Here is a 72,089-nt window from a genome sequence, read left to right as displayed (position 1 = left end):
GGATTTGTTACGAGGAAAAGCTCTTGATTTTGGTCGGATCGCCGGCACAAAAACCCCGGGTGATGACAATTTTCTGTCACCACTTTATTAATATAAAAAATGAGGATATAAGGTTTGGAGAATATGATCAAGTATTACAAGAAATCTATGTGTGTGTGTATTGCTGTTGTATTCGTAGTGGATTGTGTGTGTCTTTCCTAGCTGATCATAGCCTCCATATATACATGAAATACAAAAGTAAACTCCTATTTTTTAGCCACTAATCAAGCCATTCCTTCAATTTCTTCATTGTAATTGTTTCCTTAATTATCCACGCGGTTTGTTGACTTGATTGCGAGATTATAGGTTGGAGTTGGTAACTAGCCGTTATACCTGCGCAAAATATCAAGATAACAAAGGAAAATCGTTAATAAATAATAAGTACCGAGGATCATTGATCCTGACAGGATCTGCAACATATTCTAAGGATAATTGATCCATATTGTATGCCAGGATAACATATCCACAGTGTCAAATTTCCGTGCACTAACATTTCCTCTTCTTCTGTGCAGCACTTTTTTGGCAAGTAGTTGGAATTCTCACCGAAGGGGAAAGTGTCTTGGAGTGTTCTTGTTTCACCATAGTTCTATCCTCAATGAGATCATCCAAATCAACTAAGCTAAAAGACTTTGGCTTCGGCATCCCTACACAACGGTTTATCAAGTCATTTTCAAGATAACAAAATCCCTAGAAAACCTAATATCCCCAAAATACTTACCAGAAGTGATACTCTCAGCGGGTTTCGCAGCAATCACACTTGTTTCTCCTGTTTCTTCCTCCAACCAAAACCCTTTCCTCTGCTGGAATCTTGAACAAAGCCTTGAGCCTTTTATTCGTATCCTTCCTGAACTTTATCAAATCCTCCAACACAACTGGCAAGAAACAAACCATATTAAGATAAATCGTTTGCAAAAAGAAATTATATCCTACAGATTTCCTACCCTTATGAACCCATTTAATAGGCAAGTCCATCCCGTTCGGAATAGAATCTCGACGGACGAAAAAGAAATGTTTTTTCCAATCAGGGTCGCTATCGGACACCTTGGGAACCATGTAGAGACGGCTGGACTTAGATTGAAGACAATAGGGAAAGGATCCGTGAGTTCGGAGGTTATAAGTTGCGGCAATCTCAGGCACACCTATGGATAACCCATGGGTTTTGTTCAGACGATCTACTGTGGCCAAAACCCTCCACACCATTGGCATGACTTGTGAGTACGAGAAACCGGTCACGTCAAAGAACTCTTGGATGAGTGGGGAAAATGGATATGAAAGGCCGATCGAAAAGGGATAATAGAAGAAACACACCTAGGTTTTGGAAGAAAAGTCGGGTTTGGTTTTAGGGTCGTAAGGTCTAATAACGGTTTCGGCAGGTAATAAACCTGACTCTTTCAGAAATCTAATGTCTAAATATTTAAAAAGACACTGGTCTTCGTCGGTGGCCGGAATGAGAGCTTGGTCAACGAAATCATCTGAGGTTGCGAAAGAGAAAGGATTGGACGCACGAGGGGTTCTTTTCCTCATTATTTGTGTGGATCGGAAGAAAAACTTCAAGAAATTAAGAAGACAAGAGAGGAGAACTAACCTGATTATGAACCGGTGGAAGAGGATTATGGTGTAGAAGATTGGGAATGCTTTAATTATAACCTAGAGGAACGGTTGTAAAGTCTCCTTGATTCACACACACGTCATTTCAAACTGCAGAGATAACATTGATTTTAAAATTCAAAATTTTTACAGCTGTCACGCGGTAAAAATTGGGGGCAATTGTTGGGTGCGGAGTTTTATCCTCGGAATTGAGCCTAACTTAAGGATTTTGACTTAAGCTGTTATTCTGAGGAATGTACGTTGACTAATTCAATTGTCCTATATTATCTGATTGTTTTGCAGATAAGAGCACGTGTTAAATATGTTTAGAAGAACGTGGATTGCAACGGAATGCTACTTGAACTTCGTCAACAAAGAACGTGGGCAGCAACGGCTTGCTGAAGAAGTAGTCTAGGGTTTCCGGAATAATCGGAATCACAGTTTTAATCTTCTTATTATAAATATGAGCTGATAGTATTTTTAGGTCACACACAACTCACTTGTTTAGCTACTAGTACTCATTGTATCACTTAGCTCACGATTACTTATCAGCTCTAACCTTTGTAATCACCGGTTTTATTATTAATAATATCGACGGTGATAGTTTTCACCGTCCGGGGGTTTTTTGTGCCGGAGATCATAATAATCAAGCGTTAATTCGACCAAAAGTTAAGTTCATAATCTTTAACCGAAGAGATTCGACTAAAGATTACGTTGTAAACTCTTGACCGAAACGAAGATTATCATAATCAAGGGTTTTTTCCCTCGTAATCATATCATTGTGTTCAATCTTACAATCAACAAGCACTTCACCTCACGCACTAATTTGATCAAAAGTTGCTTTGTCAATTTTTGACCGAAACAAAGCCATATGGGCCTCAAGAATCCGTTAGTAATTACGTGACGTTACTACTTACTAGTCGCATACAATATACCAGTCTGCCATATTTCTAAATTACTATGGATAGTCCTTGAATGGTCCAAGGCCTTATGGCATAATTGCATAAGTAGCGGTACACAAAAAAATTGGGTATGGACCCGTACCAAAATAAAAACCGAAACCAGGTATTCCAATACCAGGTATAGTATGCCCGGTTACTAACTCGACCCTACACGTAGGGTGTATATATATAGGGCATGAATATTTGTTAAATGACTGACCTGAACCGGTTCCTTTGATACCCGATATCCTACCCGGGGTTTTCAATACCCGGTTTTTGAAGAAATAATGAAACCAAGTAAAGAAAAAAAATATGGCAACAACTAAAATCCGCGTGAGCACTTCACGTGGGCGATGGGCACAACACAAGCTACTGTTGCAGGGCACATTTAGGTGGGGTTGAGGGGTGTCAACTTGTTTAGAGATTTGTTTTCGCTATGAACTAACGTGCTCCATGGACAATGGTTACAAATACACCTTGAGACACATAATACACTCAAAATATTTCCAAACAATATATTGATCTTTCTCATCTCTTCATCTTCAAGGTACACCTTTCGGATGCTAGAGTCTGCCCGGTAGTACCACTACACGACTGTTTTACCCTAGAAACATATGAGAGTTCTTATGAGAGATTCAGATATGTTAAGTGGTCCGTGTTAAGCACAAATCTTCAGCCAAACCCTCAATTCCTCTTGTACTTTTGTTTATTTCAGATGTATTCGCATATGTATTTTATTGTTTTATTTGTTTATTTATTGTAATTAACTTTTAAAGTGCTTTTAGTTATTTTTTTCCCAATGGCTCTTACAAGAACTTGAGGAGGCATGCACAACAACTAAAAAATGATGTGGGGTACATTTAACACAACCCAGCTGAATAAATAAATAATAATCTAAAAGTATGGTAACATTTAAATTAATTCTGAATCAAACACTTAACTATTGTTGTAAAAGTCGTTCTAGGCTTTGGGAATCGGCGAGTACTCAAAACTCGGGGGTTTTGAAGCGCTTTTATACAACACAGATAGTAATACTCAGATTCGTTCATACATTGGACTGAATCGTTCAAGTCAATCTTGGAATAGGTCAACTCAGATTCGGTCAACTCGCAGTAGATTCAGTCAACGTCGGCCTTAGAACCACCAACATGTATACTTTTGATTATTTTGATATTGAGTATTTTGTTATAAATATTAGTAAACTTATAACATTTTACATATATATACTCTCTCAAAAGTTAATTTCTATATATTTTATCCTGTACGAGCACTCCCCCCCTAGGTTGAGTACTTGCAACTTTCCAATCAACCGATCTAAAAAGCGATTTCTAACCTTGCACCCAACTAATATTTTTATATACATATCACGAGGCACGATATCATATACATCTAGTGACATTGCCACATGTCTAGTTGTGGTATTAATTTGTTGGGTTAGGTAATATATAAATAAATTGTAACCACTATTTAGAAGCAAGGAATCAAATCAATTTGATTAGGTACTAAGTTGCTACGACTATAGAAATAGCATAAAAGAAAGTAAGTGTTCTTTTTAGGTAAAAAGAGTTAAAAGAGTTTGATGTGTTGATGTACTATGGGGATTGGATTGCAACTTGCAAGTTGCAAAGGGGAAGTATGCTTTTGACTTATCATTTCATGTGTACATGCATCTTCCACCTTTTCACTATGCAGCTACTCATTGTTCGATTGACCGATTTTGATAAAGAAAAATTGCATAGAAGAAAACTACAAACTGAACCCGAGGAGTCCAAGATCAACACCGAACTGAACCATTAAAACCGATTCAATTAGTTGAGACTACAACGCTTGAATTCCGGTGTGTGTTTGATTCGAGTGTTACATCATACAACAACTAGATCAACCTCTTTAAGTAATTAGGTCGGCCCACAAACACTTTTGCAACCCGTTATAATAACTCATTTATTATAGTAAAATAATATATATGATCAACATGTTTACAACTTCATTACTATCTGTGTGCATGGTTGTAAAAATTGGGCCTAGGCACTGATTAATAGCTAGTCGATACTCCATCGATTGTTCGCCGATTAATTCATAGCTGTTAACCGCTAGTCGGTACTCCATCGACTGGTTGTCGATTAACTGTTTTTTTGGTGAAAGACGGTCAACATTGAAAAATGTATATATATGTAGAATTTGATGTGTGTGTGTGTGTGTTTGTGTATGCATTTATATGTAAAAAGTTACATATTAATCCTCATTAATCGATAGTCCCTATCACAACGCTGGACCAACGCCTAACGAGTTCTACAACACTGCCTGTGTGACATATTTAAATATATCCGCTAAATGAGCTGTGTCCGTGTTACACGATTTTAGTGGCATGAGTGTTTGGGACTCCTAAGAGCATTCCCAGCCCATTCCATATATGTTTCCATATAATTTAGCTAAAAAACATTATTCCATAATTTATCTTTTATTTTTCAAAAATCTTCCACATTCTATTCCCTATTCATATCCATAAATGCTTTTTTTATTTATTATTTTCTCTTTTTCTTGCTATATAGTTTATGGTGATTGAAAGATATATATATTATATGGTATGAATCAAAAGTGAGACCTTATATTTAGGTTTTTAGAGCATTCCCAGCTCATTACATATATTTTTTCCTATAACTTATCTAAAAACATCATTCCATAAATTTATTTATTATTTTTCAAAAATCTTTCACACTCTATTTCCTATTCAAATCCATAAATTCTTACTTTATTATTTTTTTCTCTTTTGTCTTGTTATATAGTATATAGTGATTGAAAGATAGTTGATATATTATATGGTATGGATCAAAAGTGAGTCCCTATATTTAGGTTTTTACTTTAGTTGCCGTATAATTCATTCATATAATAAGGAATGAATTGGAGAGGTGATTTTGATGATTTTCTCAAAATTTATCATAAATTATATGGGTTTAACAACTTTTGAGAATGAGTTGGGAATGCTTTTACTTTACTTGCCATATAAGTCATCTATATAATAAGGAATGAATTGTAGATGTGATTTTAATGGTTTTCTCAAAATTTACACTAAGTTATACGAGTTTAACAACTTTAGAGAATGAGCTAAGAATACTCTTTGCCTGATTTTAATTCCGTGAGTGTGTTCTAATCAAATTATTATTTTGTTATGTACTTATTCAAACCAAAAGTCACCTCAAAGCTTTTGAGCTTTTTTAACGGAGTAAATGAAGGGACTAAAACTCTAAAAGAGTCATGAAACACTTGATGTGTCGACTTTTTGAACCCAAAGACAAATTTGCTTTTCAGTTAGTGTGACTTTTGGGATCAAATTGTTTATTTGAAGCAAGTTTTGGGAATGGGCCAAAGTTAATAATTATCCAAATATAATGAGTTTTCATACTTAACGCATCTGTAATCCTTTTTAATATTGTTAGTTGTTTACAATCATACATGACAGTGACGAAGCTTGATGAAAAAGCGGAAGAGGGGGAGAGGGGGGGGGGGGACTTAAGAAGCATAAAAATGTTCATAAATGGGGACTAGGCTCAAAATTTTCACCGGAAACGGATAAATTTACACTACGCATAAAATATTTTTATACGAAAAACGGTAAATTTATACTAGTGAGGAAAAGGGGGGGGGGGGGGGAGCTAAAAGAAAGCCTCTCCGGTGCATTGATATAATCATTATTCCATTCCATAAGCATAATATACATCTTACTACAGATGATAGCCTTGTTCTTGATTTAAGAATCTTTAGTCCTACAAAGCAGTTACCTTCAAAAAAAATAAAATATCAAGACCAACTTAACAATAGGAACATATTACATACATAGCTGTCAATCTACTTCCTAAAATGCCACAATTCATCCTCATCCATGTCCCAAAATGTACTAGCCAAGTCATCATATTTCATCCAATCCGCTTCTGCCATGTGGACTCCTGAAGATGACATGTCACGAGCGCCTGTTGCTTGCATATCTAAATGGATGAACCCCGTGTCAAGGTTACTCTTATCCACATGGTAACAGTCATAGCTTTTTAAGAGATTTGGATTTTCAGACAAGATTGCCATAGAATCTGATGAAAAAAGGCGTGGATTTTCATTTTCAATTTCAATACACTGTGGAGAAGATGGTGGGATTAAGGTTTGTTTTGCTTGTGGTAAAGATCTTAAATTGTTTTGATTAGTTTCAGTGGTTGATGTAGAGGATGATGTTGTTGTTGTTGACAATGAAGAGTTTTGTTCAACCTTTTCAAGTAATCTTGGCATCCAAAATTTTCTAAGCGTTTCCACAAACTTCTTGCTATTGGAGTCAATCTTAAGGTGGCGTGCTTGTTTTTGTACCCTTGTTCTCCAGTAATTCTTGATCTCGTTATCAGTTCTTCCAGGCAAGTGGTATGCAATTTTTGACCATCTTGTACAAAAAAATAAGGGTAAATAGTAATTCTCAACTCGTAAATGCATATATTACATAGATTTGTATGCATGCATACACGCAAGTGTGTGTATGTGTGTGTGTATGCTTGGACATGCAATCTCACCTATTTCCCCACTTGGAATGGAGTTCAAGGATCAAGAGTTGTTCTTGTGGAGTTAGATTTCCACGCTTAATATCCGGTTTTAAATAATTTAACCATCTTAGCCTGCAACTTTTTCCGGTTCTTTTTAAACCTATATATCCAAAGCGATCAAGACAACAAATCAAGTTCCCCAAAGATCATGCTATAGATACAAAAGGTCAAATAAACGTTCGCTAAGTTTTTCATGTTTTTCCTACATACCTGAAGATTTTGCTAGGGAGTTCCACCGGCCTTCGCCATGACAAGTGATGTAATGAATAAGAAGATTGTCTTCCTCAAGTGTCCATGGACCTCTTCTTATGTCATTAAAGTTTCCTTCATTACAAGAACCACCCATGTTATTTTGGATCTTGAAGATTCAAAAGAAAGAAAGAAAGGGAGTTTAATTAAAGAGAAGCAAGTGAAGGTCTACATATTTATAAAGAGATCCGCAAGAAGGTTTTATTGTAAAAGTTGAAATAGAAAATAGGAAAGTACACCCTCTAGTAAAGTTGATTTCTCACAAGAGAATTTTCCCTAAATTCATTGATGGATACAAATTCAAGGCTAATGGGAATCTTGCAATATGTGTATGCTTTGTCTAAGTCTTTAGTGAAAATTACAATAAATTTTATCAATAAATATATATATATATATATATATATATATATATAGGATACTTGCTTTATATTATTATTATTTTAATAACTATTGATTGCTTAAAGTAGCTTAAGCATGTTATGGTGTCATTAGTTTTGATTGGATTACAATTGTGCATGGTTGAGTATAGGATTGGAACTCCCTAAAACGAATTAAAAATGGAATATTTGCCACTTTAAGTGACTTTGTGGGGTTGCCACTTAGCACACACCCATGATCATCCTTCATTCGCTCTACATGAAAATCAAGAAATGTATTAATTTTTTTTAGTTTATAATGGGCATAAGAAAATAAGGTATTAACATGATCTCTTGAGAATATTTGCTTAATGTTTTTCAAATATACTTCCCCACTATTTTGATATGTAACTATCAGATGAAGAACTTAATAAATACTATTTTAAAATGTGATGCATGATAACATTCTTTTCAGCTCCTTTATATTTATGTGAAGGAGTTCTTTAAATTTTTTTAGAGATGCTAGTGGTTATTAGTGGAGAGGAGAGAAATTTTTTTAAAAAAACGAGTAAATTTAATTAAATTTGAAGGAACATTGTTTATCATCTATTTCTTTTTTGAAAGTTGTTGTGCGTGAATAAGAGAGAAAATATAACAATAAATATATAAAAAGTATTATTTAATTATATATGAGAGATAAAATATAGTATTTTTTTAGTGTAATTATAGAGATAGAGATAAAGAACCTGTCGGGAATGCTATGAGAGGGTATCAGATACTGGATAAACTTAGGGGATATTTTTACGAACAAAATTATCCATTGATATTTTTAAAGATAATATTTTTTTTGTAAGTCTCCTGCAAGGCTTTTCACTTCATTAATATATCGGAGTGGAGCCCTTTACCTACGGAATACTGGTAAAAATTTAGGGGATTTTTAGGCTACCACATTCTTCAAATTTAAAGAGTCATGCTGTCTTACTCTGGTTAGACTATGTTATCTTAATCAGGCCCACACTAAATTCAGAGTTTGACATGAGCGTTCCCCTAGGAACCGTACTATCGACTGCCACTTGACAGTCGTTGTGCCGCCACAATAGCAGAACTCTCTGGCAAAATACGCTGGGACGAAAACCCGGGTAAGTTAGGGATTCGAACTGACAACCTTGCACAAGGTCTAGCTCAAATCCTTTATTACCACAATAAAAAAAATAAAAATGATACACGTGATGATCGAACTTGAATTTTTCCATTCCTACCACTAGGCCACGATTGATAGATCTTAGCATTTTTATTGGTTTTAACTTTATTGTAGTTAAATTCTGTTTGATAATATTTTCTAAGTTTTAACAGAAACTATAACAAAGTTCAATATCATATTTTTAAAACCTTAAATCAATATCAAGGTCTTACCTATGGGTTACCGAAGATAGTTCCGTTTGTAAAACTTAAATCAATCCATCGAAAATGATCACTTTGTAAGACCTTGCAAAAGTTGTCAATGATTTATTAGAAAAGTAATCCGTTCGTGATGGATGTCGGTACTGTATCGAATAAGAGATTACCAGCTGTCATTTTTTCAGATGGCCAGTTTTATCGACATATTTGCCTCAATAATTACCTTACTAGCTTGACGGATTATCGACATATTTGCCTAAATAATTACCTTACCTGATGGATTATCGACGCGATTAATCTTTAGTGATGGCAAAGTAAATGTATTTACTTTTAGTCATATTATACTTTTTAATTTTGAAAATGTTATGATGTGTAAGCAAGAGATTTTATCACGGTAGGCCTTTGGGTGATGGATTTCCTTTGGAATTGTTTGCAGACAAGGTCACCAGTGTTGTCTGTGATCATAGAAGAAGATGGTCTTTTGCAAATGGATGCACCGGGTGACCGGGATTTGTTGTTCTTTAAAAGACGACGATGATTAATATATGAATAAGTTACTAGAAACCTTGGTGACTTTAATATATTTAAGATTTTTTTGTCACATGATCAATCATGAAATTCTCACTTTAGTTTATTGATGATTACAATAACAATGATATTCAAGAGTGGCCAAGAATCAAGAATGTCGCATAATTGAGAAAGTTAGAGAAAGAACAAAGAATATCACATTAGAGACAGCTTTGAGAACATTTTAGATTAAAAAAAAGATGTACGAAATTACTTATCAAATCTTCTTTCTTTTTTATATTTTTAAGAAAAGAAAGAAAGGGTGGATTCTCATAAAAAAATAATGTTCACATATAGCATGCTACATATCTTAGTATTTTATGAGTGTTATTTAAGTTATAAATCATCTTTATCATTTTTTTTAGTTTTGCAATTTGTAACATGAGGTTAACATTTTTTTGTTGGATTAGACCTGGTGACGAATTTCTGACAACCGACGGTCCGACACCTTAACGTCTGTAAGGTGCGGAAATTAAATCCCTACCATCACGTCAACCATTGGTTGACTGTTAAAAAGAGTGGGGCTTAGGGCAAAGTCGTCTTTTTTACACATAATCTTAAAGTTATAAATTATTTATATTTTATTATTACTACTACTGCTGCTTCTACTCCTACTGCTCCTTCTGTTGCCGCCGCCACCACCACCACCATCACTTTATTATTATTATTCCCAACCCAAAATTGGTGGTGGGGTTTTTGAATTGGAATGGTTGCATGTGGTCAAGTATGTACAGATTGAAATTGAATTTACATACTGCGCTGAGGCGAGTGATGGGATTCCGATTGAAATTGGTGGTGGGATTTTTGAAATGGTTTCAGGGACGAGTATGCACTAGGAGGTGTGGGGGGGGGGGGGGGGTACAGGCAAGGCATCATGGCTTTGTGTGCTTAGATCCATGGTGGCGGGAAGGTGGTTGACGATGACTGAGAAGAATGGATGATTGGCTAGGGTTTGGAGGGGAAAGGGGACGGGTTGGGAATTTATTAGATTATTCGTTGATGAATGCGACGTGAATGGAAGTGATTTCGACGACAACAGTGGTGTCCGGTAGTGTGGTGGTCGTGGTGGTGTAGAGAGAGAAAGAAGAGAGGGTGCAAATATTGTTAACATCGAACCACATGGTTGCAAACTACATGGGTATGAGTATTTTCATTTTTTTTAAAAGACAACCAACAGCTGACTTGATGGTAGGGCTAAAACAACCGCACCTTGAAGACGTCAGGATGTCGGTTGCTAAATATTGGTCATGGAGGTGTGATCCAACAAAAAAGTATTGAGTAGAGGGTTTCGAATTGTAATTAACTCTTTTTTTAAAATAGTCATTTAGATCACCTGACGAGTGACGGGTCATTGACCCACTTGATCATCTCAATTTCTTGAGTATGAAACCTTAGGGTGCTAGGCTGACACGTCCTCGAATGAAAGCTCGTATATCAGTCTACCCGTCGATCCCGACCTGTAGACCACCCTCAAAAGGAAACCGAGCACAAATGAGAAAACCTTCGAGTATTTTATAAATTTTATATTTTTTTCGTTTTCTGATCTATATTTAATTTCAAATTTTCATTTTTGACAACCGTTTTACGAACAATATTTATTTTATTTTATTTTTCATTTGTGAACTAAAATTTAACTTTTAGTTTTTTACTAACATTGCACAACTTCAGTTTATAATTTAGCTTTACTTTATTTATTTTTCACATTTTTCAAACATCAAAATGATCGAAATGAAATGGATACAAAAGTAAGGATCCCAAATATCCAATTTCTAGTGGTGTACGTACCATTTTGACTTATGGTTGACTAAGAATCTTGTGAGTTTATGTACAAAAGTTTGGTTCTTATAGTTTTTTCCTATGAGGTTTTATCTTGTGTATATCAAAGTGAAAGAGTTAAAAAATCATGGCACTTGATTCGATTGGGTGATCCACACTTGGGTATGTTATGAATTAAAAAAATATGGCATTTGTCTATCACGCTCGTTAGTCAACCCACGACCACCACGAACCAGCGACTTGGTGTGTTGTGGTCGTGGTGCATGCCTTGGTGGCCACCCCTCCTTTCACAATTACGCAACATAAGACATGGTCTAACAAATATAGAAAATCTTCATAAAACATGTACGAACGTATTATAATATTATGATATAATAAACATTTTTTTTTATTTTTCAAAAATAAGTGTTGGATAGGACACGGCAAGGATAACTCTTAATTAGTGGGAACAAACAACTTTGAAATATGTTCGATTATGATGGTAGGGGTCAATAGAAGTGAGATTGTGAAGCAAGTAAGGTGTGCCATGAATTGATTTGTTGATGGTTTCTTTTTCCACATTTAGGAAAACTTTTTGGAGATGGATGTCTTATTATTCTATTTTTTGAGCATCACCTCAATTCTGGTCTTTTGTGTCACATAACATGGGACTAAATTTCTTATTTACGGGTAAATAGATAAAAAGGTAAAATCTTCTTCATATAAATAAGCCACTTAAAAAAATTATTTTCTAATTAGTGGCAATTTTCTTTCATTGAGTGGGCAACAACCCACTATTCATATGAGTATGTATAATTAGTAGCTCAAGTGTGAGAGGTTAATTAAGAGGCAAGCGAAAGGATTGATTTGGAGCATAAACTAAGTCGATTTGTAAAGTTGGTATTGGTATGGGTGTTATCAAAACCAGTGTTTGTATTTATGATTTTTGATAAGTGCAACGTATTTCGTTTTGTTTTTGTTTTTCCAAATATGATGTTTTAAAAATTTTCCAATTTACTGTTGCGACGATTTGATTATTATATCAACATTTCGATATAAAATTATTTAAAAACAAACCAGGGGAATCCCACTAGTTTTATACGCATTCAATACATGCAATATCTAAAAGTAAAATCGTTTGTACTAAAAATTTAACCCTTATACAATAAGTTGTAACATAAAATTACACTCTTACATCTAATTCCCTCTCTCAAAACTCACATAATTTTATCAATTCAACAAATGGCCATAAAGCACTTCCGAATATGTTGACTGACGATGACGATGTTGCTTTGGTGATGAGTTGGATATATGTGACTGACCACAACTATGCGCAACAGGAAAACCGGTTTGGGTCAGCAGTTCAATTAAAATTATTTTGGTCGTGTTGGTCGTACCAAACATAAAGTTTGTTCAAAGTAGAGAGACTTGAAATCGAAGGTTATAAAATTCAACCAATTGTCACACATGTTGAGCAACAAGATGCTGAAACATATTTAGAGGCATATAGTCAGCACTGAAACCAAGTGATGAATAGTGGTTTAAATCACATCGCTGCATCGGATGTTCTTAAACATCATCCCACGTTTATGCTCCTGTTGCAAATGCGGCTTTGAAATCTGACCCCGAAAACAGCGAATCCGATGTATATACATGTAGGGCTTCACTCTTAAAATTCATCCTACTCTTTCTCTTCTATATCTTTGCAAAAATTGGTCTTCTTCCTTGATTAAGAAACCATCACAAACAACTTCAACATCTTAGTCTCAAGAAAAATCTTGAAAGGACGAAAAACTGAAACGGAAAGTCTCAATGAATGCAATGCTCTTGAAAATCCAAGTCTGTCGAATTGCAAATTTTATTTGATACCAATGAGTTTGTTTATTCGCATCAACCTCACAACTTCTCTTCCGATTTTAGTTTTGATTTTTCTACTAAAACTATCGCTCTTACCATGCACAATCATACTTGGTTTTGGTCTCTATGAAGTTTTTGTGAGATTCTCCATATACATGGGAGGGTGTCAATTTTTTCTCCACATTTAAGAACTCTCCAAACTAAGAAGTGTTTGCCATGTTACGTTTTATTGGATTATCTCCTCAATTTGTAAATATACTCCTCAAAATAAAAATATTCTATCCATTTGTGATAAAATAAATAAAGTTAGTTTGGTTCAAACTTCTCTCTCATAATCTTTTTATGAGAGAAAAGTTTCATTATAAAGTACATGCAATGGAAGCCTGAACTTTGTATTGCTTGAAAACATTCACCTAGCTCCATGCAATTTTGACTTTGTGCTCATGTTGAAATGTGTCATCTTCTAAGAAAAACTCGTGCTTCATTGCCATATGGAATGCTACTCACTCATTTATTTAAACTGATATCTCTTCCACTTGTTGAAGCATTCCTACCTATCAACAAATATCTTCATATTTTCACCTTAAATGAAAAATCTGCGGAACTTTTCAATCATGTTCTAAATGAAGCTACCAATGATGATGATGGGTATGAAGGTGTCTGCCAAACGGTTAATAATGAAGGCTTATACATTGTTAAATATCAAAGTGGATCCGATCGAGGATAGTGTAAATGGTGTCTTGCATTCCATGGGGATCTACTATTATCCGTAATAAAAGCTCAAAAACTTGTGGTTGGAAGAGGTGCTCTTTTCAAGACATGGTGTTGTACTTGGCTATGTTATCTTGTGTTTGGAGAACTAAAACTTGTTTAAAGCTTGTAGGTTACGAGTTCATGTAGGCCGGGTAGGTTTTTAAAAAGTTGCTTGAATTTGTGTTCATAGGTTCTGGTTTGTGTTGGTCGGTTAAGACTCTTTTCATTTGAAATGTTGTACGGACATTTATGTGGTTGCATTATGTGATGGTAGATTATGTGTCTTTTTGTGATTTCTTGGACATATATATGCTTGTACCACTATCTTTGCTTTGCAATGATTAAACATCTCTTTAGGGGGAACTTATTAAGATGATTCTCCAATTAAGGAGGAGTTTTTAGTTTCAAAACATTATTCTTTGGGGGGGGGGGTTTATCTTGCTCTTTTTGATAATTACAAAAAGGGAGAGAAAATAGAAGAATTGAAGACATAAAGTTAACGATTGAAGACATGAAGACATCAAAAGTTGAAGATTGAAGACAAAAAAAGTTGAAAACAAGACTTTGAAGATCTACAAGAAGCCTTAACTTTGAAAATCTACAAATCCAACAGCTTGAAGTTTGAAGACTTGAAGATCAAAGATCTGCAAACAAACATGCCTGTGAAGATTTAAAGTTGAAGCCTTGCGACTAATTGACGATAAGCAATGATAAAGGTATGTGACATAGTTAACATAGTTATCAATATTGTAGTTAACTTTTAATTAATTTATGTAACACTACAACATATCTTCAATATAGTTTTGTCATTATTAAAAAGGGGAAGATTGTTGGGAAAACCACGGTTTAAACTTTAATCAACCTTATTTTTCGATAATTAATCTAATATGACATAAAAGAGTATTAGTTCATCGTTGATGCTATATGTCACACACATATCCCTTAACACTTGATTGAGCATCATTAGTCAGGATTAAGAAAACAAAGTACTTAATTAAGACTACACACTTAAGATCAAAGATGAAGAAATTAACAAGTCCAAATCTACAAAGTATTACACAAAAGATCTCTACATCAACATAAAGATGAAGAAATAACAAGATTAGTGTATTGAAGATTAATTAATAACTTAGTCAATTTAAGAAGTTGGTTTTTATAAACTTAGGGAAGGTTTATATAAATATATTTAGACAAAATTGTTTATATATTATTTAAAATTTAAATAATATTTGAAAGACATATTCCTCTTTGAGAATGCCTTTCATTCAAACATTGATTCGAAGACACATCCATTATCAGAAGGGTAAGTCAACTTCATGGTGAACTTATACATTATAGCATGTTTAACCCAAATGGTGAAATACTTAGGTTGTGTTACATGGAGATATGGGAAGTGATGGACCTTCAAAGAAGTAAAAAATATGGACAAGGACCGCACATAAAGTTCATATTGTAAAAACCAATGTGAAATGGACTGGACGTCCATGGTTGCTTGGATGACCGTCGGGAACCCAATCAACGAACCTAGCATCTCACATGATAGGTTATAAATGTCACACCCCGACTTAGGGCCTAGGCGTGTGACCAATAGTTAATACCTGTTTTGTAAATATATTAGAGTTGCAATTATTTAGCAGAAGTCTTTATTTATAATAAAATATTAATATATATTTTGAAACATTAAATTATTTGTAATCCTTTAATTTATAATAATAAAATATTCAATTTATTTGAAAAGCTTCTCGGATAATAAATATCCAAGTGAATAATTTATAAACCATGTTTAAATACTATTTGAAATATTTTAATAATTAAAAACTGAGTCATCTCTATCTTGCGAGCATCTAACTTCAAGCATGACTATAATTCATTGCTCCATGTGCTAACTTTATTTCCTGAAATGTTGGAAAAAAATACGTCGGTGATATGCTGATGAATCGTTGACTCGAAAAACATTTTATAAATCTTTCTTTGACTGACAAGATAGTTTTCTTGAACAATCTCAGTAGAAACGCCTCTTATTTATGGGATTTGTGCCGCTGCTATACACACACAATTACGGTTCTCCTGGAACTGACGCCCATTGGAGAACTTTTATTATGACCTCTAGTCTGTGGCCACGTAGCCTTGATTGATAGACTAGACAAATTATGTTTGGATCCAGACACATTTGTACTTGGTCTGAGTTGCTTTTATTTTATATCTTGTAAAAATTAGGGATCACGTAATCCCTTAAATCTTTATGTTAAAGATCACGTAATCTCATTAAAATATTTGACTAACTTTGTTTAAGATAAACAACCCGTTTATCTTGACTGATTGAAAAAGATTTAACGTATTCACCTATGATTATCTGTGCTGAATGATGTGGTGATCTCGTTTCAAAACCTTTGTGAATGAATGATTGATTAACTTATAATCAAATTGGTTTATATAAGTATCCGTATCGTCTCTTAATCCGGCTACAGACCTTTAGTCTGGTTTTGATAGCTTTAAACCTTGATTGATCATTTGTTTGAATAAAATATTTAGATTTGAAATCTTTCTCTTTATTTGCCAATCATGTGCTATGTTAGAAGAAATGTTTATGATATGTTTCTTCTTCAAGAAGAAACGACATTTGTGTATTACCTTGATATATAAAATCTTATGTTCTTAATTATGAAGAAACAATATTTTGACTATACCACTTGTAGGTAAAAACTTATCTTTAATCATGAAGAAATAATATTTTAACTATATTCTCATGTATGTGAATGCTTACGTTTCTTAACCATGAAGAAACTATATTTTAGCTATAACATTTGTTTATATAATTTTATATTTCTTAATCATAAAAATCTTATTTTAATTATTACCTATTAATTTGATCAAGGTCTAGGCTACACCCCCGACTAGGGTCTTAGCCATAATAATAATTAAATAGTAACTTAGGCAGAACTCCTACCTTATGCGAGTATTCGGAGTTTATATACCTAAGATTGAACGAGCATCACTTCTACTCTTATATCATGTACTAGAGTTTAATTCGTTAGAACTTCGTGGCTTGGCACGTACTTTGAGGTTGGCACACAAAAATGATGCTCGGTACGTAAAATGAGGTGCGCCGGTCGTCGGGACTTATAGCACGTACTTCGAGGCAATTCGGTTTACGAGGATATAATTATCGGGTCGAGGGCACGAAAACGAGGTTGAGAGAGAAAGTATTTTACAGAGAGAGTGGTTTTTGGTGTGAAGGGAATGAGTCGTCCCCCTTCTATTTTTAGCTGATTTTGGGTCCCGTTGCGATACGCGATGGACCCTTTCCTTAAGCTGTCGCGTATTGCGATGGCAGGAGAAATACATATGCCATGATGACTCAGCCCAACGTCTGCCACGTGTCACCCAGATGCGGTACGTGTCGGTGAGTCATAATGGACCATCGCGTATCGCGACGGTCTTATTCTTGAACTCATCGCGTATCGCAATGGGTTCCTGAATGCAAATTTTCATTTTTAGTCACTTGCTTTTGGTAGCTTGTCACGTCTGGGTATAACTCCATTTGTCCAAAAATATTAAGGCGGCTCTCAAGCGGCTCCCAGCAATGCGAGCATGCGATGTGCAAAGTGCAAAGTGTGCCACATTGCGCTCTTCGTCGTCGCCTTCGCCATTATCCTCGCCCTCGCCCGGGCCCGTGCGCGTCGGGTGCTTTTCACCCTCCGCTATGACCAAAAATATACCAATTAAATTTATGGATACTTATATATGGATACTTATTTTTCCATATATAAGTCAACATATACAAAAAATATATGGATACTTATTTTTCCATTTAAATTTAATATTTTAAAACGACTTACATTATTTCATTTAATTATTTACATATTCAAAAATTTTCAAACGACTTATCTATATTTATTTATTTACTTTAATAATAACGTTTTATTAAGTTTAATATTTGAAGTAACGGTATAACATTTTTACCACGAAGTATGGTTATATAACAAAAATATATGGATACTTATTTGTATGATATATAGTATACCAAAAATCTTTTGGTATAGTTTTGGTTATATACCAAAAATATATGGATACTTATTTTGTAATTAACTTTAATATTGAAACGAATTATCTAAAATCTTCTAATGATTTACATATTTCCTTATTTACTTATTTACTTTAATATTAACGTTTTAACTTTAATTTTGAAATAACAATATAACATTTTAATTAATTTATTGTCATTATAGAAATAATTAATTAATATTAACGTTCACTATAAAATCACTATAAAATATTTAATTTCAAATAATTCAAAAATTAACTTTAAAATCGGTTTCGTTATAAATTAAGGAAAGTCAAAGAATATAAAAAGTTTTAATGGGATAATTAAATTACGATATTTATGTTAATGAAGTTATTTAAAACAATAAAGAAAGTCAAATAAAATAAATGGTATTAATGATATAATTCATATCAAATAGAATATCGCAACGCCAGAAAAAAAAATATACATCAAACTTATCACGGATCTCCGATATACAATGGTTTTATTTTTTATAAACACAAGAAGAAGAATATACATGAATATTAACAATTAACAAAATAAAATATACATCATCAATAAAATTAAAATCTATATATACATACTATAAACTCATAATCATTCCGTTAAATTATATTATATGAGTCGGCAAAAACCTGAAATAATAAAAAAGAATATTAATATTGATATTATAGATTATTTTAATTATAACTAATAACCGGAAAAATTTTAAGGTGTTAACGAAAAAACGAAATTTAAAGATGTTACCTGAAAAAATATTGTATAAGCCGTGACACTCACTGGAAAATGTTACCGTGAAAATGTTACCGAATAATGTTACCTGAAATAATAAAAAAATATTAATATTGATATACGCAAAATGTTACAGAAAAAACTTACAGTAAATTCCTACCAGAAAAACGTAATAATGGAATATAAGAATTTGATTAACAAACTAAAATGAAATCTTCAGCAAATTAAACGGTTAAATAACCTAAAATAATGCAAAGCAACAATTGTTATAGGTATAAAACACAGCCGGAAAAAAATTACCGGAAAATCTTACCGGAAAAACGTAAAACGCCCACATATCACCTTCATGCCGGTTTATGATTTACAACATAAACTGATTTTTAATAAAATCAGTTAACAATGAAAATAAACATAAAAAGCTTAGAAGAAAGAATAACCGAAAAAAATAATAAGGTTGCCGGAAATTAATTTATATAAGTTTACCTTGCATCGGAAAGAATAACCGGAAATAATAGGCTTAGAGCGGCGATTAGGGTTTCTAATGTGGGCCCAAGTATTGAAGACCGGGCTATTATGTTTCTGGAGGCCCAAGATCGCGCAACAAATGGTGGCCCACGAAAACGGGCATAACTTGTTCCACGAAGCTCCGTTTCAGGCCCATTACCAGTCAAATCGAAGCTTGAGACGAGGAGCACATTGTAGCAAATAGCCTACGGCGGTTTTGCCCCTGTTTGAAGCCTAAAAACTACTCCTAAATAAAGTTATGGGCCATTTTATGTTTTTTTGTCAATTTTTATGTTTTTGTTTTTGGGTTTGTGTTTGGCCCATGGCCCATTTTAGGCCTATTTCGTTTTTGAAACTCTATTTATATTATGTTGATGTAACCTGAAGAGATAGACTTGAATTATAATAATTATCAATTTTCTCTTCATTTTCCCTAGAACCTTTGGGTGGGATTTGGGAGTTTCGAAGTTCGTCACGGGTATTCACCGAATCAACGTGTTTTGATCTTCATTTTGTTTATACCGCTGCATCAGTTGGTATCAGAGCCGAATTCCTGGCTCAATATGGCTCCAAGGAGACAACAGAGACCGCTCGATGAGGTTTACGAACGAGAGTTGGAACAACGATTTATGGCGCGGGTGGAGCAACGATTGGATCAAATGGTCGATTAACTCACTGATCGAATGGCTGACTTGATGAATCGTAGAAGACAGGTCCCTAAAAACAGGGGGGGCGTGACTTCGATAATTCATGACCTTAGTCATGATGGTTCGTCTTCCGAAGAGGGGTATGAGAGGGGACCAAGGAAAGAACCTGATGATGGAAACCGGCGTTGGGATGCTGGGATCCAAATGATATCCCAGAATTTGATGGGACTAGTTTGGATCCGGAAGGGTTCATTGATTGGTTGGTTATTGTAGAAGAGGTGTTTGAGTTCCGAGAGGTCCTTGAAAATAAGCGGGTCTCTTTGATCGCTACCAGGCTACGTGGGAGGGCGTCAGCATGGTGGCAACAGTTGAAGATGACACGAAATAGACTCGGGAAGTCACGGAACGTGACATGGGCCAAGATGAGAAAGTGTTTGCGGGACACTCTTTTACCTCACAACTTTCAACGGTTGATGTATCAACGTTTGCAGAATCTGAAACAGGGATCCAGGTCAGTTGATGAATATACGACCGAGTTTTATCATTTGATTTCTCGTAATGATATTCAAGAAACCGACGAACAACTCGTTGCTCGGTATATTGGAGGTTTAAGGGTTCAGATCATGGACTCTTTAAATCTTTTTGATGAGTTAACGGTCGCCGAGGCATACCAAAGGGCCTTGGCTTTTGAAAAACAAAACCGTCGGGTGGGAGGTTCGTATTCACCAGCCCCTGCTAAAGGAAATTCGTGGTCGGGTAGTGGAGGACCTCGTGTCGTGCCTAGTCAACAGAGGTCGGGGGCCAACAACACTGGGTCGACTTCTAAAGGGGCTAGTAGTAGCGGGGTGAAGTGTTTCAAATGTGGTGAGACGGGTCATCGACAAGTTGATTGTAAACAGGCGGGTAAGAGGCATTTGCTTGTTGAATCCGAAGATGAACAGTATGAAGAATATGAAAGGGCCCCAGAGTATGATGAAGAACCCGAGTACGAGGAGGAGTTTGTGACCGGTGATGTGGGGGTGAATTTAGTGGTTAGGCGTTCTTGCTATACACCAAAGGCTGATGGAGACGGTTGGCTTAAACATAATATCTTCCACTCCAAATGTACCATTTTGGGGAAGGTTTGCACGTTTATTATCGATTCTGGAAGTTGTGACAATCTAATTTCTGAAGAGTCAGTCCAAAATTTGGCCTTGAAGACGGAGAGTCACCACAAACCTTACAAGCTTCAGTGGCTTAAAAAGGGGGGAGAGGTAACGGTCTCTAAAGAGGCCCTTGTTTCATTTTCTATCGGGACCACATATAAAGATGATGTTGTGTGTGATGTGGTTCCTATGGATGCGTGTCACTTGTTGTTGGGTAGACCTTGGGAGTATGGCCGAAGTATAGAACATGACGGACGGTCAAATTCTTATAGCTTCATGTTTGGTGGGGTAAAGATAACGCTTGTTCCTTGCAAGCCCAAACAGCTAGTCACAAAGCAGTCGGGTAACCTATTGACCATTAGTCAGTTTGAAGATGAGTTGGTGGAGGCAGACAATGTGTTTGTTTTAATAGGGAAGCCAGTGGCCGAGGAAGTTGAGGTTCCTGAAGCTATGATTCCTTTACTTGAAGAATTTTCTGATGTTTTCCCTGATGATTTGCCTGATGGGCTGCCACCTTTACGTGACATCCAACATCATATTGATTTGGAGCCTGGTTCACAATTGCCCAATAGGCCACATTACAGGATGAGCCCGATAGAGCATGAAGAGTTGAGTAGACTGGTTGAGGAGTTGATTTCTAAGGGTCATGTTCGTGAAAGTATGAGCCCTTGTGTTGTTCCTGCTTTGTTAACTCCAAAGAAGGATGGTACCAGGCGGATGTGTGTTGATAGTCGAGCCATCAACAAGATTACTGTGAGGTACAGGTTTCCTATTCCTCGACTTGATGATTTACTTGACCAGATTAGTGGTGCCACTGTTTTCACAAAGTTGGATTTGAAAAGTGGTTATTATCAAATTCGTCTTAGACCTGGGGATGAGTGGAAAACAGCCTTCAAGACTCGTGAGGGTTGTATGAGTGGTTGGTGATGCCTTTTGGTTTATCAAACGCACCTAGTATTTTTATGCGTGTGATGAATCAGTTGCTCAGGCCTTTTATTGGGAAGTTTGTGGTGGTATATTTTGATGACATTCTTCTTTATAGTGCTTCTTTCAGTGAGCATATCGTGCATGTCCAGGAGGTTTTGGCCTTACTTCGCAGAGACAATTTCTATGCAGCAACAAAGAAATGTGTGTTCATGACCCCTAAAGTTTTGTTCTTAGGGTATGTTATTTCAGGTGATGGGATACAGGTGGATGAATCTAAAGTTGCAGCTGTTCAAAACTGGCCAACTCCTACCACCATTACTGAAGTCCGAAGTTTTCGTGGACTTGCTTCTTTTTACAGGAAGTTCATTCCACACTTCAGTTCCATTATGGCCCCAATGACAGATTGCATGAAGGGAAAGATGTTTGTATGGACAGAGGGAGCAGAGTTAGCTTTTCAGGTTATCAAGGAAAAACTCACCACCGCACCAATTCTGGTATTGCCTAACTTTTCACTAGTTTTTGAACTTCATACTGATGCCTCGAAGGTTAGGATTGGCGGGGTCCTCAGTCAAGGGGGTCGACCAATTGCTTATTTTAGTGAGAAGTTAACAGGGGCAAAGTTGAGATATAGTACTTATGACCTAGAGTTTTATGCAGTGGTCCAAGCTGTAAAGCATTGGCGTCACTATTTGTTTCATAAAGAGTTTGTTTTATTCACTGATCATGATTCTCTAAGGCATATTCGCACGCAAGACAAGATATCTCATAACCACGGGCGTTGGTTAGCTTTTCTTGAAAAGTTTACTTTTGTGGTCAAACACAAGACTGGTGTTTCAAACCGTGTTGCTGATGCCTTGAGCAGGAGGTGGAATCTGTTTGTTGCTGTGAGGATCAATGTGTTGGGGTTGGATGTGATTCGTGAGCAGCTAACCACCGACCCGTATTTTTCAGTTGTATTGCAGGATGTACAAGCGGGTCAGAAGTCAGACTTTCTTTTGCATGATGGGTTTTTGTTCAAAGGGAATCAGCTATGTATTCCTGACTCCAGTCTTCGGTTGAAAATTATTCAGGAGTTACATGGGGAGGGTCATGTTGGTCGTGACCGTACTTTACATTTGGTGCAGTCTTCCTACTTTTGGCCTACTATGAGGAAAGAGGTTGATCGTTATGTTAAAAGGTGTCAAATTTTCCAAGTCTCAAAGGGCACTGCTACTAATGTGTGTCTCTATATGCCTTTACCAGTCCCTTCAAAGCCTTGGACTGACATTAGTATGGATTTTGTGTTGGGGTTACCTCGGACTCAGAGGGGTAACGATTCGATCTTTGTTGTTGTTGATCGGTTCTCCAAGATGGTGCACTTTATTCCTTGCAAGAAGACGACAGATGCAGTTAATGTGGCTCAGTTATTCTTCCGGGATGTTTATCGTTTGCATGGTTTTCCATATTCTATTGTTTCTGACCGGGATACTCGTTTCTTGAGTCATTTTTGGCGCAGCTTATGGAAAATGGTGAACACTCAACTTAACTTCAGTAGTGCCTATCACCCTCAAATGGATGGGCAAACGGAAGTTGTTAATCTGTCCCTTGGTAATCTTTTACGATGTCTTGTGGGTGATCATGTGAAGTCTTAGGATCAAAAGTTATGTCAAGCTGAGTTTGCTCATAATTATGCTGCCAATCGAAGTACCGGGTTTAGTCCTTTTCAGGTGGTTTATTCTGCTCAGCCACGGGGACCCCTTGACCTGATGTCACCCCCTGTTCCTGGTTCTGTACCCAAAAAGGTGAAGGATTTTGTTGAAGGGCTACATGATATTCACAAAGATGTGCACGACAACCTGGTTCGAGCCAATTCAAAGTACAAGCAAGCTGCTGATCAAAAGCGAAGACATGTTGAATTTGGAGAAGGTGATTTTGTCTGGGCTGTTTTGACAAAAGATCGTTTTTTTGTTGGGGACTACAACAAGTTATCGGCTAAGAAGATTGGACCCGTGGAAATTATGGAGAAAATAAACTCAAATGCTTATCGTTTAAAACTACCGAGTCACGTTCGCTGTTCTGATGTGTTTAATGTGAAGCATTTACTACCTTATTACGGGGACAATTCTGAGGATGAAGATGTTGCGGATTCGAGGTAGTTACGAATTGTTTCTATCCAGGGGGAATGATGTGGGCCCAGGTATTGAAGACCGGGCTATTATGTTTCTGGAGGCCCAAGATCGCGCAACAAAGGGTGGTCCACGAAAACGGGCATAACTTGGCCACGAAGCTCCGTTTCAGGCCCATTACCAGTCAAATCGAAGCTTGAGACGAGGAGCACATTGTGACAAACAGCCTACAGCGGTTTGGCCCTGTCTGAAGCCTAAAAACGACTCATAAATAAAGTTATGGGCCATTTTATGTTTTTTTGTCAGTTTTTATGTTTTTGTTTTTGGGTTTGTGTTTGGCCCATGGCCCATTTTAGGCCCATTTCGTATTTGAAACTCTATTTATATTATGTTGATGTAATCTGAAGAGATAGACTTGAATTATAATAATTATCAATTTTCTCTTCATTTTCCCTAGAACCTTTGGGTGGGATTTGGGAGTTTCGAAGTTCGTCACGGATATTCACCGAATCAACGTGTTTCGATCTTCGTTTTGTTTATACCGCTACATCAGTTTCTGAATAGTGGCATCAGACGAAATTAAACTAAAATATAGTATTTGAAGTTACGGGTTAATGGGTTAAATGGATATCCAAGACCCGCGAGAAAATAAGCTTAAATGGGTCGGTTGGTTTAAATATAGGTTGGTTGATGAGTTGACATGATTAAGTAAGGTAATGAGTGACATGGCAATGAGGTGGCATCCTATGTGAACACCCTAGAATGGTGCCATGTGAAAATTGCTGCTTCCTTTAATAGTATGTATAGATTATACTGAAAGTCAAAAAGATTATAAAAAATCAGAAATTCATACAAATTTTCACAACACGTTTTAATTGCAATTGAGCTTAATTAATAGGTACTCATAATGTATTGTGATAATATAATACAAATTCCCAAACTGTGTTTTCATCCTGCACCAAACTATATTAGTTAACAAAATTTATATTCTTAGATCTATGTGGGACTTAAAAACACCCTTTTTAGAGAAACCATCCTGATGAGAAAACTTGTTGATTGACGAACTCAAAACAAAACTTTGCTTCTTATGTTTTTTTGTTTTTTTTCTTGATGATGGCGTCAGAATCTAACAAATCAAAGAACCAAAGAAAATATTGCAAACTACAATATATCACTTTTATTTTACTTTCGCGAACGTTGATAGGTTGGAGACCGAGGTAGAACTGCCACCGGCTATCCGTAGATCGCAACTCTCCTCTCGATTGTTTCCCGTGCGTAGCGAACAGTAGCTTTGATACCACTTGTTAATGTGTTTTGAACTAGACTGATCTACGTCCATGAGCTGCAACTAGGGTGATTTTATTGTTACTCTCCCTACTCGTGAGAAATTACAATGTACAAGATATGTTCAATATAGATTCTATCTAGGTTTACAACAAGAAAAGACAAACGGGTTAAAAATATAAGATTATGGCCGATCACACTATGCGATGTCTATTTAGGACCAGTACCCTTCACGAAAACGAGCACAATCAAGACTTAACATAGAAACCCATTAAATAAAGCATTGCTACATTTTCAACGTTTTAGGGAGGGAATGTAAAAAAGGTATGAATTTATATAAACAACACTTAGTTAAGGAAAAAATAGTACAATATGTGTATTTCTCCCTCTCAATTGTATATATTTATGATGTAGTCGTCTTTGATCGGAACTATGCAAGTTATATTGTCTTCAGATATGGTCTTCGATATTCGTTTCATATGTGTTATTTACATATCATGTATATGAGTGACATCGATACCAAACATTTTCGAAAACTGACACTAGTAAAATATCTTGGGGTCCGTATACGGTGTGTTGCTACAAAACATGATGTGAATAGAGCTTGATGGTTATGGAAAGACTAGTTAACTAGTTAGGCCATCAATCCCTTTCCAATCCTAAAAACTCATATCAATGGTAATGAATCCTCAAAATACGCCATACTTGATGAAAGCCATCTTGTGGTCCTCTTCACTAAATCTATCAATTTGAAAGCAAAAATTTCTAAATATAGAAACCCTAGTAAGTTTGAGTTGAAGTTTTTGGAACGTATAAGTAAGAAAACCTAATTATTGTAAAAGGCAGTACCAACCAATCAACAGCTTTATGTATCATGTATCTTTTAATCTTTTTCTATGTCCTATTACATAGTTGATCAGTTTATCCTAGGAATCAACTCAAACATGGAACTGCCAGACAATAATATGAACAATGAAGTTGAAAATTGTAATGGAATTAAGCACACTTCTAGTGAAATTATCTTTGATCAGCATCATCAAGTGTTTCATCCTCTTACATGTATGTCTATGCAAGACGGTACTTACACCACGGGTTATCAACCATCGGGTTCAGTCTATTATGATCCTCTGAATCATTTCGATAGAACCGAAGAAACTCATGGCCTTCAATGCGAAGGTTTTCTCACGAGGGTTGAAAGCTACATGAATATTCCGAATCCTCCTGTGTTTAGTCCTGGATTTATTGGACAAAATAAGGTATTATAAGAATTTATCTTAAATGTTCTTGAATAGAGTTCGTCTATTAGCTTGATTGATTGTAAGTTTTTCTTCGTTTGTGTGTTAACTTGGTATAATTCTTCTAGGGCCATGGTGGTAAAAAGAGAAAGAAAAACAATGAATCTGGAATGGAGAGATTGAGGGAAGTTGTTCATGTGAGAGCAAAGAGAGGTGAAGCAACTGATAGTCATAGTTTGGCTGAAAGGGTTTGTTTCATATCTTTTATATAATATATTTTAACTTATTTATATGCTTTGAATTCATTTTTTGATCCAAGTTTTTCTGTCTTATTGTATTAGTTGAGACGAGAAAAAATAAACGAAAAATTAAAACGCTTGGAAGATCTTATGCCGGGCTGCTACAAGGTATGAAGTTATAAATTAATCTTCATATGTTCTTCATGGTCATGCTCGTGTTCTTCAACATTTTGTTGGATAAACTTGCCGTCCGACTTCTTGTTACAGACGATGGGATTGTCAGTGATGTTGGATGTTGTAATCAACTATGTTCGATCATTGCAGATTCAGATCGAGGTAGTTAAGCTGTTTTATTTAAATTAATTTTAACAATCAAATTGAAGACGAAGAAAATAACTTTTCAAGATTTATTGTTTTGTTGGTGGTTATTTTGTGTCAATGAAGCTTTCAGCAGCCAGCATGTTTTATGATAACTCTTCTGGAATGGATGATATGGGAAGTATGAAGGTAACATTTTTAACCCTTGATTTCATGCTTTTCTTCTGTATACTGTGAATTCGTACAAATTAATTATATCATAAAAGCAACTCTTAGAGAACTAACATCTTCGTGTCTATAATTTAACTAGACAACACTTTTTTATTTAAATTTTGTTTATTTTTGAATGTGAATGCACAGATGCCCAAAACAGACACACACACCATCAAAATAAAATTTGGCTACTTGGGACCGTCGGTGGCAAATTATCCCTTTAAGACTGAAATTGCGATGGGAAAAACCTCTGCGGGTAATCCTATTTTACCGTTTTACGACTGCATTGTAACAATGGTTATTTGGTGATTGGATTCAACGACTATTTTTTCATTCACAAATTTTGCGTCCGAATTTGCGATCGGCTTGTTGAAGGGCCAATATTCTATATTAGTTTTAGGATTGTGTATGTTGTTACATTTGCTTTTAGTCGGTGTAATACGTACCTCGGTACGTTTATTTTGTAAGAACAAAATGTAAACTTGGAGGGGACCCTATATAAAGAGTTACTTAACCCATTTCTCCATAACCTTTGTGAGTAAACTCTTGCATTTTCATTTTATCCAAGTAACAAAAACTCTCTCAAACCTACTTCACCCTTCTATTTTCGGCCCCCTTACCACATACAAGATCCGAGATCTCGGTCCAACTAGTTGTTTCCGCCAACTAGTTGTGAGGTTGATCCAAGAATAACCAGTACTTCGTTTGTTTGTGTTGTTTGATCCGGTCACATGACCTACAATTGGTATCAGAGCTTTCGGGCTCTACTAGTTGTAGATCTTGAATCACAACCTTGGATTTTGGTCTTGTGTGTGAAAAGACAGATTTTTAAGAAAATAAGTAGTTTTCGGGTTTTTGTGTTCTTCAAGTTTTAAGAAATTCAAGTTGTTCTTGTTCATGAAGATGTTGAATACGCGTTAAAGTTATTGTTTTTGGTGCTTGAATCTCTAAAGGTAGTGTTGGTGTTGATGCATGTTAAAGGTTGTTTCAAAAGATGTGTAATACAATGGATGTATTTGTGAAAAGTGAATGAAAAGTAAGTTGGTGCCATTCCATATTTGGATTCAAATACTTCTTTGGATCAATTAGAATCTAGATCGAATACAATTGTATTTCGATTACAATTCAGGTCCTTGCATCAATCGCATACATTGACAACTCGCTTACAAAGATTATTCGATTACATTGTCAACTAGCTTACAACTCAGTCCTTTCGCATACAATCTTGCCCACACTCGCTTACATTCCCTTGGACACACTTTGTGACATCCGTCAAATTCGGATTTCGATTTTCTTTCACGCGTTATTTTAATAAGTTATACTTCTAACCCGCCATATAGGCGTGTACTAATCATTGTTCATTTAACAAAAATTAGTTATAAATTGTAAAGGGTAATACTTGCCATTTTTGAATCTATATTAATATTTATTAAGTTTAATACCCCTTTTATAAAATATTTAGAACTTGGAGGACCTTTTGTGTAAATATGTAATATATAAACCTAAACCAAACCCAAGCCTTAACACCATTCACCCAGCCGCCACCCCACCCCCTGCCGTTTTCCGCGAACCTCCATTTCCGGCGAGAAGCTGCCTCCGGCCACCACACCCGCACCACCACCTCCGGCCGTCACTTTCTTCCCCTCTGGTCCGCAAACCATCACCCGCAGCCACCACCACAACTCGCTTTCCCCTCCACGACTTTCCGGCGAGCTCTCTCTCTCTACACGTTTTTCCGATGACCGGAAAACCGGCCACCGATGTACCGCTCACTCCCTCTCGGCTCTCTCTCTCCCTCTCGGCTCTCTCACCTCACTCGGCTCTCTCTCTCTCTGTCACTCTCTCTCTCCGCCCCCTCTCTCTCCCTGTATTGTTTTTCCGGCGCGCCTCCGGCGGCCGGAAATGGCCTTGACGACCCTGCTCGGCTCCGACAGATGTTCTCGGCCAAACATCGTATGGTAAGTTCGAGATTTAGAGCTCTTTTATTGTCTTGTATCTAACTCATAACCCGATAATCGAGTCAAGTCCGGCTCCCCCCTTAAACCGACTTTAAAGAGTGTTTTTTTTGGATCATATTTATTAATCTTATAAATATTAAAGCCCATTATTATTATTATTATTAACAAGATAGTTTTTATTATTATTATTATTATTATTGTTATTATTATTATTATCATTTAACAAAGAAATTATTATTATCATTATTGTCATAATTAATAAATTATCACTATTATGATTATTATTATGATTATTAAGGAATATTATTAAACTTTATTATTGTTAATATTATCCACTTGTTTTATAGAACCGAAACCCATGTTGGGCCTAGTTGTCATTTAACGTCGTCGTCACTCGAGTTATATTTTTATCACTAATACTACTATTATTAAAATGCTAAGTATTAGTTATTATTATTATGGCACATATAGTTATTATAATAATAATAATTATTATTAAAACTTATAAATCTATTAATAACGTATTCAACAACAAAAGTAATAATTATTATATTTTTATATTATTACTACTACTACTATTATTAGTTTTAACAATTCTCAAGTGGTAGTATATTTATGTATATTATTATCATCATTATCTTATATATATATATATATATATATATATATATATATATATATATATACATAACATATCTTTTTAAAACTTTTATTGTTATTACTACCATTATCATTAATAATATTATTATAAGCTTTATTATCAATTCATTCTTGTAAATGCCGAACCCTTGTTTTAAAACCCGTCTGGTTTCTATTTAATATTGGTTTAATTATTTAAAAGCCCAATAAAATAATATTATTTTATTTTAAATCATCAATTAAGTGTGAGTCCAAAATCGTTAGAAAATTAACCGGTAACCAGACTAACAGCCGAGCCTTCTTGTCCAATGTTTCAAATGTTTCTAAAGTTCAAGTTTATTAATATAATTTATTTATTCGTTTTCCTTTAGCTGTCCTGTTGGATTCGTTCTTTTCGTTCACAAGCTTTTTATATGTCGATCACTTATTAGTTCTCAATTCGTCAATCGAGGAGAGTACTTTCATACCACTTTTTCCATCTTCCTTTTTGGGGGTGACATTTCATACTTATCAAACTAAATGCTTTATTTACTTGAATCTTTAACCCACAAACGTGATTGTATACTTTACTTAAATAAATGTTCGATTTGGTGTTATATGCTTACATGCTTAAATGTTTATTGCTTTGGCGGGTAGCCACACTTGAATGCTAAACTTTGAACGCTAAGGCAGGTTGGCCTCACAAAATCCGATCTATTTGGTATCCCCTTATAGACGGTATCGCAATCCAAATCGAAATCCCGAATCCATTTGGTATTCTCTTATGGAGGGTGTCGTTAATGTATTCTTATTAACGATAACTATTTAGCATGAGGCGGGTAGCCTCATGGACACTATGATCCGAGTATACTTGGTTGTTACCATTTAGAAAGAGTCCGAACTATTTATCGTTTGCATATTTAAATTGTTGCTATTATTTATTGTTTTGTATACAAGTTTTGTGGCTTTTTATTACTATATACTTATATGCTCAAACTTATGAATTGCTCACCAACCTTTGTGTTGACAAACTTTATTTTATGAAATGTTACAGGTTTGAGTTTTGTTGACTCGAGGACTTGACGAAAAACGTTACCAAGACCATTAGGATATTAGTAAAACGAACAATATAAATGTTACTTGTATTCAATTTGTTGGTGTGAACGAGATGTGTTTATTATTGATTTATGAAATAAACGAGTTGATTAAATATTGCCACTTTAAATAGTGTCTTGTGTATTTGTCCAATCACGTTGCACCCCGGCATGTTCCGCCGCCTTTGGTCGGGGTGTGACAGATTGGTATCAGAGCCACAAGACTATAGGATGGGTGGTTAGACGTAACGACCTAGTATAGTCTTTACTTTAGGGTCCTTATACGTGTTGCCTATACGTGTTTACCCTACTTGATTGTTCAATGCACTTGTTTATTTATATACTTATTTATTTTATCAAATCATAAATATACACATACACACACTTTCATAGTACTCCAAGGTATCCTTATCTTAAAACACATAAAACATTAGTTTTTATTGTGTTTTATGGATCACGAGCTTAACTTGGATCCCGTTGTTTCAAATCTTCTTAAAGATTGTCTTATATGAGATGACCATTTTAAGTTGTCGAATGCGATCGTTCCGGTCACCTTCCAAATGTTTGGTGTTAAAAACAGAAAAGCCTCGGTGGTACGTGGACTAGTGTTTTGACAACCCGTTGTATCTCGATTTATTGCCTTTGTCATTATCGTTATTTGAGTCGAAAACATGAAAAAGACGCGGTGGTATGTGCACATATTTAGACTCCAACATGGTATTTTTGTAAAATGGTGTTTAGTGTCGGAATGTCAAGTCATGGTAGTTCATGCACGATTTTTCCGCCTTTAAACCTCAAAACTTTATCTGTACATTTCAATAACTTAAACCATTTTCCCTTTATTTTGTTATAAATCCTTATCACAAGTCTTCATTTATAAAGGTAATTTTATATTGTGAATAATTCTTTTATATCTCGATTTTATGTAGTAAAGTTTTACGCCAATTTTCTCATTTTGTTTTCACAACGATTTTATTTATATAAATTTCATCCATTGCGACCTCTTCGATAAATATATGTATATATATACATTTTCAATCCATTCACTATGATTTTTAATATGCCATCTATTTTTATTAAGACTATTTATAAACAAAAATCTCATTATATAAATTTCATCATATTAAAAAGATTTCATGACAAATGTTACTTTGAATTTTCAAGTAAATCTTCTGTTATATAAACTTTAAATTTTTTTTAAAGTCCTTGTACGAAAAAATTTGTATAAAATTTCATTTTTATAACTATTCCGTTTATTTTGAACGATCCTTTCACAATATTAATTATTTAAACTTTTCCCGACATTTTAATTATATTACATAATATCCATAGTAGAATTCTCATTACCTAAAATCTATTTTACAACAACTTTCATTATGCATTTTTGCTTCATTATAAATTTTCACCAATAAAACGTGCATCTTATGATACAACTCGTTTTAAATTTCGTATGGTAGTTTCGCTTTGATTTTTCAAGAAAATTTGCAAACTTATAGTTTGTAACTTTCTTGAAATCCTCACGCAAATCTTCATAGAAATTTTACTTTAGGACAAAAATCGTTTACTTGTGATTTCTCGATTTACAATGCCGGTCATTCTAACTTACTATAATATTTTCGTCACAAGACATTAGGTAACGAACTTGGTAAAAAAAAATTTCATTTCGCAACTTTATATTCCTAAAACGACACTCATTATTCAATGATTGATACCTCATAACAAATTTTGACATTCAGTTTACGTATTTTAAATTTCCTCATAAGCAAAGAAATTTTATTTTAATCCTTATAAAAAAATAAAAAAAATTGTGTGATTCACGCGCTCGGATCTAAAAAAAAATCTATTTATATAATATATATATATATATTCATATATATACTAACTTGTAATTTTTATTATCAAAATTTTCATGGATGTTTCAAACATTTTTTATAAGTTATGATATTTTCAATTTAATACTTATTACTAGTAAAAAAAATCTCCCTAAACACAACCACAAGTTCCCAAACACCCGTATTCTCTCTCAAACTACCGCCCAAAAAAAAATCATACTATCCTTCCACCACAAAAGCTTTCCCACGTACTCAAGTCTTTCCTCAATATAAACGAAATCCTAAACATCCAAAAGTATACCCTCACCTACTCAAACCCCACGTAAATCCAAGATGTACAATATCAACCCACAAAATGCCTTGAACATATAATAACCAAAGCTTACCCAACTATGACTCAAATCCTTCGACCCATGCTATGCCAATTCACCAAACCATATCGCCACACCGTTTCCATCCAACCATAGAGTTGATATTAAGATAGTAACCCAAACACTCCTTGCAAAATACTTAAGGTTTAAGAACGAGAACGAGAAGAAGAGAAAGAAGCAGGCCAGAACCTTAAGGTTTTGATACCATGTAGAATAATGAAAACCCCGTAAGGCGTAATATATTATTGATCAACTATATATAGATGTACAATACAAAGAAACATAATCAAGTACAATCCTCTAATTATGGTAACACTATTATACTAAAATTCTAATAATATATTCTTCTACAATATTCTCTAACATTCCCCGGCAGTCAAAGCGGTAGGAAATCGGACGCTCAGACTGGAGCGTAAATCTTGTGAAGATACACGACCGGCTGTCACGAAGAGCAGGAACTCGATCAGTTATAGGATCTAAGAAGATCACTGGTGGCATGACCGTGGTCAGGCGGCTAAGCATGATGACAGGAGCTTCGACTGCGATGGCAGGAGCTATGATTGAGTCGGCCAAAGCAAAGACTTGACGGAAAAGAAAAAAATTATATATTCCGAAGAATAAAACTAAAAAAAGAAAATTAAAAAAAAAACTAATTTTTTAAGAAAAAAATTAAAACGAAAACTCAATAAAATATAAATAAAAATTTTCAATCGATAAAACAAAAAACTCTAAATGTTTCTCTCTCGTTCCTTTTATTTTTTTATTTTAAAAATGACTTAAAAAACAGAAAAATATGAATAGAAAAAGAAGGTTAAAAATATTTATTAAAGGTAAAAACAAATGATAATGATTAAACAAGAAGTTGCGCATGCATCAACTCCAACCAAAGAGGGGTTCTACTCGTTCAATTACAGGAAGAAAATCGGTTGCAGTGGTATCGTTTACTTTGGCCCATAGACGCATAAATATGAGATAGATCGGAAGCAAGAAAATAATATATTGTGTGTACAAACGTCCCGGGGCAGGAAGAGAACAAAAAGAAGAGAAAGAAGCAGGCCAGAACCTTAAGGTTTTGATACCATGTAGAATAATGAAAACCCCGTAAAAAGTAATATATTATTGATCAACTATATATAGATGTACAATACAAAGAAACATAATCAAATACAATCTCCAAATTATGGTAACACTATTATACTAAAATTCTAATAATATATTCTTCTACAATATTCTCTAACAAATACATGTATAAACCAAATATCAACCTAAGCTAGGCAAGGTCGACTTACCCAACCCATCAACTTTACCCGAACTCAAATAAGCAAACCTAATCCTAATAGCCCAACCACTACTCACACAAATCAGCTAAGCCTAACCTACTCAAACGACCAAAAACTCAACAAACCTCGTCGATTCAACTCAAGAAAGCTCAACTACCCAACCGACCTAAACACTCTCACTACTACTAAATTTCCAAACCATTCACCGTACGAAGCCTGAAACCCCTCACTACGCATGCAAGCTTCGTTTTTCCCTAATTTTTTTATTTATATATATATATATATACAACTAGTATATTTATAACAACACTCATATGTTCAAATAACCACTTTTAAATTATAAACTCTAAATATATATATATGGTACTGCCATGGCAACAAAAATTCTATTTTGAGGATTTGTTTTTCAAAGGTTATTAAACGATTATATGTATGATTTCAAGATTTTAAATATTGTCACCTAAGGTGATAAATCTCTTAATAACTTTTTAAATACGAGGTTTCATTTTAAATGTTGAATGCAGGATTTATTTAGTAATAAATTTCAATTTTCACCATATTGCATAAACTCAATGACCATGGCTTTGCAAATCTTTGGGACGCGTTTATAAATATTTTACATTGTTACACAAATTTTTGCTCAATAACGATTTACGCAAACTGTTACTTCTTATTATCGCAAGCAACATTTCATAAATATTTTTCATCACAACCGCTTTATATATACAAATTCCTTTAACAAATTTGGGCTTACAAGATTTACACTTGACAATGATTAAAACGTTTCTCTAGCTACGCGTTACCGCGATATATTGATATAATTATATTCATTTTCTTGGAAACGATTGAACGGCTTTACTTAAGACCTCATTTGCAATTTAATCTATTTTACGCTACGCGATTCACATATTTCGACATTAAATTCGAGTCTCACAATTATTGCGATTTTATTTTAAATTGATGAGATGTTTCGATGACAATATTATGCACATGAGATTTCATTTTTGTGTCTTGATTTTCGTGAGCGAATGCAAACTATTCAATAACAATTTGTGTGATACTTTCAAAACCTTAACTTCGCCAAAATCTCGTTTATCTTTTAAACGATATTTTCATGACTATGTTATTTATATTGGAGCATTTATGTAAACACGATTCTATGCATTATTCTATATCATTTCATCTAATCTATTAACGGCCTATGTGTGGCTGTCTACAAGTTTTGGCGCTATTAGAAACCGTTATTATAATGACGATTATATAAATGGTTTCACAATAGTGGCCGTATTCACGTTTTATCACATTTCATCGATGGTTTTGGTTGTTAACTAGATGCTAATTTATTTATATTGATACATGTATGCGTCACCCCAAAGAAACTCACCTCATTCTCGTGATTTCACGCAATCGAATTCTCAATTTCTTTTAACCTCAAGTCATATGAAACACATCGTACGATGTTATTATTAATTGTATCATTGTTTACCTCAACTTTAGGGGTTCATTTATTGGACTTCTCATTCTTAACTTATCGGATTTCATCTATCGGTGTTATTTTTGTGCCTCGATTTATAGACTTTGGTAACTATCTTGATGACTTTTGACTTCGAATCTTATTTCATATTGTTTACCTTAAAATAATTTTTTTTAGTTATTTAATCGATCGTCGTTACTTATTTCAACCGAATTGTTATTATCACCTCAATTTATACCGCCGGATTTTGTTGCTTCAATTATGTACCCCATTTTTCCTACTTATTAAAAAGTCAATCCCGAAATTTTCAACCGCTAGTACTGTTTTACCAATATTAGTAAAATTCAACAAATTTATTTACACATTTAATAGTTAAAGATTTCAAAATAAATATGTCTCTTAAACCACGCAATGAAACGAACCAGGTGGACCATACGACGATCGAAATAATTATGGGTGCACACTTAATTATCGAAATCCCCGTATGGAAGCCATAGTAAGTACACTTGTGTGCGATAACTCAGACCCAAGGATGATGACAGAAAAATGATAAAAATGCGAAGTCATGATAAGGGCATGGTGGATACGCCGTTGATACATCCTATATATAAGTGCCTTTATTATGTTTCCCATTTGTAGCGTTTTTCAAATCATGCAAGGATTTGACGTTATTCTTTGCTTAAATATTTTCATGCAATTGTTTTATCAAGAGCGACATTCGTTAGTAATTACCTATCTTTGAGTTTATTATAATTTCGGGACGAATTTTCCAAAAAGTTGGGGATACTGTGACATCCGTCAAATTCGGATTTCGATTTTCTTTCACGCGTTATTTTAATAAGTTATACTTCGAACCCGTCATGTAGGCATGTACTAATCATTGTTCATTTAACAAAAATTAGTTATAAATTATAAAGGGTAATACTTGCCATTTTTGAATCTATATTAATATTTATTAAGTTTAATACCCCTTTTATAAAATATTTAGAACTTGGAGGACCTTTTGTGTAAATATGTAATATATAAACCTAAACCAAACCCTAGCCTTAACACCATTCACCCAGCCGCCACCCCACCCCCCTGCCGTTTTACGGCGAACCTCCATTTCCGGCGAGAAGCATCCTCCGGCCACCACATCCGCACCACCACCTCCGGCCGTCCCTTTCTTCCCCTCTAGTCCGCAAACCATCACCCGCAGCCACCACCACAACCTTTCCGGCGAACCTCCATTTCCCCTCCACGACTTTCCGGCGAGCTCTCTATCTCTCTCTCTTCACGTTTTTCCGGTGACCGGAAAACCGGCCATCGGTGTACCGCTCACTCCCTCTCGGCTCTCTCACTCTATCTCACCTCCCTCGGCTCTCTCTCTCACTCTCTCTCTCTCTCTCTCTCTATCACTCACTCTCTCCGCCCCCTCTCTCTCCCTGTATTGTTTTTCCGGCGCGCCTCTGGCGGCCGGAAATGGCCTTGACGACCCTGCTCGGCTCCGACAGATGTTCTCGGCCAAACATCGTATGGTAAGTTCGAGATTTAGAGCTATTTTATTGTCTTGTATCTAACTCATAACCCGGTAATCGAGTCAAGTCCGGCCCCCCCTTAAACCGACTTTAAAGAGTGTTTTTTTGGATCATATTTATTAATTTCATAAATAATAAAGCCCATCATTATTATTATTATTATTATTATTATTAACAAGATAGTTATTATTATTATTATTGTTATTATTATTATCATTTAACAAAGAAATTATTATTATCATTATTGTCATAATTAATAGATTATCACTATTATGATTATTATTATCATTATTATTTTGATTATTAAGGTATATTATTAAACTTTATTATTGTAAATATTATCCACTTGTTTTATAGAACCGAAACCCATGTCGGGCCTAGCTGTCATTTAACGTCTTCATCACTCGAGTTATATTTTTTTCACTAATACTACTATTATTAAAATGTTAAGTATTAGTTATTATTAATATGACACATATAATTATTATAATAATAATAATTATTATTATTATTAAAACTTATAAATCTATTAATAACGTATTCAACAACAAAAGTAATAATTATTATATTTATTATTACTACTACTATTATTAGTTTTAACGACAATTCTCAAGTTATAATATATTTATGTATATTATTATCATCATTATCTTATATATATATATATTTATATACATAACATATCTTTTTAAAACTTTTATTATTATTACTACCATTATCATTAATAATATTATTATAAGCTTTATTATCAATTCATTCTTGTAAAAACTGAACCCTTGTTTTAAAACCCCTCACGGTTCTAGTTAATATTGGTTTAGTTATTTAAAAGCCCAATAAAATAATATTATTTAATTTTAAATCATTAATTAAGTGTGAGTCCCTAATCGTTAGCAAATTAACCGGTAACCAGATTAACAGCCGAGCCTTCTTGTCCAATGTTTCAAATGTAGTTTCAACTAAAGTTCAAGTTCAATAATATATTTTATTTATTTGTTTTCCTTTAGCTGTCAAGTTGGATTCATTCGTTTCGTTCACAAGCTTTTCATATGTCGATCACTTATTAGTTCTCAATTCGTCAATCGAGGTGAGTACTTTCATACCCCTTCATCTTCCGTTTTGGGGGTGACATTTCATACTTATCAAACTAAATGCTTTATTTACTTGAATTTTTAAACCCACAAACGTGATTGTATACTTTACTTAAATAAATGCTCGATTTGGTGTTATATGCTTACATGCTTAAATGTTTATTGCTTTGGCGGGTAGCCACACTTGAATACTAAACTTTGAATGCTAAGGCAGGTTGGCCTCACAAAATCCGATCTATTTGGTATCCCCTTATAAACGGTATCGCGATCCAAATCGAAATCCCGAATCCATTTGGTATTCTCTTATGGAGGGTGTCATTAATGTATTCTTATTAACTATAACTATTTAGCATGAGGCGGGTAGCCTCATGGACACTATGATCCGAGTATACTTGGTTGTTTCCATTTAGAAAGGGTCCGAACTATTTATCTTTTGCATATCTAAATTGTTGCTATTATTTATTGTTTTGTATACAAGTTTTGTGGCTTCTTATTACTATATACTTATATGTTCAAACATATGAATTGCTCATCAATCTTTGTGTTGACAAACTTTATTTTATGAAATGTTATAGGTTTGACTTTTGTTGACTCGAGGACTTGACGAAAAACGTTACCAAGACCATTAGGATATTAGTAAAACGAACAATATAAATGTTACTTGTATTCAATTTGTTTGTGTGAACGAGATGTGTTTATTATTGATTTATGAAATAAACGAGTTGATTAAATATTGTCACTTTAAATAGTGTCTTGTGTATTTTTCCAATCACGTTGCACCCCGGCATGTTCTGCCGCCTTTGTTCTGGGTGTGACACTCTTACAACAGTCGATTACATCAATCATCATCGCTTACAATCATCATAGTCGATCACAATCCTTAGTCGATCACTTTGCTTACTCGCTTCCTCCTTCACTCGCATACATCTCATCCTTAACCCTCTGCCTTAGCCCAACTCGCATACATTTCAGTCACAACCCAACCCTCATCCAACTCGCATACAATCACTCGTTTACATTCCAACTCGATTATAATTTCCATCAGTCGCTTACATTTCTACTCGCATACAATCAACTCGCTTACATTAGCCTAAATCGCTTACATATAGACTCGCTTACACTCACTCACTTACATCCCAAATCACTTTATTACAATATCACATTCGCATACATCATCCCCATTCGCATACATTTTGTAGTTCGATCCCAATCGATTACAATCTGCTTGTTCGCATACATCTTCTGATTTGAATGCATCCCCCCAATCAAGAGTGTTTAATCTTAAAAAAAGTAATTTATCAGAAAAAATTTTCATAAACGATATTTTTCTGGGATATTCCTAGTGTATTGGGTACTCTTCTCTCAAATTTTGTTGACATATTTTCCCGTCGACTGTTTACGCGTTTCGGCTGGCCGAGGGAGAGACAACGAGTAATTTAAGGAGGAGTTTATTAGTGATACATGTCTTGCAATTCTAAGCTTGAAGGAAGTCTCAACATGAGAGAAGGCCAAAAGGACATGTTAAAAGAAGAATTCAACATGTTTAAACATACTCAAGGAGAATCGGTTGCCTCTCTCATCAACAGATTTGAGTTACTCGTTACTAAATTGAGTAGTATCAATGTCATCCCTGAGTTGTACCATCAAGTCTTTTGAATCAATGGATGCCAACTTTTGAGTAAACAATCAGTTAAAATAAAATAAAGATGAGACAAGTGATGCAGGTGTGAGCAGTCAAGCAAGTCCTTTCATCCCCGAGTGTGCTGCATATGGAAGTAGTCAAGCAAACACCTCATCAAACTCCACTGATGGGATTCCTACACCTGCATCTCTCATTCCCGAGGTACACAAACTTTGCTCACAAGCTTGCATAGATAAAGTCTTACACTATAGAAATCATAATGATAAAATCTTAGAACAAATTCATAGCATTAAAGTTCATAATGATGATCTTAAAAAGGCTGCAAATATTTATTCTACTAGGATCAACACTCATGGTAATGACATGGCAAATCTTAGGGAAAAATTTACTATTGCTACTAATTTGGCCAACGTCATAACAATCACGTAGTTGAGCTAAAGGCTAAGATTGCCAAATTAGAGATTGAATTAACCCAAAGAAAAGTTGCCATAGAAGACTTTGATTTAGCTTCTGAAAAGTAGAATAATTGATTGGGTCACAAATGGAGTTAAGAATAAAGACTGGAATAGGCTATGATAGTTCTGTTGTACCACCGCCTTTTAATGATAACTATACTAGCCTTCCTCACTTTGATTTTAACTCACCACCAGAGGAAGAAATGGTCTTAGGAATTGGTCATGTGCCAATTTCAAAGACATTTGTTCCTGCTGCTCCCAAGACTGTTGATTCAGCTGTTCCTTCAGTTAGTCCTAATGCTAGTTCATCTTCTTCAGCAGTTTGTATAGAAGAAAGTGGGTTGGTGGAAAGGCATGTTGAGGTGAACATATCAAGTTGTTCATCATCAAGTTGTGAGACTGAGGATAATTCAAGTAAAAGAAAAGTGTTTGAAAATGATAATCAACCGAGTACTTCATGTAAATACGTGCCACCAAATAAAAGATCATTTTCTCAAACAACTAATCAATCACAAAATCCTCAGTCATACAACTGTTTTGATAACAACTATTATGGTCATTATCAACAACATTTTGTTGATCCATATTGCACTAATGTTTTTTATTATCGGGTTCAATCATCAAATGTGTTTTATAATCATGTTCCTTTCCACGGATCACCTTTCCCACCACACCAACCATTTTATAGTTCTGATGAGTACTATAGTGCTCCTAGGAGAAAGTGTTGTTTTGTTTGTGGTCATTCTTCTCACCTTGCAAGACATTTCAAGCACTAGTTCAAGCAACAACTTGATATTCAAAGGCGGTTTAGTCAGTCCCCAAAAGGTGCTTTTAGTAGCCCAGATTCAAGGGCTGATCAAGATGATAGTAAAGCTAGTGAAATGGATGTGAGATCCAAAGTCAATAATGTAAAACGCAAGAGAAAACCTTTTTGGAGAACTAAAAAGGATAAAATCAAAAAGGATCCTAAGACTGAAAAGTCTAAGGATTCACCAAAAAAAGTTTTAAAATCTAGAAAACAAAAGTCCAAAATCTTCAAAACCAAGGAACAAGCTTGTGCTTGGATTCCTAAGGACTGTTCTTCAAGCGATGAGTCGCCAAGAAATAAATTGTTTTCAAGAAATAAAATCAAGTTTTGTCGATTTACGGTCGACTTTCCTGAGACAACTAAGTCTTGGGAACCCATGTCTATTTAAACGCTTAGTGTATGTAGGGTTAACTACGGAGGACTATCAAAAGTATTCGGTACTTAGATAGTGGTTGCACCCGACATATGATGGGAGATGAATCCTTACTATTTGATGCTAAACCATTCGATAGCGGATTCGAGTCTTTCATAAGCGATATGGGATGACAAACTTTAGGGAATGGGAAATGTTTCGTACTTTGTGCTTCAACAATGCCAACCGTGCTCAAATGAATCAACCACAACTTGTTGAGCGCTTCTCAAGTGATGGATCCAATATCAGCTGTTGGGCTTCGGTTTGAATCTCTTCAATTTTGTTATATGATGTGATAATGCATGCTTAGGATAGTCCATTTGACAACAGCTTTGTTGACCTTTTCACTAAAGCCATCGATCAATTTTGATTAAAACAAACTATCTATCTTTTTGTATATAAATTTGTAAATATTTTTCAAATATGTCACAATTTTAGATGGAGAAATTGAGTTAACTTTAACTCGCCAAAAAGATTTACCTTTGTTAAAAAAATAAAAAATGAGACACTTGACTAACCAAAAATATTTTATCTTACCTTTGTTAAGAAAATCAAAAATGAGTCACTTGACTAACCAAAAATATTTTATCTTACCTTTGTTAAGAAAAACAAAAATGAGTCACTTGACTAACCAAATATATTTTATATTATTTTAATCAGAAAAAGATTTAAAAGTATGATCTCTTGTTTAGAGGGAGCTCCTGTTTAGAGGGAGTCGGATAATATAAAAATTCTAAAATTTTGAGAAATCGATCCGACCCTTTGGAAAATGATAAGAAACTGTCTTATGTGATCCTAACACATGAAAAGAGTAGATCAAAATCCAACAAGATCATTGCTTGATGTGTAGGTAGGCTTAACAAATGAGTAATTATCATAGTGATATAAACTTAAATACTCGCATTTGCTAGTGGTTACACTCTTATGAAACGGTTGCCGACTCCAAATAAGTCATATTAATGAAGGAAAAAATCCTAATAAAATTATTCTTGCTTTATATTTAAATATTGAAATACCAAAAACTATTAAAGCAGAAAAACTGCAAAATGCTCAAAAAGTATTCAAAATCAACACAAAAAATGTTGATAAATTATCAAACAAAAGGGGTATATTAGAACTACGTGACGTGGGGCAAACAAGTAAGACCTAAACACTTCATATGAAGGCGTGTAAGTCCGGATGACATGTAAGTCCATGGTTCAACCTTTAAATTGTTTGAAAGAAAAGTTTGCAAAAGTTTATGAAAGCACAAAATGTTTTGATCATCATTAGGGGGCGGAGTCAATTTGGGGTGATACTGATGAACACAAACTATGCCCGAGGTATGATGGAGTTTGTAACATGTTGGATTAACAGGGACCACATAAGTACAGTGCCTAATTCATACCTTAACGTATCACATTGACATCAAAATACTTGTTAAGTTTAAAGTGGACAAAATATATCTACAATCTACTTAGGGTTCTTGGCATAATAATATCCAAATAAAAGTGTGATCTAGGACGTTATCGATAATGTGAATCCATGTTGTGATCTTTCTCGCAAAAATATTAAAGTCATTAGAAAATAATGTAAATATTATTGTTATATAATATTAATTTCATCTTTACTCCTATCTTTTTCCATTTTTCTTGTTTTATTTTATGTTTCAACTTCAAAGTATCATGTATATATATTCGAAATATTATAATATATGAAAATCCCAAAAAGATTTTAAGATTTTATTATGTTCGTACATAGTTTGTTAGATATTTGTTTTATCCAAAATCATGTGTTTTGTTGTCAAGGTCGTTCATACAAAGTTCGTTGGAAACCTAGGACTTAAACAGATCATTTACAAGTTGAGGGACTGAAATTGATATTTTATGAGAAGTCAAGATAAAATAAAGTTTCAGAGTTATCTTGCAAACACTTCAAACCAAGAGCATGTTTTGAAAAAGAAAATTTTTCTTTGACCCTCGATAGGGTTTGTGAACGAATCTTATTCGCTCTAAGTTTTGTGCAGTAGTACATGGACAGGTAGATCAAAATCAAGAGTCTTGGGCTGCAGAGACTGAAGTTACCGATGCTGAAGCGCTTAAAAGAAAACAAGAATGTGATAGTTGGCGGTTGAACCTAAAAATGAACCGATCTTGTCTGAAGATCAGTCGAAGGATAACGCAAAGAAACAAATCGGCACAAGAAAGTCAACAAAGGAAAATTAGATGTCGAGCCTCCCACATCTGATGTTTCTAAAATTTGCTGTTACCGATCCTTCCCAGGAAATAAGATTGAAGTTCAAGTCTTCAAGATCGGAAAATAAAGAATTGTCCAAGATCCAATATCGTTCAAGCTCTTAGATCAAGACAAGTACTAGATTTCAAGAAGTAAAGACGAAGCAAGAAACTTGATGAAGGTTCCTGGACATAATCGATCCTAGAGGGAGATTGTAGGGAAAATATTCTATATTAGTTTTAGGATTGTGTATGTCGTTATATTTGCTTTTAGTCGGTGTAATACGTACCTCGGTACGTTTATTTTGTAAGAACATAATGTAAATTTGGAGAAATGGGGGACCCTATATAAAGAATCACTTAACCCATTTCTCCATAACCTTTGTGAATGAACTCTTGCATTTTCATTTTATCCAAGTAACAAAAACTCTCTCAAACCTACTTCACCCTTCTTCTTATTTTCGCCCCCCCCCCCCCTTACCACATACAAGATCCGAGATCTCGGTCCAACCAGTTGTTTCCGCCAACTAGTTGTGAGGTTGATCCAAGAACAACTAGTACTTAGTTTGTTTGTGTTGTTTGATCCGGTCACGGGACCTACACTTGTATACCACATATAAATAATATAGGCACACATATATCATTATGTTGTTCTCAACATATTATGAAAAGACCGCGAATAACAAAAAAAAAATATAGTAAAAGAAAATCATGTTGATGATAGACGTAAAATGTTCATTTGAATATAATTTAAGATAATCTAACGATTTAACTATATAAAGTATAATAGTATAGAAGTTGGGTTCTAAAATCAATCGCTTTATTTTACCCTCCCTATAGCCAAGCCTGAAAATATGTAACTATTTTAACGATTATAAAAAATAGGTAAATTGCTTGTTATGTAATTTGTTTTTTCTTTTATGTGACTTTCCATGCTAATAATACCATAAATATTAGTTGCACTTGTGCAAGGGATGAAAATTGATGTTGCAGGGAACAAATGGGCATGAAGTACAAATGATGGAGACGACAGTTGGAGAAGGGTATGGGTATGGAGACTTTAATCCTCGATTTCAATCAACATGGTTTCCTTGAACTCCCGAATACATCCATTTACACTTAAAATATAATTGTAAAACATGTTTGTTAATTAGTTAAGCTTGAAGTTAATATATGTGTGTGTAATTCTAAGACGTGTTTGGTCATTTCTTAAACATGATTGTCAAGACTTTTCTTGGTACTTTGTTGATCCGTGAATAGTAATAATGTTATTGTTATTTTAATTTGAGTAAAGTACCAAAATCACCCTTGAAGTTCGATCAATAATGTGACTTTAGTAAAAGAAAAAGCTTACTTTGTGCGGTATGAACCATCTAGGCTTCACACTTTTTGCCATTTACATCCAAATCATTAACTTCATCTAACCATATCGTTAAATCAAGGGCAGATAAGTCTTTTCAGTTTGTTTAATATTTATTCCCTAAATCATTTTAATAATAATAATAATAATAATAAAAATGATAACAACAATCATCCCAGCACCCCCAATAATAAAAAGTCACAGGTCTCACCTCCAGTGGCGAAGCTTGGGTGAGTTCGTCGGGGGGATTCAAAATGTATTATAAAAATCATAAACTAAAAACTGTCAATTTACATTACGTATACAAATTTTCGAACGAAAAACACCCAGTGGCGAAGCTTGGGTGAGTTCGTCGGGGGGGGGGGGGGGGGGGGGCTCAAATTTTCGGTATAAAACGGGTAAACTTACACTACGTATACAAATTTTCGAACAAAAAACTGCCAATTTACACTAACGTACAAAAACAGGGGGCCGGGGCTACCGCCGGCCCTAGTGAAGCTTCGTCCCTGATCACCTCCGTCGAAGTAGCAGCCACCACCACCGCCGGACTAACAACTGCCGTCGCGTTTGAAGATCTCGTCATCAGCCAAGGTTTGTTGTGATTTCTGGTCAAATCTTATCTATCTAGGTCCACCATCAATCCCCTTCTCCGATCACTATCAAACTCAGATTCATAAGCAAATCAGATAACCCCTTTCACTAAACACAACTACGAACAAATCCAGAAAATCTCCTTCAAACACAATATAAAAGATTCTTTTTAATATAAATTTATAATTTATGTAACAATACCAAAATGCCCTTCATACCTTAATGAAAAGACGGTTTTGCCCCTCATTTAACGAAGAAAACTAACGGAATAATAATTTAGACGTAATTGCCAATAAGTGGAAAACCACAGTGGTCCGTATGCTCAAAATAAAATTTTTGGACAAGAATCGCATTACTGACCAAACCTCATGGACGATTTTGACATTTTACTGATTTTGAAGTACCCAATATAATTGGAACATATACACATATGTGTCATCTCATAGTACATTGCTCTTGCTTATTTAAAAATACAAAGGGTGTTGGTAATTTCGAACTCAAGTCTGGAAGTTGGTGAACTTGAGAGATCAATATCGACAAGTCGGTCATAGTTGGGTTATGTTTCCTAATTATGTTGTAATAGCATTCCCATCCCATCCCCCATAATTATGTGAGGGGAATTGGTAAATTATAGGGGTGGAGTTTTGAATGATTGTGAGTGTAAATTATAGGGTGAAGAGAAAAATTTAGTGATTTTTTGTAAATTTGGGGAAACAAAGTTTGCCCCTATTTATTAATTAATATTTGTTGAATTGATTGTGAGTAGAGAAGAGAGAAAACTTTAATGATAAAAGTATAAAAAATATTATTTAATTAAACAATAAAGAGAAATGTAGTGTAGTTATAGAGATGGGGATGGGGGACGGGATGTGAATGCTCTAAATATAATAGATAATGTCTTGACTAGCATGCTATGATTAGTCTATATAAACCGAGGCATGGTTAGACGTTAGAGAGCATATAAGATATTAGGGTTCATCAAGAGAAAAATAGGTATGTGTAATAGTGGTTTTTGAGTTATATTTTCTCAATAATATATTGAGAGTTACTTAATATTCGTTTTGTGCGCATTTACGATTTGGTGAGTCATATCAATTTCGGATCATAGCCGGAACGATCACAACTTTAATCTTCGGCTTCTTCCTTGTCAAACACGACTTTTATAGATGTTGGGTTTTTGTTCCTCAAACCTGATAAAACGAATTCTTGATTGTCGATCTCCTTCTCGATCACGACTTCTCCAAAAATTGATTCCTCCTTATCATTTACAACTTTAATCGATGTCTTTAGTCTACTCCTTATCAATCACGACTTTAATAGATAAAACACCAAGAGCTTAATCGATCTTACAGCAATTCAAAAATAAATTGATATGACTCACCAAATTGTAAACGCGCACAAACACATATTGAATAACTCTCAATATATTAAAAAGAAAACATAACTCAAAAACCTATTACACATAACTATTGTTTCTCTTAATGCAACTGAGTTATGATTCATCAGAAAAACAAGAGTTATGTGTAATAGGGGTTTTAGAGTATATTTCCTCATATATCGAGAGTTATTCAATATTCGTTTTTGTGCGGGTTTACGATTTGGTGAGTCATATCAATTTCGAATCATGGATGGAACGATCGCAACTTCGATCTTTGACTTCTTCCATGTCAATCACGACTTGGATAGATGTTGGGTTTTTTTCCTCGGATCTACTAGAACGAATTCTGATTGTCGATCTCCTTCTCGATCATGACTTCTCAAAAAATCGATTCCTCTCTATTAATTATGACTTTAATCAATGTCTTCGGTCTACTCCTATCAATCACGACTTTAATCGATAAAACACTAAGAGGTTAATCATTCTTATAGCAATTCAAAAACGAATTGATATGATTTACCAAACTGTAAACACACACAATAAAATATTGAATAACTGTCAATATATTATAAAGGAAACATAACTCACAAACCCTATTTTACATAACTCTTGTTTCTCTTGATGCAACCAAGTTAGGATTCATCAAGAGACACACAAAAGTTATGTATAAAAAAATGTTCTCTTTACGTCGGATCCAACGGAAAAAAGATGTTATTTTATTTTTAGGTATTTTTTTCAAAATCATGATTGAAGTAAATGATGGTAAAAATTAACTATTTTGAAAAATTTTCCATTAAAAATGATAATTTAAAAATTAGTTTAATATGTAAAAGCTTCAACTTTTGCTGTTGAAAACCATAGAAAAAAAACAATTTAGTATGAAAGACAATAAATACTTGTGTACACTTGTAAAGACATGGTGCCCCGAATTAGTTCAACCACCGCCTAAACTCAAGAATCATACCGAAGCTTCTTGTGCAACCACCGCCATAAATTGCTTGTTGCGTGCCACCAGAAACCGCTATACGCTAAAATGGAGAATCAGAAGAAGAAGATAATGGTGGCTATTGATGAAAGCGAATACAGCCGATATGCTCTCGAGTGGGCACTTCAAAACCTTCATGAATCTATTGTTAACAATCAACTCCTTAGTTTCACGGTGCAACCGATATCGGATTACAGCTATCTTCATGCATCTGCTTATGGTGCCACTCGTACGTCTCTCTAACCCGACCCATGTACTTATTTCTGTGTTCGTGTCTACCCATTTAAATCCGTAGGTTGTGTTATGGTTATCTCGTTTTATGTTCATTTACAAATATGAGTGATCATGGATTAATATTATATTGTACCTTTTTTGTAAAATGTGTTATTTTAATTGTTTTGTGTAGTTATCTCACTTCTCTACTATATATAAAGGAAGAGTGAAGGACCTCTTAAAATTTAAGAGGTACAAATTGTATTACATAAATCACAATACTTGATGCATGTCTTAAGGTAGTTAAGAGGACATAGTAGTCTTTTGGCAAAATAAAACACACGATTAAAAACAAACTTACACTAATAGCCCCTCAACTTTAGTTAACTACTTGTAAATATAAGTAATAATGACATATTTGGCACTTCATCTTTCCCTTTATATATGACAAGTTTATTTATTTTTTTGTTACTACTATATCTTTAAATATATTATGATTTAAAAAAAACCGAACCCACTGTTGCAACATGCTTATTTTTGTTGACGTTTTGACATAAAATTTGTTTAATACCGAGCTATTGATTATAATGTACAACTCATTAATGCATCAATGTACAAGTCACTTGATAATAAAAAAATATTATGATTTAATTCACATTAAATACAATTTTTAAATCTGATGGAAAAACACGTTCCATCCAAGGCCAAATTAACGGTTACCACTATTATTCTAGTGTCAATTTGTATGGAATTTCAAAAGAATGTAACGGAAATCTTCAACAAGGAGATCAAATGGTATTTTACAAATTTTATGATTCTATCTATTATTCTATTTTGAATTTGATTATTTAAAATGTATTTAATGTTTTATTTTTATTTTCTAATTTTATGTTCCAACTATGCTATTTTATGCATACAACATACCATTTAGTGACCACCTTTATAAAATATATATATGTTTATATGTTAGTGTGTATTCATGTAGAGTTTTCTTTGTTACTAAAGAATAAATATTAACCCAAAGGCTTGACCTACCTTCATCATAATAATATGTTTTTCTAATGGATGTGCATGAAGCAATAGTTTCTTTGGTATCAATGCTCTTTTTTTAAGAAAGTTATTATGGATTATTATCGTGTACTTTTCTATATGTACTAATCTACCAATCTTTCTACGAAGTTAATTTGATCTCACAGGTTGTTAAAGTTGCTGATTTTGGAGTCGCAAGGTTGCATGAATCTATAGTGCCGACTATAGAAACACAACATACAAGTGGGTGGCGCTCGAGCTATGACTATGCTTTTATGTTAGGTGCAGCCATGATTCTTGAACCATTGCTCAAATATTGGATTAATTGGGGCAATACTAATTTGTATATGATCAACAACCTAAGGTCATTTTTGAAAAATAAACTGGTATTATTTTGGGAAAGAGTATGATATGAGTTATCACAATAAGACTTGGAAACTGTCACTACTATGAAAACTTGTAAAGTTTAGTGTAGTCATTACCTTAGTAGAAATACTAAAAGTATACAAACTAATGTTTGTAACTCTGTCTTGTGTCCTCGGATTTTTATTTTTAAATCACAACCCAAAAAGGCGATTTGTCTATCACCCTTAGCCCATGCTGGTAGTCTATTTTATTACTTTTAAAATATTTTTTTGTTGTATTATTAATTGTGTCAATTAGAAGCAAATATTTAATGGTATTTTTTCCAGCATAATAAATATTTTGGAGTATGAGAAAGTGTTAAAAATTTCTATATCCTAAACAGTTGTCGGTACCATTCAATATCTTGCAAACAATACTTGCGTGTAAGGGTAATATTTTTGAGGTAATAATATATTTGGCATCTTTAAATTATTGGTATGACCAACATTTATGTGTATAATATTTATATTGTTCAGATATATTTTATACATTATATGGTGTGAATCATCTGAATATAAAATAATCCCTTTTTAAGTAAAAACTATCACTTATTTCTTAACTTGATTTGGGTTTAAAATTTTTTGTTTACGATTTGTAAGTCGATTTATGTGGTTTTGTTTCTTACGACATATAAATGGTGAAATTTGGATGCTTAGAATGATGAGGTTTTTTTACAAAAATTTTTGCAACAAACTTTATTTACTGAAAGATTTAATCGGTTTATTTTTAGGTGGGCGGCCTCGAGTTTGTGTTGCAGAAACCAAGCACGTGAGCTAATTTTTTGATTCGAGGTATCCTAACCATTACACTATGTTTTGTATACTTTTGTTCAAATTTATATCTTCATTGATTAGCTTGTTTTTATTTTTATTCTCTATCAAAAACTAGGTTTTAACAATTTGTTTATGACTCGGATTTTCAGTGGTATCTAGGGTCAAAGAGGATAGGAGAAAATGGGTAGCTTTATTATTGAAGTATGGGAAGGACTAGAAATTGCAGTCACAACAACATAATTCAATAGTCGAGTCAAAATGAGTTTATGCCAAAATGAGTAACTATATTACGGGCCGATATAGATTTGGGTCAAAACAAGTAATTTTTAGTACAAGTTAAAATGAGCCTGTTGACTTGCAAACAATAATTTTACATTTTTGGTGACCAATAGACTCTTTGGATAATTGAATAATTCTTTTTGGATATTTACAGATAAGATAAGATGAACCCGAATAAATGAGGAAGCTGCAAGATCTTGCGCCAAGTATGGACAAGATAAGATTAATGTTGTAAAAAAAATTAGTGTAACACTATTATTGCTATTAAGCTCATAGTTAAGGCCTTCAAGCCTGCAGCAAACAAACAAATCATAAATGTTGGATTTCAGTGTTGTCTATATACTTCGAAAACAAGCTGAGGTTTGACAAAAGCTTTAAATTTATGCCAGCTGGGGCTTCAAATGCGTATTAGACTTTCATGGTTATGATTTATGCGATTGTTTTAAATGAATAAAATGTGTGAATGTAGGTTGTAGGGGAAATAGAAATAAAGGCTCAGATAAAGCTATGTTTCAAGACAACGTAGGTAAACATGTGGTGTAAGATCATTCCAGTTGAAGCCCATTGAAAATGTATTGCCGGTTCCGAGCGAAGATTGATGAATAGGAGGCTAGATACATTAATGCACCGAGCCAGTTCTGAGCATGTACCGGCACCAATAGGAAACGAATGCACACTGAAACGTGTGGGTGATAACCACTAATAGAATACTTATACAATATATCACAAACGAATTGATAAACTAAAAAAACACGCTTTGCAAATTGCCGACACCGCAGCATCGCGCGGGTACCCTACTAGTACTATATATAAAGCATGAGTGAAGGACCTCTTAAATTTTAAGAGGTACAATCACTATTGCATAAAATACAATCACAAATGAATTCAATTTTGAAAATATAAGGGCAATATAGTATTTGTGACATCTTGTACGGTTATAAATTGTTACTTTAGAAAATAGTTACAAAAGTAATCCTTCAACTTCAATACAACTTTGTTAATTTATAAATTAGTTACACACAAACCCTCTATCTTTACCCATTTAATTGACAAATTCATTTAAATTTTTTATTTCTTCAATATCTTTTAAAATATTGGGTTTTAAACAAAAACGAACTTACCATTACAACATGCTTATTTTTATTGACGTTTCAATATAAAATTTGTTTTATTTTGAGGTATTTATTATAGCGTACAAGTCACTTAAGCACAAGAGTACAACTCAAATATGCAATTATGAACCTAAAATATAATTACAAATTTAACCCTTCAGCTATACTCAACTTTTATAAATGTAATTAATAATTACTCTTCTATCCCCTTTAGTTTACCCATATAGTCATCTATATTCTTTTTCTTTGTTTTTCATTTATATCTTTGAATACAATACGTGTTAATAAATTTCGAACACACAATTACGACGTTTTTATTTTTGTCAGCATTCCAATGTAAGAATATTGATGCGCATGTTATAACCAAAATGATTTCGTGTCATTTAGAAAAAAAGTATCAATTTTGGTTCAAGTTAAAATGACATCAAAATGAGTTTTGATCATTTTTTTTTAATACTTTTATTGTTTCGGGACAACGATTGGAACTTTGACAGGTCAAAACGCCTTTGAGTTATAACTGGATGTAAGCCAAATAAGTTTAGGTCATTATAAAAAAAAGATTAAAATTTTGTTTAGGTCAAAACATGCAATAATAAAATGAGTTTGAGTCATTTAAAAAAAGTTGTCAATTTTGGTTATGATTAAAACATGTTATAAGCATAATGAGTTCGAGTCATCTTAAAAAAATGGTTTTGGTTTGCGTAAAAACGATTATATTCAAAATGAGTTTAGGTGATGTTAAAAAATATTAATTTTGGCTCAGGGTGAACATTAAATCTTTGGTCGTTTATGAAGGTTTCAAAAGACTCTAAAATAACCGTGACTAGCATAATAGATTTGATTTATGTCAAAATGTCCAGCAAAATGAGTTTCAATCATTTTTTTAATATTTTTATTTTTTCGGGTTAACGATCGAGGACTTTGATATGTTAAAATGTATTCGAGTTATAACAGGATGTAAGCCAAATGAGTTTAGGTAATTATAAAAAAAAGTTATTTTGTTCATATTAAGATAGGTAATAAATAAAATGAGTTCGGGACACTAAAAAAACTGTCAACTTTGATTCAGGTTAGAGCATTTTATAAGAATAATGAGTTCGAGTCATCTTTAAAAAAAATAGGTTTTGGTTTACGTCATAACAATTATATACAAAAACGAATTTATGTTCAGTAAAATTTCAAAAGACTTCCAAAATAACCGTGACTACCATAATAGATTTGGTTCAGGTCAAAATGCTCAGCAAAATGAGTTTCGATCATTTTTCTTAAACTACCATGCCACGAGTATAAAACTTGGTTTTTATGGTTTTTATAGTAATTGTAACGTACCAAAAGAAACATTCATTTTTTGTAATAACCGTATCATACCATATGTCTAAAAGGTTGCAACTACCAAAAATCCGTTTAAACATATTGTCGTCACTGCAGCATCGCGCGGGTATATTACTAGTTCAATCAATAAACTTGGGATAATATATTTAGCGAACAATAAAATATTATATTGCTGTTAAGAAATCAGAATAATTACTTCAAAATTTAAAAATTTTTCATCTCTTAAATTAAAATATTAATTTATTTAAAAAGTCTTAAATGAGCAAACGGGTCAACCTACTTTTTAACAAGTCGTGTTTAGATTTGACCGGTTTAAAAAGCCGGGTAGTGCATGTCAACCAACCCAACACATGTACTTTTTCTTTTGGGGTTGTGTCGGGAATTACCGCCTGGCGAACAACATGGTGGGAAGTTCGTTTATCTTCATTCGTTTAATAGATGAACAAGTATGTCAAGGACTTCCTTTCTTATAACTAAATGAACGAACACGAGTCAAGGCCATGTTCCCTTCAGTTGTGTTCGTGACGTTCGAAAATGTGTTCGTTTATGTTTGTTTGTATAAATATTTTTTTTAATACTTTTTAATTACTTTTCTAATCTTATCATATAGATTGAAGCAAAATTATTGACTACCAAACAAAAATATGAGTGTTACGTAATTAATTTATATGTAAAATTATGAATGTTAAAATAACACCAACACAAACTTGGTAGCCGGACCGAGCGTTCCCATTGACCATTTTCGGTTAGCCAAATAAAATAAAACATCGTATTTTTTCGTTTGTGTCCATGAACCATTCACAAACAAGAAATTTTGTTTGTTTCGTTGTTCGTGACACATTCGTTTGCCCTATAAATTTTGCAGCACCAGAACTCATCAGAAACATCCAAGAAAACCAGAAGAAAGTTGCTCTGAATCTGTTGGAACAGGCCAAGGATCTCTGCAAAAAATATGGGGTACACCATATAATTTTATACAATTCTATAAATTCACAGTTTGATTATTACAATTTTTTATTTATTTTATTTTTTTGGAACAGAGTTGATTAAATTAATATAGTGATATATCTTAGTATTTTGATTTATTTTAAAAAAATGTTCATTACACAGGTAACTGCAGAGACAATGACAGAAGTTGGGGATCCTAAAGAGCTCATATGTGAAGCAGTTGAAAAGTCAAATGTCCAGCTTTTTGTGTTGGGTAGCCAGCCGTGGAGCTCTTAAGAGGTACGTAACGAATTGTTATAACTATTAGGGCTGTAAATGAAATAAACCGAACTGAACAATGCCCAGTTCATGCTCGTTCATTAAGCTTTTATCGGACAAGGAAACGGTTCATGATCACCTAACTAAACGGCTTCTTGCCCATGTTCATTTATTAAAAAATTAACTTGTTAGTGAACGGTGCATGAAAAAAACATTTTTTATTTGATTCGGCTAACCGAGAATGGTTAGTTTGAATGGTTCTGTCCAGCTACCAATTATGTTTGTGTTGGCGATTTTATTAAGATTCATAGTTATATGTTAATTTTACATATAAACTAATCACATAATACTCATACATATTTTTATTTTGTTTTATAATTAAGGCCATCTGTAGTGGAAAATTGTTTGTTTTTTTTTGTTTTGTTTCACTACTAGAAAAAATGATATTTTTCTACGACTGATTTTGTAGGAAGTTTGTTGGAATATCCACTTTCTAACAATTTTCCAACAAAAAACAAGTGTTTGAAAAACACATGCTTGAAAATCATTTTCAACCCTTTTCCAACAACTTTTCTTACAAAATTGCTACCAAAATACACCTTTGCAAATTTCCAACAATTTTCCTACAAAACTATTTTCTGATTTGTAACAACATTCCAACAAATTTCCAGAGAATATTTATATTTATTTTTTCTTATTTCCAACAAACTTCCAACAAATAATATGTTACAATTTGCAACAAAATTCCAACAAAACATAAAATTTGAACAAAAAAATTCAAAAAATATTTTAAAAATCTGAAATATACAAAAAAATAAAATAAAAACGGAAATATGCAGAAAAATGAACAAATTATATGTTACAATCACACGGCCCACTCACGTTGCTCCCTTTTTCACGATCGGCCAACTCGTTCCAGTTATTGCAATCGATTTTTCAACTTTTGTCGGGACGCCCGGCCTTTTTCCAATTGGGTTTTAACATATTGGACCTAAAAATTTGTTAAAACATATATAATTAATACATAATACATATAAAAAAAACAAATATAGTATATAACCGATAATCGAACCACAACTGATATAACCAAACCATAGTCGACATAACTAAACTGAACTTGAAAGGAGAATCACTCGGTTAACGTTATGATAAAGTATATATTTTACAAACTTTTATAAGCATACCTCAATGAAGGAACTATGCAATTGTAATTCAAATTGGTGTTTTAAGCTTTGATTTTGTTGAAAAAAGAATTCATAGCTTGAGGAATAAGGCCTGTTTCGGTAGCATCTTTGCAACTGGACCCATGAACAATCAAAATGTCTTGCCTAGTTGCCTGACTTGGTCTGTGAAAGACAAAATGTCAAATAATAATATCATCATGAACAATGATAACATTTCTGTTAATTACTTGAATAACAATAATAATATACATGGCCCTAAGCAAGAACAGTAGCATTATATCTTGAATGGACTCAGAGGATAGATTGATGACATTCTTAGTAAAAAGTTTATAGCTTTTTGGTACGCTTAATGATTCAGTTTAACAAAAATTAAGGTGAAATTCTTTAGAGATGCATTAATTTAGAAGTTACAACATGGTTTTTAAGTCTAGTGCAGATTTATGCAAGAAACAAGAACTTAACTGCATGTATTGTTTTGACTCTAAGAAGTCAAAAATATTACTCCCAGAGTCCCAGTAGGCGTGTAAGCAAACTGAACGATTAGGGAGTCGTCCAACATGAAGTTCGTTAAAAATAAACGATCGAACATGAACACAAATTTTTGCTCATTAGTTTAACGAACAAAAGTGAACGCATGTCTCATTTGTTTACTTATGTTCGTCAACGTTCGTTGACTTATATTCGGTTATGCCTGTTTAATATATCCATTTAAAGCTTTTAGGCCCACTACAATTAGCCTAGTTTTAATAAATTCGTAGGGCCTAAACATTTTAGCTCAGTTATGCTTATTCCTCAATGTTCATTTATATTCGTTCGTTTACATTCTTGAACCGCTCATTTATACAGTTAAACACATCATTCCATATAGAAGTGTTCAACTGTTTAAGAAGTAAGCTGTTCAAAAAGCTCACGGCTCGAAGCTCGCTCAAAACTCGCTCGAAAAAAGCTCGGAGAAAGCTCGCTCGAAATCGGCTCGATTGTAAACGAGCCGAGCCGAGCTCGACTCGATATCTAAACGAGCCGAGCCTGAGCTAGCCCCAGCTCGACTCAAGCTCGCTCGATAGGCTCGCTCGATTGGCTCGAACTATTTTATTTTAATTTATTATATATATATATATATATATATATATATATATATATATATATATCTACTCCAAAATCCAAATATATAACATATGGGCTTCTTTCTCAATTAAAAATCCATCTAGCCCAATACAATTAAAATCCATCTAACATTCTAACTCTAATCTTACTCCAAAATAACCAGCCACTCTCTCTTTCTTCCTTACAAAAAACCAGCCGCTCAGTTTGTTGTTGCCGCAATATATGGTGAGGTGCCGGAGGAGCCTGTTGTCTGCAAGTCATCCGGACTGCTCGATTTAATTGTTATTATTATAGATAAATTCGAGATGCCATTTTCAGCTGCTCTAATTGCTCAGCCGTATCACGTTCCCCGGAATCTGGCCGGAATATATCGCATGCAACCGTTTCTGGTTAGCGAACCACAACAGTTAGTCTAAGTGAATAACTACAACATTGATGAGATTTATTATGATATCTATTATCACAGGTAAATTCGAGCCAAATCGAGCCGAGCCGAGCCGGCTCGATTTAGAACCGAGCCGAGCTCAAACTTTTAGCTCGATTAAGATTCGAGCTCGAGCCGAGCCAGCTCGAATAATTATCGAGCTCGAGCTCGAGCTGACCTTGGCTCGGGCTCGGCTCGGCTCGTGAACAGGCCTAAATAATACCTTGCTTGTTAAAACACCAATTGTCGCAAGTAGCCCAACTTCTGCAGCACCAAGTAGTCCTTTAGCTTTCAGAACTACATCATCTTCGCTTATGTCAAAAATCTCGCCTTTAATATTATAAAATTTCATTATTCAACAGTTTGAAAATCAAAATAGTAAATTAGAGGTGTAAAAACAAACATCTTATTACCACAAGACGAATATCAAATCCATTGTTAGTCTTTACCAAAACACGTACTCGTTTTGGTTCATTTTCTACTAGTTCGATATCCTCCACTTGCACAAATACATTAGCTCCATCAGGTATTAACTCTGAGAGTAAAGCAAGGCATTTTATAACATCATTAACTTGCAAAAGACTACACCAACACATAAAGCAAAAACTCTAACAATTAAACACATAAGCAAACAGAATAAATTAACATATATGTTCCAATTAGTCAACACTATACTTCAATTAAAACCACAATTAGTATAATCACATGAAAAGGAAGTAACAACCGCCGTTGTGTTTGAAACCCTAACTCAAGCCCTAACCTAATTGAGCTTCAATCAGCAACCATTCTTCAAATTATCATCCTTAATACAAGAAACACAATAAATAATATGGAAAAGCTACATCGATTTGGCATAATTGAACACCAACACTGTCTCAGTTCGTGAACACAAACAATATCGAAAACCTAATCAGCAACACTATGAAAAAATTCAATCAGAAGAGAATAGTTGTTGTATCATGTAACAGATAACTTACGATCTAACGACGTTCTCTCATACTTAAATTATTTGGAACTACATATTAAATCGATCATAGATTCACATTCACATAGCAATAGATGAATATGTTGAAACTTAATTCGGTTGACATTAATCACAAGCAAATACTAATAAAAGTTTCCATAAAGCTGAAACAAAACCCTAACATAACCATAAGCAGATGCTAACACATATTATCAATAATGAGATTGAAAACGAAGCAATATGAGCAGAAGTTACCGAATTTTGCACTTAGAGTTGAATGATGGCGCGAGTCCGGTGACGGAAACTGTACGTTGAAACAGAGCATTGTATATTCACATTTAGCTAGGGTTTTATAGGAATATTTTGTAGTAAAATATACTATTTTCTAGTAGTTTTTTGTTTTTTTGGGTGGGAGGGGGGGCCTTCAAATTGTTTCCTAACATAGAAAAATCATTAAAAATATTCAAAACCCTTAACAAACAAGCAAACATTAACAAATATAAACGGACGTAAATGAACGTAAACAAACACATTATAGGACAAACATGGCCTTTGTTCGGGCTTCACTACTAGAGAACATGTCCTTCAAACATTTCCTACAAAATTCCTACGACAGGTAATTCCAACAAATTTCAAACGAATTTCAAACAAAAAAAAAATAAGCTCTCAACAGAGTAGTAACAATAGGATTTTCGTTGGAAAATTGTTGCTAACTTTCCAACAAACTTCTAACAAAAAAATTATTTATCAACTATTTCTTTTTTTTATGCTTGTATAAACTAACCCCAAATGAAAAATAAACCAGAAAATAGCTTTTGTAGGAAAGTTGTAGGAAGTTTGCAACGGTGTTTATTTGTAACAATTTTGTAAGAAAAGTTGTTAGAAAACGGTTAATAAACAATTTTCAAGCATGTGTTTTTCTAACATCACATTTTGTTGGAAAGTGGGTTTTCCAACATATTTCCTACGAAATCAGTCGTAGAAAAATGTCTGATTTTCTAGTAGTGTTTGTTCATTTAGTTAATCGAATGAAATTTTATGTTCATCTTCATTGACTTATTAAACGAATGAACATAAATGAATTTCCCACTGAATGTTGATTACGCTTACAGCCCTAGTTATTGTTATTGTTGTTGAAGCTGTCACACTCTTATGTAAGTTCTTTTCATGTATTCATCATTTCACGGGTACTTGAAACAGGGCTTTTCTTGGTAGCGTCAGCAATCACTGTGTTCAAAACGTCAAGTGCCCGGTTCTTGTGGTAAAGAAAACTGCCTGAATATTTGATTTTATGGTCGTGTTTTGTGCTTCGAATAAATAATACGTAAAAAAACACTATGTGGAAGTGTAAGTAAATAATAAGATCATAATACTTCTGATCTTCATATGCAAACGTTAAAGATACATAACAAAACTATAATTTTATACGAAAATTCGGTTTAAGTTTGCTGCAAGTTTAACAGAGTCTTGAGCTACTCTCTATTCACAATACGTATATGAGAGAGAAAATATTTATATGCAACACAATACAATTTCCTGAATCATAAATCATAATAAGCATCAAAACCCTGCCGCGTTGCGGCGGGTCATCCACTCATCCCACTAGTTAATAATAATTACGCCATTTATTATTTTTAGGTTTGATGCCCTGTTTGCGGTGCGCGCATATAATGTATATACGTGTGAACCCTCGGGTGGGCTAAAGTGAAATTGCACTAATTTTGACGTCATTTTACTAATCTCGTGAAAATAACGATAAAAGTGGCGGAAGTCCCGATGGTGGCGTTGATAGCCGAAAGAGAAGGGTATATGCACCAATCGGCTAAAGTCCCGATGGTTGAGTGTTATGTGTCTTATGTCCAAGGCTTGATGCAAAACTACTATCGAGCCGGAGGTCTCACCGGAAGCAGACTCTTTATTCCTACGGAGTAGAGGTAAGGCTGTCCACATCTTACCCTCCTCAGACCCTACCATAGCTTTGCTATTGGTGGGATTTACTGAGTACGATGATGATTTTTAGGTTTGCAAAAATTTGGTTTACAATACTACCCCCTAAAACAATTTGTCCTTGAAATTGCTAAGCATCAAGTAGCTAGCAAAAATTCAGTTAGATATAAGCATACTCAAATAATTTGATATTGGATAGCAATGTGAGAAACACAAAATGCAAGTAATTAATAGACATAAAATAGTTGTGCAAAACCTAGTATACATCTTTCAGACCTAATCTATTCACATAATCTGAGATACGTTAACATTAATGAACGTATCAAATATATTGATTCTCAAGTGGCAACGCACACAGTTGGATATTTTGATCATATTTCAATAAAAGGAAGTCTATAGGCACATTACATATATGTTATCAATCTAGAATATCTTCATATTCTTCTTTAAATGACGTATCCTCATGTATCAAACGAATATGATAGTTTATCACGTGAATAGAATGGTAGTTGTGTTTTCTTCGAAAAAACTTGAAAGACATTATGCACATGCTATAATTGTGGAGGTAAAGCTAAACGATAAGGAAACTTCTTCAACTCTTTTGGGAATCTTAAACGCCCAGTGAAGCGATGACTAAGATTTCCTTCTAAACCCGATAGTAAACACTTCTACATGGTGAAACTTTCATAAACACTTTATCAACATGAAATTCCAAGGCTCGTCATGTCAGTCCGCGTAGCTCCTTTGTCTACCTAGAGCTTCCTTTCATGAGTGACAACAACCTTTTATTCTCATTCATAACAAATATATACTTTTTAGGACATTCCATCACCTTCTCTCCGGTCTTCAGCGTCACTTCAACATGTAATAGTTCAAATGGAGCAATATCAATGCTAGTTTGCCGACTATTATTGTTTGAAAACTCGACTATTACAAGTATTCATCCCACTTTCTCGTCCATTCAAGCGTGCACACCTTAAGCATATCCCCAAATGTGTAGATAGTGTTATAGACTTCCCGTGAGTTTGTGGATGGATGACGGTGCTAAATCTTCACATAGTTCCGCAACCCTTCTTGGAACCCTTCCAAAAGTGTGGCATGAATGCGAATTTCTCATATGCTATAGAAGATATTGTGCCAAGAAGTCGCACAATATCATAAAAATGGATCTCGAATAGTCGGATACTCCTTCGAAATGTGCAAGAAGTGAGCTGACTTTGTAATTCTGTAGATCATAACCCAGATTATGTCGTTTTTGTATAACAAGTTTCCGGTAGGCCTGCCACAAGGTCCATAGACAAATCATCCCTTGAATAATTTTCTAATTTATTCCCAAAAATTATTAATAAAGAATATCTAATGGACTGTAGAAATAACAAAGAGTGAACCTAACATGTTAACATTTGAAATAAGAATTAAAACTAAATTACATAAGGAATGTGTATCTTAAAAAATAAAATTTTAAAAAAAGCATAAGTTTAGATGCTAATAAACTATGACTAAAGTTTAGCTTATTAGAATCTCAAAATCGACATATCAAAATATTTAGAAGTTCATATTATCTAGAGTCGTTAATGGAGATAAAACTACGAGCAGACGGAATTCATTAACAGATAACAAAACTCTACGTACATGAGTTCAGAATTGTATCATATACATTCAATTTATCACCACTAAACAAAATAGTCAATGATTAACGCCAATGGTTCGGTTCAATTACCAAGTTTTGTTGCTTTTTTGTTTAGCATTTATATTCATATGTTAATTCTACATATAAATTAAGCAGATAATAGTCACGGAACGTTCGGTTCGTTTACAAACTTACGCATAAAAGTAATTTCCAAACATACCCACTTTCATTAACACCCCCCTCCCATTTTGTGCATTGTTACTCGTGTGAATGCTCTCAAATTCGATGTCATTCTACGTATTGTATGTTTGTTACTGAAATTATAGTGGAACGCATATATTTTATTATTATGGTGTATTTGGCATCGAATAGAGCATGTTTGATAACGAAAAAAAATATGCATCACAGATCCTATGGTTGAGTAATTAATTCTACAAAAGCCAACAAAAATTAGAAGTGTGAGAAGCTATAATTAATTGGTATGTGTCAATTGAGGACTAAAAAAAGACTAAAAATAATAGTGCATATTATCTCCCTTCATATGCAAGTTACATATCAATTTTTTAATTATTTTAAAACTTCTATGATATATATATATATATATATATTAAAAATCACCATAATAACAAGCGTTTTTTATTTTAATATAAGTATAAATTTGTTATATAAAAACAAAAATTACGTCATTGTGTTTCTTTGTTTGTCATTGTGTCTTTTTTTCATCATTGCGTTTTTTTATCATTGCGTCTTTCAAATCATCCTTGTGTTTTTTCTTTAAATATTAATAACATTGTTGTGAAATAAGTAAATATAATTGATAAAATACAAAAAAATTATCCAATACATACAACACAATGATGAATACATATTACATAATAACATAAAATACTATGGTGAATGCGTATAACACAATTACCTGAAACATAAAGCACAATTGTGAATACATAACACAATGGTCTGAAACGTAAAACACAATGGAAACTACATATTACACAATGACAAGAACGTAATACTCCCTCAAATTAAGTGAATGCCACATGTCAATCCCGAACAAAAAAGAATATGAAATTATTACACAATTAATAAAACAAAATGATAAGTAGAAAGACAAATGATGGGCACAAAGACACAATGACAAACAAAAAGACACCATTATGAACAAAAAGACACAATGACATAATCTTTGTTTTAATTGTTATTAATATGAATACCAACTGAAAAACACAATAACCAAAATCTATAATGCAATGCATAGAAAAACTCAATTAAAAAAAATACAATGAACATCCAATAACGCATGGTGAATTTTTTCTAGAAAAATTGTTGTATAAAAAAGTTATAGACATTTCAAAATTATGGGGAATTAACATGTGTCTTGTATGAAAAAAAAAGAAAGAAAATCAACAAAAGTGGGTTATTATCTTTATGCATTTCTCTTTAATTTTTTCCTTTTATCTTAAATTATTCTCTGTCATTTAAATATTAGATCAACGGATTAAAATTTTTTTCCTCACACTTCTCAATTTTATTATTTTTTGTATTAACCTTATCCCAGAAACTAAGAATGTTTGATAAGATAATTGTGATTATAAAATAAATTCAAACACAAGGCCTAATTGTCTATAATAGTTAGATATTTCATTCAAAAAAAATGTTGTTGAGTTCTACTTCTTGAAAAGGGTAATTTAAATCACATTAAATAACAAATAAACAAAATCATAATAAGTCGACATGAATATGAATAGTTAATATATATGAGTTGTTTATAAAAGCTAATTTATTTATTGATATTGAATAAATATGAAAACACACACAAGGAACATTATTATTATCATCATTGTACGTAATGGAAAATTTTTTCACCTAAACTCTTCATAATCTTTCAGATGTAAAGATTTGAACTTATCACTATATTTTCGAAGGGACAAACACTATACCGCTTATAAGAACATAATTATCTAAAGCAATTAATAATACATGACGTTATTTTAATAGTTAAACAAGTATATAATATTGTTTTACAAAAAATAATTATTTTTCTGTTGTGGCATTAAATAACAAATAAACAAAATCATTAATAAAAAACAAAGTCAAACATGAATAGTAAATTATATTTGACTTGCTTATAAACTTTATAAAAGTTAATTTACTTATTCATACTAAATAAATATAAAATCAGGAACATAATTATCTTTCTTTTTACTTAAATATTTTTCATCTAGAGTCTCTTGCAAGAATTTAAAGCCACCAACTCATATATCATATATGAGGTAACAAATATTACACCACTACCATTTGGTCTTGGATAAGAACATAATTATCTAAGACAATTAATTATATATGATATTCATTAAGAAAAATACATGATATTATTTAAGATAAAATAATTAATTCTTTAGCATAATAAGTAATTACATTTAATATAATTTTAAGTAACTAACCTAACTAAAATAAGTAATTACATTTAATATTTGTATTTGTGACATTAATTAAATAACAATTAATGAACATAATCATCACAAAATTAATATCAAAGATTTCATACACAAAAAGTTTGTGTAGTAAGTGCTATAAAAACAAGTCCACCAGCAATAAACCATAAACCCAAACTCGGCCAACATTGTCTTCTCTTTTTGCCTATCATAGTCACATAGAGAAGATGGGACACTCAATGTTGGCCGCAGCAGAAGAAACCATTACCAACCCTCTCAACAAGCAAAAAATTGTAGTAATCATGGGTTCAACAGGCACCGGAAAATCACGTCTCTCAATCGACCTAGTGAGTCGATTTTTCAAAAACTGTGAGATTATCAATTGTGATAAGATGCAAGTCTATGATAGACTTGATATTACCACCAACAAAGTCACAATGCAAGAGCAATTCGGTGTTCCCCATCACCTTCTCGGGGGTATTGACCCAACAATGTGGGTGTTCACTGCTTCAGATTTTCGAAAAGTTGCATCCGAAATCATTTCTGACATCAAATCCCGTCATGGGTTACCTGTTGTTGTCGGAGGGTCAAGTTCGTTGATTTACTCACTTGTTGCAAATGACTACGATCCAAAATTGGACGTATTCAACGTGCATGGAATGGATCCAAGTGCCTTGGAGCTTCGTTACGCTTGTTGTTTCATATGGATCAACGTAGAGTTACCTGTTTTGAACAAATACTTATCAAAGCGGGTAGATGAGATGCTGGATTCGGGTATGTTCAAGGAGTTACAAGAGTTCTTTCTTTCAGGGGAATATACGAGGGTGAAACGGTCTGGTTTAGGTCAGTCGATTGGAGTACCCGAGTTTGAGACCTATTTCAAGAAATTTCCAGGGTTCGAGCGAATAAGCGACATTGATTCCGAGGGGCAGAAGGAAGCATACAATGAGGCGGTGAAATGTATTAAGAAAAACACATATCAGCTTGCGGAAAAACAAGTGAATAAGATCCTACGACTTATGAACTTAGGGGGTGTTTGGTAGAGAGATTTGAGGGTGGAGAATTAGGTTTCTCTTGTTTGGGAGAATTAGGCGGAGAATTGGGCGGAGAATTGGTTTTCTCTGAGAATTGGGTGTAGGCAAAAAGTAGAGAAATCCAATTCTCTCCATTTGGAAGAGAAATGGAATTCTCTCTGCTTCTAAATCGCGTCTCTGCTCTACTCCGTTCGCGTATGATGATGATGATGCTCCGACCGGCGATGGTGATGATGATGCCGACGTCCGGCACGGCGGCCGACGCCGCAGCCACGTCCGTTCGCGTCTCTGAGCCAAAACGAAACCCTAAATCGCGAGGCGGTGTTGCGAGGCGGAACCCTAAATCGCGGTGTTGATGTTGCGCGGCGATGATGATGACGCTCTACTCCGTTCGCGGTGTTGCGACGCGTCTCTGAGCCACCATTTCTCCACCATGATGATGCCGAGGCGAAACCCTAATCACATCTCTGCTCCCGTTTCTCCACCCATTTCTCTATTGTACCAAACAAAGGAAATGATTGTCAATTCTCCACCCATTTCTATTTCTCTCCAATTCCATTTCTCTCCCATTTCTATTTCCATTTCTTCCCATTTTTTTTCTCTGTACCAAACACCCCCTTAGGGTGGGATGTGAAGAGAATTGATGCAACAGAAGCGTTTAGAGCGGTAATTAATTCGGCTAAGGATCCCAAGGATGCTGATGGAGCAAAGATGGCAGATATTTGGGAGAAACAGGTGGTGTTGCCAAGCATGAAGATTGTTAAGCACTTTTTGGATGAATAGGTTCTCCAACAAGAGTTTTTCCCACAAATTATTAGTTTTCCTTTTCTGTTTTTACTCCTTTTGTTCGAAAAGGATTTATGTTGGTCTTAGCATGAATGCTCGACCAATTTTCAATTAATAAAAATCCTTTTTTCACTTTCGGTTTAATGTTTTAACTAATTTAAGTCTTGAATATAAGAGCGTGTCCCAACATATTTCAAACATACATAAATTATTAGCATATATCTTTCTTAACATGGCATTCGTTTAGATTGTTAACATCATCAATCAAAATAAATACTTAAACTATACATTAATTAAAATTAAAATTCATAATGTAGTCGCAAATCGTTTAAGTATAGTGATTGCGTCAGTGATTAGTCCGGAACAAGCGACTTTTATTAACGGAAGACAGATTCTGGATGATGCATTAATCATGAATGAGGTGGTGGAGTGGTTCAAAAAACGGAAAAAAAATTGATGTTATTCAAAATTGATTTCGAAAAGGCGTATGAATCTTTATCTTTGAATTATTTGATTAAGATAATGGAATTCATGCGTTTTGGATCGAAATGGATTTCTTGGATTTATGCATGTTCGAATTTTGAACTGTTTATATTTCGTTTCGGGATTAAAGATTAATATTGGTAGGCCGAATCTATATGGGGTGGGAGTGACCAGTGAGGAAGTGGCATCTTCAACGGGGTGTCTCCCGAGAAAACTACCATTTACTTATTTGGGTTTTACCGGTATAGAAGATTGGAAGTTTATCATAGTCAAATTAAAGGCTGACTTTCAGTTTGGAAGTCGTATAGCTTGAGCACTTTTAAACAATTCGGTCCTTGGATCTTTGGGGATATATTATTTTTTGATATTTTTGTTGCCTTCGGGAGTGTTGAAGATACCGGAAAGAATACTCTCTGTTTCTTTTAGGGTATTAAAGATTCATGGGGTGTCTTGGAAACAAGCCATACTGCAAAAGCAGATGTGGGTATTGAGATTGGCTCTTTGGAAGTGTTTAACAAGGCACTTTTACAAAACAATGGAGGTTTGTTTTAAATAAACAAAGTGTTTGGGTTAAGATGTTAAAAACGATGTAAAGGGTTGAGATGACAAAGGTTACCAATTTTAAATAAGATTTGGTCCATCTGGAGCATGTTTCTTTGACCGGAGATCATGATAAATGATTTTGGAAGTTTGAGGACGTGATGGAATTCATGGTTAAAGATGCTAGGAAGGTAATCAATGATTATATTCTCTCGATGGGGACACGAAAGACATTATGGTTTAAATATCTCCATTGAAAAGTTAACATTTATGTTTGGAGATGTTGATTAATACAATACCTAGTAGAGTATATTTGGTGGGTAAATGTTTAGATATTCTGAATATTTTATGTCTGTTGTGTAATGAGGTTGAGGAGACTTGAGACCATGTTTATGGTATATGCTCGGTTGCTACTCGGATTTGGAATCTTGTTGCGTCATGGCTTGGTCTACAATTAGGTTCGTCTACGATACCGATTGAGATAATGAAGTGGTGGGAATTGTTGAAAGTTAAAAAAAACATAAGAAAGACCTTATTGAGTGGGTTATTTATGCCACTTGGTGGGCCGTACGGAGATTCAAAAATGATTTGGTGTTTGAGACAAAATGCACCAACAAGCAAATGCTATTTGAGAATATTTTGCATTTTTCTTTTTCATTGATATAGTAGTAGGAATAAGATATGCAAGTGGATTAAGAATCTTTTATTGTATATGTAATGTTGTTTTTTAAAGCCCTAGCAACTTGCTAGGGCGGTTATGTTTTCTAAAATGCCGCATTTCCAAAAAATATTCATAATATTATTTTTTTCTTAGTGTATGAGTCTTGCTATATTATTATAAATAATGATGCTTCTCAAGGGTCCAACGTTATGTCTATCCCCATTAAAATTGTGCGTTTTTAATCTATATTGGGTTCATCATTTATACAAGTTTTCATGCACTATTAATTACAAAAGTGTGCAAAAACCATAAAACGGTTCATTCAATTTTTTATGTATGGCATGTTGTAATATGTTGTCATTATGTTACTCCTCTTATCCTTATACAATGATGTCACTAAAGAAAACTATCACCGTGACATATTTTTTAGTAAACATTTTTTGATTTGTTACCAAGAATTGACGAAGAATCTCATCAAAATCAATTTAAATCAATGTTGCAAAAGTCGCTAGGCGGTCTATAGACGGCCGACCCTTTTGGAGGAAGTACTCGGAGTACTCGAGGAGTACTCGGACATGATAAATATAAATAAAATTAATTTTAGGGTAATATATATATTTCAAATATCATAAGTTTACTAATATTTATAACAAACTAAGTGAATATCAATATAAATAAGATAAATACATTTTTAAACACCAAAATTATTCTTAAAAATGTTAACCATAAATTAAAAAAATGATATTCGTTCTTTAATATTTTAGAAATACGAATTATATTGTATTTTTAAGTGAAAATAGACCCAAGTTATGTGATTCTGGCTAATGTTGACCACCTTTGAACAATTTTTAGTAACTAGGCGGAGTTAAAGAAACTCCCATCGACACCATACCTTGTAGCGAGTACTCGGTCTTGTGGACCTACTTTTACAACATTGATTTAAATAAATTCTGTAATTGTATGGTGTCTTCATGATCCGGTAGGAAAGCTATCGTGATTTTAATACCTCTTAGTGTGAGCAGGCCAACAACTATCACCATTAGCCTTTCCTAGGTTTAATGGTTAAAGATGACGGAATTCACGGTTAAAGATTCTAGGAAGGTAATTGATGATTATATTCTCTCGACGGGGACATGGAAGCTAACAATATGGTGTAAACTTCTCCATAGAAAAGATAGCATGTGTGCTTGGAGGGTGTTGATTAATAGACTGCCTAGTAGAGTATATTTCGTAGGTAAAGGTTTAGATATTCTGAATACTTTATGTTCGTTGTGTAATGAGGTCAAGGAGACTAGAGACAATGTTTTCAGTATATGCTCAGTTGCTACTCGGATTTGGCATCTTTGTTGTGTCATGGCTTGGTCTACCATTAGGGTTGTCTACGGCATCGATTGAAATAATGAAGTTGTGGTGTTGGAAGTTTAAAAACATAAGAAAGACCTTATATCAGTTTGGTTATTTATGTCACTTGTTGAGCCGTATAGAGATTCAAAAATGTTTTGGTGTTTGACACAAAATGCCTCAACAAGCAAATGCTATTTGAGAATATTTTGCACTTTTCTTTTCATTGGTATAGTTGTAGGAATCGAAAATACATTTTTCTACGATCAAGTCAATTACAAATCCTTTATTGAATATGTAATATTGAATTTTGAAGTCCTACATCTCTGGTTTTTTTTTTATTAAAATGTCGCCTTTCCAAAAATAATTCATAATAATATTTCTTTTCTTGTGTATGAGTCTTTCTATAGTATTATAAAAAATGATGCTTTTCAAGGGTCCAACTTATGTGTATCCCCATTATAATGGTGCGTATAAAATCATAAAACTAGTGTGTCTAACCAACTCATCAAAAGTTTTTTTTCGAATTTCTATATTGTGTTCATATTTTATACAAGTTTTCATGCACATGGTGCATTCAATCTTTTATATATGCCATATTGTAATATGTTTATCATTACGTTATTCCTCTTGTCCTTATACAACGATATCACTAAAGATAACTATCACCGCGACATATTTTCATAGTAAACATTCGTTGATATACCAAGAATTGACGAAGAATCTCATCAAAATCCAACTTAAATAAATTCTGCAAATTTTATGGTGTCTTCGTGATCCGGTAGGAAAGCTATGACGATTTTAATACTTGTCAGTGTGATTAGCCTTTCCTGCCAATCAGTTGTTCGATAATGGTTTTCGGCAACATAGCCTTGAACTAAATATTCCCTCAATACTTTTGGGAAACCTTCCAAAACTGTGATGTGAAGCGTGAAACTCTCTCACATACCATAGAATGGTGTGCCAAGAAGTTGAACAATATCATGAAGAAAATCTCGGATAGTTATTGTACGAATACCCCTTCATAATGCGCAAGAAATGAGTTGATCGACTTTGTAAGTCTGTGAATCACAACCCAGATAGTGTCGTTCTTCTTACAAGTTACCAGTATGCTTGTCGCAAGGTCCATAGATCAAAAACCATCCCTTATATAAGTTTCTAATTTATTAGGGCATAACTTGTCACAAGGTCCATAGACCACAAACCATCCCTTATATAAGCTTCTAATAAATTAGGGCATAACTTGTCACAAGGTCCATAAATCATAAACCATCCCTTATATAAGTTTCTAATTTATTAGGGCATAACTTTTTTTCTCTCAGAAAACTAAAGCTTATAGTAATCATAAACTTAGATAACAGAATACGGAATGTGTATCTTAAAAAATAAAGATTAAAAAATCATAAAGTATAGATGCTAATAAATGATTATGGAAGTTTAGATTATTAAAATCTCAATATCGAGAGTTTGAAATATTTGGAAATGAGTCGTTAAAAGTTAAAAAGACAATTTATAGAATCGAAAGATTACAAGATTACAAAAGATAAAACAAGAACCTAATTACAATATTGTATTAGACTCTCATCAAAATATTAAAGATGAAATAATGAACCACAATAAATTTGATGGTGGATCATTGTATAGAAATATTTCTTCAAATGGAATCCTATCTCCATATATATAGTCGACTAGGAACGCTTCTTCACATGGTAATCATCAATCAATCAACCAGAAAAGGCAACAACGATCATTAATAAGTTATAGATGAGTAATAGTGATTGTATACGAGTAACATTCATCTTGTTGACGATGAATGTGTTCACCGAAGTAACTTGCGCTAAAAACAATTGTTTTAAGTCCCTATTAATCAATGGTGAATCGTTGGAGATAAAAGGAAAACGAGTCTACTGGAATCATGTGCCCAACTAACAACATTTAACATACTATCACCGCGATAAGAATAAGAATTACACCAAGAGCGACGGCAAATCGAAAATTGCTTAATAGTTAAACAATCCAACACGAAATATACAAAGTTGTGATGATTATATAGAAGAAGAAGTTATTTGAGATACTAAATGGTAACAAGCTTTGAATAAGTGATGAATAAAGAATAATAAGTTATTTGATCGTTTCGTTTATTAACAGATTCTTTAACCAAGGAATATTAAATAAGAGTTATTTAATCATTGTTTACAATCAACGGATTTTGATTATTTAATTGATAATTAATTAAACAGACTAAAAAAGAAATGAATAACTGTTAATTGCATAGCTTAAATATATAGTTTATTTAAATTTTCTAAAATGTTTGGTCATTGGAATCTTACAATACTATTAAAGCAATAAAATGCTCCACATGACATTCAACTAGGGTTTCCATATCAATGTCATATCATTGACAACTCTCATATTTCTTTTCCTATTATTGCCAAATCATCTCATACACCTTATTTAAATCTTGAGATTTTCCAACTCTAATCATTTTAATCTCTCTCTCTCTCTCTCTCGGCTTATTACCTCGACCATCTCTTATATTCCGGAAATGTAGATGGGAATTAATCATTTCCGGTAAGGTTATATTTTATACTCTAATGGCCAACAATGTTATATGATTTTCCAGTAAGGTTTTATATTTATTTTAATTATTATATGATTTTGTTA

At 33.8% G+C, this 72,089-nt stretch overlaps 4 protein-coding genes and 1 pseudogene across 5 annotated transcripts; 4 read left to right on the top strand and 1 right to left on the bottom strand.

The window, feature by feature from the left end:
- Positions 1–6,241: 6,241 nt before the first annotated feature.
- On the bottom strand, positions 6,242–7,671 carry LOC143624409 (transcription factor MYB62-like). The gene is made up of 3 exons (XM_077095076.1): positions 7,352–7,671; positions 7,112–7,241; positions 6,242–6,984 (listed from the first exon to the last, which is right to left on the bottom strand). The coding sequence occupies exons 1-3, from the start codon at positions 7,485–7,487 to the stop codon at positions 6,411–6,413; spliced, it is 840 nt and encodes a 279-aa protein (XP_076951191.1). The 5' UTR covers positions 7,488–7,671; the 3' UTR covers positions 6,242–6,410.
- Positions 7,672–20,378: 12,707 nt separating this feature from the next.
- LOC143624436 (uncharacterized) lies at positions 20,379–22,076 on the top strand. The gene has a single exon (XM_077095094.1). It carries the CDS (start codon positions 20,379–20,381, stop codon positions 22,074–22,076), a length of 1,698 nt encoding a protein of 565 aa, XP_076951209.1.
- A 4,333-nt stretch (positions 22,077–26,409) lies between these two features.
- On the top strand, positions 26,410–45,327 carry LOC143624435 (transcription factor bHLH62-like). Its single transcript, XM_077095092.1, has 6 exons — positions 26,410–26,721; positions 26,829–26,948; positions 27,042–27,107; positions 27,207–27,275; positions 27,345–27,446; positions 45,226–45,327. The coding sequence occupies exons 1-6, from the start codon at positions 26,410–26,412 to the stop codon at positions 45,325–45,327; spliced, it is 771 nt and encodes a 256-aa protein (XP_076951207.1).
- A 3,093-nt stretch (positions 45,328–48,420) lies between these two features.
- On the top strand, positions 48,421–60,020 carry LOC143624408 (universal stress protein A-like protein; annotated as a pseudogene). Its single transcript, XR_013152106.1, has 4 exons — positions 48,421–48,775; positions 54,555–54,646; positions 54,800–54,916; positions 59,772–60,020. The product of XR_013152106.1 is annotated as a universal stress protein A-like protein (transcript).
- Positions 60,021–64,792: 4,772 nt separating this feature from the next.
- On the top strand, positions 64,793–66,403 carry LOC143624407 (adenylate isopentenyltransferase-like). Its single transcript, XM_077095075.1, has 2 exons — positions 64,793–65,612; positions 66,237–66,403. Exons 1-2 carry the CDS (start codon positions 64,808–64,810, stop codon positions 66,395–66,397), a joined length of 966 nt encoding a protein of 321 aa, XP_076951190.1. The 5' UTR covers positions 64,793–64,807; the 3' UTR covers positions 66,398–66,403.
- The last annotated feature ends 5,686 nt before the right edge of the window (positions 66,404–72,089 follow it).

This window comes from Bidens hawaiensis, unplaced genomic scaffold (assembly GCF_021521415.1).
Source record: "Bidens hawaiensis isolate Kalapana, Puna unplaced genomic scaffold, B.hawaiensis_p1.1 tig00003781_1, whole genome shotgun sequence".
Taxonomy (NCBI): Eukaryota; Viridiplantae; Streptophyta; class Magnoliopsida; order Asterales; family Asteraceae; genus Bidens; species Bidens hawaiensis.
The sequence above is the reverse complement of the archived record's forward strand: the minus strand, read 5'-3'. Positions and strand labels throughout refer to the sequence as shown.

What these genes read in the sequence shown, in the direction of transcription:
- LOC143624409 (XM_077095076.1), bottom strand. Translation starts at nt 7,487, where the DNA reads ATGGGTGGTTCTTGTAATGAAGGAAACTTTAATGACATAAGAAGAGGT. An exon ending in CTCCCTAGCAAAATCTTCAG is followed by an intron (nt 7,242 to 7,351) that starts GTATGTAGGAAA and finishes TTGGATATATAG; the next exon opens with GTTTAAAAAGAACCGGAAAA. An exon ending in CATTCCAAGTGGGGAAATAG is followed by an intron (nt 6,985 to 7,111) that starts GTGAGATTGCAT and finishes TTTTTGTACAAG; the next exon opens with ATGGTCAAAAATTGCATACC.
- LOC143624436 (XM_077095094.1), top strand. Translation starts at nt 20,379, where the DNA reads ATGACACGAAATAGACTCGGGAAGTCACGGAACGTGACATGGGCCAAG.
- LOC143624435 (XM_077095092.1), top strand. Translation starts at nt 26,410, where the DNA reads ATGGAACTGCCAGACAATAATATGAACAATGAAGTTGAAAATTGTAAT. An exon ending in GATTTATTGGACAAAATAAG is followed by an intron (nt 26,722 to 26,828) that starts GTATTATAAGAA and finishes TAATTCTTCTAG; the next exon opens with GGCCATGGTGGTAAAAAGAG. An exon ending in CATTGCAGATTCAGATCGAG is followed by an intron (nt 27,276 to 27,344) that starts GTAGTTAAGCTG and finishes TAACTTTTCAAG; the next exon opens with ATTTATTGTTTTGTTGGTGG.
- LOC143624407 (XM_077095075.1), top strand. Translation starts at nt 64,808, where the DNA reads ATGGGACACTCAATGTTGGCCGCAGCAGAAGAAACCATTACCAACCCT. An exon ending in ACGACTTATGAACTTAGGGG is followed by an intron (nt 65,613 to 66,236) that starts GTGTTTGGTAGA and finishes ACACCCCCTTAG; the next exon opens with GGTGGGATGTGAAGAGAATT.